The sequence below is a fragment of the Camelus ferus genome, chromosome 6 (assembly GCF_009834535.1).
Source record: "Camelus ferus isolate YT-003-E chromosome 6, BCGSAC_Cfer_1.0, whole genome shotgun sequence".
Lineage (NCBI taxonomy): Eukaryota > Metazoa > Chordata > Mammalia > Artiodactyla > Camelidae > Camelus > Camelus ferus.
The window spans coordinates 52,345,678-52,417,079 of NC_045701.1; the positions used below are offsets into that span (position 1 = coordinate 52,345,678).

General features: G+C 38.7%; 1 protein-coding gene and 1 non-coding gene across 8 annotated transcripts; both read left to right on the forward strand.

Annotated features, from left to right (window-relative positions):
- The first annotated feature begins 8,624 nt into the window (after positions 1-8,624).
- Positions 8,625-42,419, forward strand: TMX1 (thioredoxin related transmembrane protein 1). Of its 7 annotated transcripts, none has more exons than XR_004320698.1 (10): positions 8,640-8,892; positions 11,663-11,778; positions 13,117-13,162; positions 15,127-15,255; positions 17,177-17,222; positions 17,322-17,423; positions 17,534-17,600; positions 23,354-27,402; positions 27,580-27,635; positions 41,420-42,419. XR_004320698.1 is itself a non-coding variant. In XM_014566492.2 (8 exons), exons 1-8 carry the CDS (start codon positions 8,640-8,642, stop codon positions 20,383-20,385), a joined length of 765 nt encoding a protein of 254 aa, XP_014421978.1. In that variant the 5' UTR covers positions 8,625-8,639; the 3' UTR covers positions 20,386-21,896. The 7 variants fall into 7 exon arrangements, 2 of the variants coding, with proteins under 2 accessions (XP_014421978.1, XP_006193307.1); XR_004320700.1 differs by having other exon boundaries at positions 23,354-23,463; positions 35,973-42,419; XR_004320701.1 differs by having other exon boundaries at positions 23,354-23,463.
- LOC116664517 lies at positions 11,900-12,033 on the forward strand. Its single transcript, XR_004321046.1, has one exon. It is a non-coding gene; the product is annotated as a small nucleolar RNA SNORA70 (small nucleolar RNA).
- Positions 42,420-71,402: the final 28,983 nt, after the last annotated feature.

Genomic DNA, 71,402 nt, shown 5'->3' on the forward strand with positions numbered 1-71,402 from the left:
GGAAATGACTTCTAAATAAACAATGGACAAAGAGGATACCAAAATGGAAATTAGTAAATACTTTGAAATGAATGAAATGATGGCACAATATAACAAAAGTTATGGGATGCAGCTAAATAAGTGTTTAGAGGAAACAGTTTCAAAGGCTACATTCAAAAAGAATAAACAAATTAATAACCTAATCTTCCATTTTAAAATGCTTTAGGGGGAGAGGGAAAGCAAACTAAATCCAAAGCATGCAAAAGGAAGAAAATAATGAAAGAGAAAATTAAAAACATAGAGAAACCAACAAAACCAAAAGTTGGTTCTTTGAAAAGATCAACAAAATTGATAAACTTTTAGGTAAACTGACCGAGAAAAAAAGGAGAAAAAGCTCACATTACTAAAATTAAGAATGAAGGAAGAAACATTAATATTGACCTTGCAGATATAAAAAGGATTATAAGGGAACACTGTGAACAACTGTATGCCAACAAATTAGGTAACTTAGATGAAACAGACACATTCCCTAGAAAGACAGAAACTACCTAAACTGACTCAAGGAGAAACAGAAAATCTGAATAAATCTACAACCAAAGACTGGATACCCACAAAGAAAAGCACAGCCCCAGATGACTTCACTGCTGAATTCAACCAACATTTAAAGAAGACCGCATAGAATCTTCATGAACACTTCCAAAAAATTGAAAAAGGAGGGAACACTTCTCAACTCATTCTGAGGCTAGTATTATCCTAATAATAAAATGAGATAAAGAGATCATGAGAAAAGAAAACTACAGACTGGTATCTTTTATGAATATAAATACCCTCAACAAAATACTAGCAAACTAAATCCAGCAATATATAAAAAGAGGGAAATATTGTAACCAAGTGGGATTTATTTCAGAAATGCAAGGTTGGTTTAACATTCAAAAATCAACTAATAAACCATATCAATAGAATAAAGGACAGAAACCACATGATCATCTCAATAAATGCAGAAAAAGCATGTGATAAAATTCAACAGTCCTTCACGATAAAAATACACAACCACCTAGGAACAATGGAAGGAAACTTCCTCAACCTTATAAAAGGCATCTATGAAAAACTGACACACATATCATACTTAGATATTATGCAAGATACTTAAATAAAATGTTTTCCCACTAAGAACAGGAACAAGTCAAGGATGCCTACTCCTGCCAGTTCTATTCAACATTGTACTGGAGATCTAGCCGGGAAATTAGGTAAGAAATTAAATAAAAGGTATCCAGATTGGAAAGAAAGAAGTAAAACTATCTCTACTTGTAGATCATATAATCTTATATATAAAAAAACCCAAAGGAATCCACTTAAGTTTCAGAACTAATAAACAAATTCAGCAAAATTGCAGGATACAGATAAATACCAAATTCTACTATATTTCTATATAGCAGCAATGAAAAAACCAAAAATGAAATTAAGAAAACAACTCCATTCATATTAGCATCAAAAAGAATAAATACTTAAGAGTAAATTTAATAAAAAGGTACAAAACTTACAATCTGAAAACTATAAAACATTGCTGAAAAAATTAAGAGCTGAATAAATGAAAAGACTTCCCATGTTTCTGGGTTCGAGGGCTTAATACTATTAAAAGGTCAATACTCTCCAATCTGTTCTACTGATTCAATGCAGTCTCTTGCAAAATCTCAGCATGCTTTTTAAAAGGAATTAACAAGTTGAATTAAAAATGTACATGGAAATTCAATGGTCTCAGAATAGTAAAACAATCTTGAAAAATAACATAGTTGGAAGACTCACACTTCCCAATTTCAAAACTACAGTAAGGAAGACGGTATGGTAAAGAGACAGATAGGTCAATGGAATAGAACTGAACTTAGGGGAAAGTAAAGCCCCTCATACATCTATGGCCAATTGATATTTAACAAGGGTGCCAAGATCATTCAATGGTGAAAGAACAGTCTTTTCAACAAATGGTGGTGGGACAGCTGGGAATCCACACGCTACAGAATAGTTGGACCCTCATCCCACACCATATATAAAAACTAACTCAAAATGGATCAAAGACATAAATATGTGTGCTAAAATTATAAAACTCTTAGATGAAAACACAGGTTACCCTGGATTAGGCACTAGACAGTTTCCTGGCTATTGTAGCACAAGCATTTCCATTTCAAGATGTGTGCTCATGAGAAACAAGAACATTACGTCCACACAAAAACTTGTATGCGAATGTTCATAGCGCCGTTACTCATAACAGCCAAAGAGTAGAACAAATCAAATATCCATCAGCTGATGAATGGACAAACATATTCATAAAATGGAATGTGACTCAGCAACAAGCAAAACAAAGTACTGGTACATGCTACATGTATGAACTTCTGAACTTTGAATACATTATTCTAAATAAAAGAAGTTAGTCACAAAGGGCCACATATTATATTATCCTATTTATATGATATGAAGTATTCAGAGTACACAAAACCATAGAAGCAGAAAGTATACTGGTGGTTGCTTAGAGCTGAGGTAAGGAGTGGTTTGGTGGAAGTGGGGAGTGACTGCTAACGAATATGGGTTTCTGATTGGGGTGATGAATATGTTCTAAATTTGACCTGGTTGCACAACTCTGTGAATATACTAAAAACCACTGACTGTACACTTTAAATACGTGTACTGTATGGTATGTGAATTGTATATCAATAATGATGTTATAAAAAATTAAGAAATTCTGCACACTGCAGGGAAAAAGAAAGATGGTAACATATATCAAAGCTGTGACAGTATAGCACATGGAAATATATACAAGATCTAGTGGTAGCTCATAGCGAAAAAAAAATGTGACAATGTACATATGTATGTTCATGTATAAATGAAAAATTGTGTTCTACACTGGAATTTGACACAACATTGTAAGATCACTATAACTCAATTAAAAAATGTAAAATAAAATACACTTAAAACATGAAAAAAAAAGCTGTGACAGTGGGCTGAAGAGATAGATTTAAGATCAGTTTAGGAGTTAGCATGAACAGAACTTGATTTGGTTGATTAGTTAGGAGGGTTCATCTGGTTTTAATAACTCAGAGTTAACAGTATTTCCTCGAGAGCTTTCATGGAAAGATGGAGAAGGGAAGCTACATCATCAATGGCTCCTCCCCCTAAACCTAAGGAAATAAACCAAAACAATGAAAAACTAGTCCTGCAGAGGAAGAGGAGTAGCTCTAGCCCAGGAAAGTTATTTGGTTACATTGTGATAATAAAGCTGCACCAGTAAAATATTGCTGTACCTCCAAGATGCTTGGTGAATAGCTGCTGCCTGGAGTTACCAACCTCCTCTCTCAACCTCCCACCCCTCATCCCGCATCATCCTCCACAAAGCTCCCAGCTAAGGCTACTGCAGCTATCCTGGTGTCTCCCTCTGCCCTCCATCCTCTCTCTTAAGAGACCTCCTCAGCAAGTAAAGGGTTAGTTAACTGTTAGCTAGCACAGGGGCCACCAGGGCATTGCTGATGCATTATGGCCTCTACTTGTCCTAATTGGTGATATTTTGAAAACAGTAAGCTCAAAAGAAAACTGCTGTGGCCAGCTAGCCAAGGGTGGAAGTGGGATTTACCCCAGATAGGCTAACCACTATGCTACTTTCTCTACTTTCTGGAATTTTCTGAGCTTTCCTCTGTAGTCTTATATAAGTTCACTTTAGTAAAAGCACTCTAACTGACAAGAATGTATATTCTCTCTGTTATCAAAACTTAGAGTTTGATATAGGGCTATTAGATTAATGGTTTTCAACTGTATTTTTTAAACATTATTAAAATTAACTTAAATTTTTACCTTAAAAATATGGCTGTACTATATATAAAAATAGATTTTAAAAAGTTTCTTCTGTATAGCACAGGGAACTATGTTCAGTATCTTGTAATAACCTTTAATGAAAAAAATATGAAAGCAAACATATGTATGTATATGCATGACTGGGACATTATGCTGTACACCAGAAATTGACACACTGTAATTGTACTTCAATTAAAAAAAACGGCTGTAAGAAAATTAAAATTTATATACATAATTCTCATTATATTTCTATTGGAGAAAATTGCCCTATACTCTTTTATATCTTATTATTTATCAACACTTACTAGTATTTGTTAGGTGCCAGGCCCTGTGTGGCCTGGAGAGGCACTACTCAGATTACCTTCAAGAAAGTCTGCTGTGCCAGTGCATCAGCAGATTTGATGGTCCCCTACTGCTGCCACTGTGAATGCTGAGACTGTGTTCCCTTCCCTGCCCTCTCCCACCAACCACTGCTCCCAGCCAATGACTGACTGGCCAGATATACTAGAACCAGCCTTTCCTGACTAATGTGGGATTCCTCTACTAGGCAATTTGGGCTCATGACTCCCTGTAGATCTGGCTGAGCCTTCCTTAGAACTGTCCTGTGGTTGGTCTGAGGCTCTTCCCCGCCAATCCTCCTTCCCCTTTCCCCTTCACAAGTTTCAGACCAACACTGCAGTCTCAGAGTTCTCCCACCTACTCCTGCTCCTCTTCCCCTTATCCTTCCCAGAACTTTCCCCAATAAATTCCTTGTAGGTCTAATCCCCTTTTAGCATCTGTTTCTTGGAGGATTTGAACTGACTCATTCTGTTTTAAGCACTTTACAAATGTTAATTCACTTAATCCATAAAACAACTCTATGAGGTAGGACAATCATTACCCCCTTTTACAAAAACAGAAACCAAGACATAAAGAGGTTATGCAACTTGCCAGAGATCAAGGAGTACTTAAGTGGTGAAGGCAAGATTGGAACCCAATCTGGGTCCAGAGTCCATTCATTTAATCACTATACTAAGCTGCCTTTTGATCTTTCACGGGATGGCACTAGTTTCAGAAAACACTCATGATGCACGGTAGAATGTATTTTGGTTGATAGAGAGAGGAAGCATAGTGTGCTAAATAAAACTCAGTGTACCAAGAGTACACATGGTCTAGTCTGCATACAAGCTTTAATTGACTGAGAGAACAAGGTCTTATTCAGAGTATGAGAAAAAATGATATTAACAATATCAATAATATATTAAACATTATGAAATATAAAGATACCACTTGATATTATTTAATTTATGATATTGTTTAATTGTAATATTATAGTAAATTAATGGTGAATAATTATAAATGTAACAAAATATTAATACCATGATATTATATGGATATTTTCATATATTTCTTGATATTTATACTCTTAGACAAATATTTCAGAGACCAAATTAGAATTCTTTTTAATTGATATGTATGTATTGTTAAGTGAAGAAAACTAACTAGTAATTGAAATATGAGCTCACTAGTGTGTTTTTTTTAAGAGTAGTTTCTGTGCATTTAATTGTTCTGATATTATACAAAAGAAAATGTTAACAGCAGTTGCTTAAGGGGTGCAAATTCTGGCAGGAGATGGAAAAGATTTTAGAGGATATTTCTTTTCACTTTCCAACCTTTCATACTTTGTATATTTTGGTCATAAGACTGTATTTCTTTCCTAACAAAAGTGAAATATTAAAATGAAATCTTAATAACAAATTATCATGAATGATTTAGTTTATAAAGAATATTCATGAACATAGTTCATTTTATCCTTTCACCAACACTGTGAGGTATAAATGGCAGATACTAATCCATATTACATATAAGAATATATTTACACTTTTTTATTGATGCACCCCATACAGTATAGTAAAAGCATGGCATCTCTATAATTATGGTTTTCCGCATTAATTCATTCATTCAACAAATATTTATCAAGCCTTTATTATGTGCCAGGTTCTAATAGTGGCTTGGCACTAAGCCTTGGAGATTATAGTAGTGAAAAAACAGAGAAGTTTCCACTGTCATGAAACATATTCTTATTGGGTGAGGAAAGAAATCAGATAATAAACCAAGGAGCATATCAGTTTAATATTATGCAGAGAATCAGCATGGACAAATATGATGGATAATATGACCTGCTAATGTGACTGGGAGGGATCCTTAGATGGGGTGGTCAGAAAATGCTTTTTGAGGTAACTTTTAAGTTGAGATTGACACAGGAAGGAAGGGGGCAGGGCACAACTGTTAAAAGAATGACACAAATGTTAAGAAAAACAGGATATGACAAAAACTGGTTAGAACCATCTAGACTCAAGATGGTGGAAGATTTGACTTCTAGTAGACCTTGAGGTTCGTTATATGCTCACTGTAATACACCAGCATGCTAAAGGACAGACCCACCAGCACCATGACAGTTCGGAAGCTGACCATAAAAGGCCAAAAAGTGGGCAGTGGCCCAATTCCTGGAACTTCCTGCCCCTTTCCCAAAACAGAATATTCCTTACCTGGCCCATAAAAACTAACCATACCCACTTGGGCCTGCTCTCACTTTCTGAGGTGGTCCGCATTCTGCCTTTGGAATATCTATCTCTCTAAATAAACTTGCTTTCACTTTACTTTGACTTTCTCTAGAATTCTTTTCCTGCTCAAAGCCAAGGACCATCACTCAGCAGTCCTCCCAGGGACTCATGAGCATCCTAGGATGTGATATTTCTCTCTCCTTCATCAAGAACAATGTCAAAAAGGAGTGTTGTGAAGATCAGCGGATAAGTAGTCCAAGCAGCAGTAACAGGAAATGCTAATTCTCTAGTGTGAGAATGAGTTTGACATGTTCAGGGACCCCCTGGAGTGTAGCAGGGTAGGGAGGAGGAGAGCTGGTACTACATGAGGTAGCAGTTAGGCAGATGTCAGATAGTAATGAGTTTAAGGAGTTTGGATTTAATGTTAAGTGCAGTGGGAACCACCTGTAAAGTTTTAGGGATACGTTGCTTGATCTAATTTAGAAGAGCAAGAGAGGACTCACGGACATCAGTTGGGAATCTATTACTGTAGTCAGGCAAGAGATGACAGAAACTTGGACTAGGGTGTTGACTATGGAGATGGAAATTAGTGCAAGCAGAGTTTATGGGACTTGCTGATAGAGAACATGAAGAGGGAGTGAAGAGAGAGAACAATAAAGAATTAAAATATAAATTGTTGTCTTGAGCCATTAAATGGAACTTAAGACTCAACTGAGATGGAAGAAACAGAGAATCAAGAGTTTTATCTTTTCATCCTGCTGTTACATTTAAGCTACCTGTTAGATATCCAAGAGATGTCAAGCAAAGAGTTGAATATTGTTAAAACAAGAAAGTCTCAAAATGGAGTCATTCTCCCCACCCCCCCAAGACTTAAAGGAGAGGCAATCTACATGATAAAACTCTTGCCAGTTCCCTTCCCCTCATAAAGACCTAGAAATAATCCTTTCTTTTCTTTTGCTAATAATTCCTTTGCCTCATCCTTCTTCCTATAAAAGACTTCCACTTTGTACAACCTCTAGGAGAGCCCTACTCATTGCTAGACAGGATGATGCCTGATTCATGAATCACCTAATAAAGACAATTAGATCATTAAATGTTTCTCGGTTGAATTTTGTTTTTTAACAATATAGATGTCTGAAGTTCCCAGAAAGGCCAGGGCTGAAATGACAGACATATTAATGACTTTTAAAGCCAGAATTGAGGTTATCTGGAGGAGTGTGTGGATATAAAGAGGAGGGGGCCCTTATAGCACCCTGGGGTAAGCCAATGTCTGGAAGTCAAGTAGAGAAGGACCCACCAAGAAGTTTCAGAAGGAGCAGCTACTGAGGAAGGAGGGGGAAAAAAAGGAAATAAGGCAGCACATTTCAAGGAGGTTGTGGTGGCAGTAGGATAATGCTGACAGTCAACTAAGATGAATGTTAACATGCAGATCACTAGTGTCCTAGAAACGGCCTAAGAAGAGGTGGGGAAATGAGCCAACTGCAATGAATCTAGGAGAGAATATGAGGTGAGGAGCTGTAATGGCAACTATTTTCAATGGACTGATTAATACTTTCTAAAGACGGTGCACATTTTGATTTGCATTTGTAATTATAAATGCTTGAGAAAAAAATCTTAAATATGTGCTACAAGCCTACATGTCTTGTTCTATTTTGAATTTCTGATCTAGCATCTCTGTAACTACTGCATTAAAAAAATTGAGGGATAACATACATCCTAAAGTGCATAAAGTGCACTAAACTTAACATGCACAGCTTAATGGCTTTTTACATAAGTGTACATCCGTGTAACCACTGTCCTGATCAAGATGTAGAATACAAAGGGAACCCGTAAGGTTCCCTTGTGCACGTTTCCAGTCTATAATCCCCCATAAGTAAACCAATATTTTGACTCATAAAAACGTCCACTGGCTTCCTACAGAAGTTTTCAAAGGAAACAACAGAAAATTCTGACGGGCATTTAAAAACTGCTTTAGTGTAAACTTACCAGCTGCCTTAAGTATACATGCCAATCATTTGGCGCCAAAATCCTGCCGCAGACTTCCCAGCGCTTGGTCTCCAACTCCCGCCCCACTTTTCTACACCACGCCCTCGGTTCACTCTTCCTCCAAAACCGTACTGGGGCAAAGCCGAAGGTGGGCAGAGACCATTTTTCTGTCATGCGCACTAGGGTATAGGCGCGCTCCCTCTTTCTCTACTCGATCAGCCCACTAGGACCTGGCTTCGTCATGCGCATTGAGAGTCTTCAAGATGCGCGCGCACGAGCGCGCGCTTCGCCGTGCTCATGCGCACTAGCAGGTCAGCCCGCGAGGGCGGAAGTGAGGCGCTGCTGCGCGGAGGTGGGGGTCGCTGCGCCTGCTGTCGGTGAGTGGGCTAGCGGCCGACATGGCGCCCTCCGGGAGTTCCGTGGTCCCAGTGGCAGTGCTGCTGCTGTTGCTTTGGGGGGTCCCCTGGACCCACGGGCGGCGGAGCGACGTGCGAGTCATCACGGACAAGAACTGGAAAGAGTTGCTGGAAGGAGAGTGGATGATAGAATTGTGAGTGCGAGGCGGTGGTCTCGGGGTCCCTTGGTGGGCCGGCGTCCTAGATCCAAGTCTGGACACCTGATTCACCCCCATTCCTCTCATGCGGGTCCCAGGTTTCCCTGGACCGCGACTCTGAGCCAAGGGGCGGGAGCCCCCGACTCCTCGCGATCCCCTGACTCCTCTTGGGATCCGCGACTGGCTTGGTCCCACCCCCTCTTCGTTTCTCACCGGGGAATACTGTGTTAAGTTTCTTCTGAAGTATGCACCTCGGTTTGGTTGCTAGGGCTGTGGTGCGCCTAAGACGTTGCGTTCAGCTCTGAATTCTCTCAACTTTTCTTCATGGCTTTGGAGGTTGAGGGGCGGGGGGTTGGTCTGACTAGTTCCTATAGTTATTTGTTTCAAAATGAGTCCTCACAGACTTCCAGACTTGCTTTCACCAAACGCTACAAAAGAGGAAATTGAGCTGAATCTCTCCTCTCCTTTTGAATTATCCTTAAAAAGTAGTCAACTTGTAGTGTTAGAATTTGAGACTCTTAAGTTTTATTTTATGGATTAGGCGTGCTTCTTTTTATCTTAGATGCCAAGTAAATTCAAGTTGGGTTATTTAAAGAAAATCTTTCGCTTTATCATTTCTAATTTTTTTGTTTTTCTCTTTGCCCACATCTCATTTTTCCTTTTGGATGTGTGTGCGTAATACTGAATTTCCTGGGTTGTTACTTGTATGCCTCTCTAAGTGGTATTGCATTAAAATATTAATATGAGTATGATTATAAACTCTTATTAAAGGTGCAGGTCATCATTTATTGTTCGAATAAAGTGCTGTGCCTGTGATGATTCCGCTATAATAATATCCCTTCTGCACCGGTAGATAATAAACTATCTGCCTTTGCTTTAGTCACTAAATTGGTAGTGGTGGCAGTATTATTGATACCATTGGTATTAGTGATACTGGTAAAAAACGCCATTATCGAATGTTAACTGTGTACTAGACGCTTTAAGCACTTTACTTACATTACCATATTTATTCTTTACAAATTCTGTAAGACAGGTGTTATTTCCTGCGTTTTACAGATAAGAGACATACCTAAGAGCCTTAATTAATCTGTCCAGGTATTGCTGTAGTGGCTTTCTTTTCATCTGCAGAGCTTACCACAGGGTAGACATGCAGATGTTGTGAGAACAACCCCCTCCTTTAACAAGATTCAGATGGGTGTTTTCCTACATGGTTAGGTTGCCAGTTAAGGGAGGTGGAGGTGGTCATCCCTAAGGGAGAACCCAGTGGGCCAGATCAGTAACTCCTGAATCATAAAATGAAATAAGGCATAGAACATTTATATGGAGGGTGAGATATAGTTTGCATATAATTTATAACTCAGTAAAATGAATTTTAAGGCACACTGAGGCTACAGAAGAGAGGAAGTATAACCAGTGACAGCATTTGGTTTTAATTGTCCTAAGTAACTTGTTTTAGGTTTTGTTCATAAAATATTCACAATTTCATAAACAAGCAATAGTGATTATGAACTAATATACAAAATAAAGTCAAGTATTATTTTAGGAGATTTTTATTAACTCATTTGATCAAACTATATCAATATAGCAGTCAAAAGTAAAGTATTAGGGGATTTGAATTAGAGCATCTGTATGAAATTAGAGTATACTATAGTATTTTTTTCATTCTTTTCCTTAGCGTACTGGATATGAGGTTAAGTCTTTAAGAAGCATCTAGGAAACAAAAGGAACTTGAAAAAAGAGTCTAGTATTCCTAACAATAGTCCGCTCTTATTACAAGTCAGTTTTAAATCCATCCTCATCAGGAGTTTTGTTAGAGATATTTTCATTGTAATACAATTTATTGTTACAAGGTTTGCCTTTTATGTATGGTACTAGTCTTGTTCCACAGTGCCTATTACTTTTAGGAGTTTTATTTTCATAAAATAAGTCAAGAAAATATAATGAAGTACAGAGTGTGTACTCTTGTGTTTAACAGGTACAGGCTTTATTCTTCCTGGTTCCATTTTAAAAAGCTGAGGTAAATTATCAGATAATGTACAATAAAAGGGAAAAGTTAAATCCTAGGAAAGATTCAGGGCCTTTAAAAGACTGATTACCAGGAAAATAATTAAAGTGCTAATATTTTTGGCCACAGATTTGCAAACCCAAGGTTGACCGAGGGCTGGCCAAAGAATTTCATTTGGCCTGTTTAGTGTTTGTGTCTGGGTTGAGTTTTGAGGTAACATTTTTACATAAAAAATGCAGATTTTTCAGCTTCTTTTGAATCAGACCAGCCTGCGGATCTGGGCCAGCAGTGCCCTTTGGCAGTCATGCTGAGTGGTGCTTCCCTCTTTAAGATGGGGTACAGGTTTCCCATTCACCACAACCCTGGCTGCTTCCTATTTTTCTCATACTAGCACTTGCTTTTTTGACTCCTGCATGTAAAATTATTAAAACAATGAACTCCAAATTTGGCTTTGAGCTTTCTGGCCATATTTTAATAGAGAAATCCAAAGGCTTTTAAAGAGCTGTTTTGCACGTGAAAAAGTCCTAGTGTCTTAAGAACTTATTCTCAGAATTACTTTTCCATGATGAGCATTATCAATTCATAGTTCTTGATTTCCATAGTGTTAGACTCACACTTAAAACTTTTTCATCTTCACGGAATTAACCACTTTACTTTCTTGTTTTTAGTATAAAATAGTTTTCACAAGTTACATATTTTAGAATTTTTATCCCAGTATGATCATAGCAGAGTGTTTAACTTTTTTAAAACTGTGTTTCTTAGTTATGCTCCGTGGTGTCCCGCTTGTCAGAATCTTCAACCAGAATGGGAAAGTTTTGCTGAATGGGGAGAAGATCTTGAGGTCAATATTGCAAAAGTAGATGTCACAGAGCAGCCAGGTACTGTAAGTCTTTGATCAGTTTTGTTTCTTTACAGTTTGGGATGGTCTCTTTATCCTGTTTTACATGATATTACATGATCTTAACTCTGCCTTTCACTAGGTTTTAAAAACATAACTGTCTTCATTTGATTAAGCTGATTCACACGCCTCTCTGATGGGTACTCAGTGTGCAGTGCCTGCAAAAAGCTGATTCCCTGGTTGTGTATGCAGCTTAATCTTTTATATATTGCTCTAAAGGACCTAGGAAACATCTCTCTCCCTCCATTCTTCCCCACATAACTGCCTCCTATCTTTTTTCCTTTGCATCTCAGGCCACAGCCTGGTATGTAAGACCTCTGTGAGAAGTCCTAGCACACTGTGGTCCACGTGGGTGTTGGCCAAGCCATTATTTGCATCCATACCAAGCTTTAGAATAAGGAGTATGTGGTTGAGAGTCTTTGTAGAGTCAAGGTCACAGTCCCTGACAAGTGATCTGAATCCCTGTAATTGGATTCCAGATTTAATCCATTAACTATGATTTGAGGACATGGGCTCTTAATTACAAAGCCCTCATGGTTTTGGCCTCCTGACTTGGCCCCCTGGACAAGTGGCAAGCCCGGCCCTTATGGATGCTTATTTCTTAGACCAGCCTCATGTTACCTGTTTTTGGTCACAATAAACCTGGATTCTTGACTCTGTCCCTATCCCAAATGGTAATGATCACTAATACTTGTTGAGCACTGATTATTACAGGTACTGCTCCAGGTTTTGCATTTATTATGTAGTCCTTATGCAACCTTGTGGAAGAGGTAATACCCCCATTTTACAGATAAGAAAACTGAGGCATTAATTAGTCCTTAGTTATTTTAGTGTTTAACACATGGTTAATAATTTTAGCTGATGTTGTTATAGTCCACTTTATGAAAGATTCATATTTTCCATTTTTAATAATATCTTAAAAACTGTTTGTTTTATGATTGTCAGATGCAAGTTCATTTGATTTTAGGCCTAAGTTATATTGTTCTGTCCCATAACTCATCACTAGTAATCTTATAGTGGTATAGTTGATCAGATGTTTTATTTATATATATTCGCTAATGTCGTCAATATTCAGACTTTACATGGTTTATAGTTGAGATAATGTATAGTAGTTTTTTTAAGTTGCTTAAGTACATAATTGGAATTTCTTTCATTGTTTATGTTACATAGCTCAACTATTTTTAGGTATAATTTCATATTCTTTGTCTATTGGTTTTTAAATCAGAATCAACTTTTAAGTAGTAAGTGATTGGCCCATATAAAACCTGTTGTGTGTTTTTTCTTCTGTTTATTTCTAATCTTTCTTTATCATTTGTAGGACTAAGTGGACGATTTATCATAACTGCTCTTCCTACTATTTATCAGTAAGTATTTGAAGATTCTGTAGGATTTCTGATGGTATAATGAGAATAGTAGGCCCCTGGCCTAGGTCGTGTTTAAAGAGCATTATTTTCAGTAAATGTATTGGAAGGCTTACTGTGCTTTTAGTGCTGTCCTAGGTGCCTTTAGATAGGTGAATGACGTGTGAAACAATCTGTGATCTCAAAGATTTGTAATTGTTTAGAAGATGATGTGCACAAGAAACAGTGTGATACCATTCAGCATAGTAAGTGATTATGAGCTCAGAGTTGTGGTAAGCACTGTAGGAAATTTGGTAAGGGAACAAAATTCAGCGCACTGGCCTGGTTCCTGGAGAATATGGGGTTAAAACTGAACCTTGGGAGTAGAATTTTCAGGAGTGCATAGTAAGCATTCCATCCTGAGGACAGTCTCATAAACAGTCATAAATAGGAACATGTTATGTTAACTAAGAAGGTGCTGTAGCTCACTCTTGGGGACAGTAGTAGGTGAAGTGGTTGTTAAGTCAGAATGAACAAGATTATATAGTCTTTAGTATCAGGTTTTTTAGCTTGTCTTTATCTTCTAAATAGGCCATAAGAAATCTTAAATCTGTGTATATACCCTGAACTTTAATGTTCATCTGGCTGGTGGGATGAATGCCAGGAGGTATTTCTCTCCTCATTTAGAGTTAAGAAAACAACACGTCGGCTGTTCTGTGTATATCTTGATTTTCTTTGTCAGGTTTTTTTCCCCATGTTTGTGTCTGTTTCCCTATACCTTTTTAATTCACCCCTACCCCCTTTGTACCTATTTACATGTATCTTCTCTGTCTCTGTAAGTGCTTTCTCCCTTTTCACGAAGTCCTTTTCTCCATGTCCCCTCTAGTTAGTCTCCCCCTTTTCTCAACATGCCTGAAATTTTCTGGGATTTCCTGCCCTTTTTCTTTTAGTCACATTGTTTGTCATGCCCATTCCCCTAATTTCTACCTGCTGAAGCTCTACCTATCCTTCAAAAACAGCTCAAATGCCATTTTCTCCACAAAACTCTGCTTTGGCTCTGGTTGAATAAAGGATCCTCTAACTATAGATAGTAGGGAGCTATTGAAAGTTTTCCTATTTAAGTGATAAAAACAGAAGTATTAATGAAGTAGAATTAGACTGGCATATTATTTAAGGTAGTTTGGAAATGATGAAGGTGTGGGAGCCGGGAGAGCATTTATGACCCTGTGACAGAGCTCTGTATGTTGGAAATGGGAAGGAGGAGGTGGATGTCAGGAAGAATGCAAAGTAGGCTGTAAAACAGAATCACTGTACCAGATGCCTCCAGCGATTTAAAGCATGATGGCTGTGGCAGGAGGGTATAGCTTAGTGGGAGAGAGATGTACTTAGCATGCACAAGGTCCTGGGTTCAATCCCCATCAGAAAAATAAGTAAACCTAATTACCTCCCCCACCAAAAATAAAAAATAAATTAAAAAAACAAAACCAAAAGAAAGTCCTAAAGCATGGAGGCTGAGATGATGTGATTATGACTGGAAATACCAGAAAAATGCCTTACATGTTTAATGTGTAAATAGCTAATAATAAATGCTAGACATGATTCTAACCACTTTTTATGAGGTTATTTCTTCAATGTGTGTGTTGTGGCTTAAAAGTGATTTTCTGAGATTTATCTCATTTCTTTTTCCTCCCCCATTTTATTGAGATATAATTGACATATAACTACTTGCTGTGTTTTATAGTCTTATTATTTGGAAGAGTAATAATAACATTCTTAAGGCTTATGATTGTTTAAAAATACAACCTCAGTGTTTAATTAAATATGGGGCTAAGATGCCAAGGGTAGGTAATTAGTATAATTTGCCACTTGTGCATTGCTGATGATTTTGAATATTAGATCGATTGTAAAATGAGTTTCTAAAAATAGTAAAACAAATACAAAATTTACTTATTTGGTACTGATTAATATTTAATTCTGATCTTCTTTAGTTGTAAGGATGGTGAATTTAGGCGCTATCAGGGCCCAAGGACTAAGAACGACTTCATAAACTTTGTGAGTGAAAAAGAGTGGAAGAGTATCGAACCTGTTTCATCATGGTTTGGTCCAGGTTCTATTTTGTAAGTATGAGGGGTTTTTCTTTTATTTACTTCAGAATTAATTGGAACACAATTATATTTCATATAAGTAAAGCATTTATGCTTAGTTTTAATTCTTGGACTCATAAGATATGTTCAGATATACTACGTGATATCTTTAGTTTGGCTTTATCTTCTAAGTGATGCACATACTTGGATCCTTGTTAAACCAGGAGGAGACAGTCTTTAAAATTAAGATGCAAGCCTTTCCAGGAGTACTTTAGCTCTGCAGGTGGGGTCTTTTGTATCATGAAAAGGTAAATAATCCCCCTAAGAATGTGAGAAATATAATGGGTACGGCTATCATTTGAGCTTAATATTTGAATGAGAAGCCTCAAACATATACTTACTCATGCTACCTTTAGATTTCAGTTCTAGATTTAATGTGATTGAATTACTCCACCTGTCTGATAACTTTTGCTGTGAGTAGTGTGGATGAGCAGTGGCATGACTGACGACTGAGCTTGATGTATAGGTAGAGGGTATATTTCTCCGTAGCAACTTGCTGTGGAGCAGTAAGGATTGAGCAGGGCAAATGGGTTTTCTGATACTGTCTCAGGGAGTAAGGCCTCACAGGTCATTTGAGAGGCTTCTGGGAATATTGAATTTTGCTGAGGTCACCATGGACTCGTCCTGGTGTGGCTAAGTTATCTCTTACTGTCCTCTCACCACACTTGCCCTTAGAGGGTGGGGAGTTGGGCACCAACGTATAGGAGATAAAAGTGCTCTGGATTCTGGGAGTGGGGGAAAGATCAGCCCTAAGCAGTACTTTGAAATTGAAGTTTATCTTTAGCACCTTTTCCTTACACCTCTGAATTGGATTGTACTTTAGCTGTCAGAATTCCCCCCGAACCATCATGCCCAACCCAGTTAAGGCAGCTGGTGTCTCCTGATGGAATCTAATTAGCACAGACCTCAGTGAGGCTGCACAATGATTTATGTTTCAATTCCTTGTTCCTATTCTTGTTTTGCATTTTAACAGCAGAAGCAACATGATTAAGGTATCTTTCTTTGTTGAACTGAAAATGTAACTGATTTTTGTTTGAAATCTCATGTCATAAATGATTCTTACCTTCTTTGGTAGAAGAAGAGGCTTGCTTGTAAGTCTTTCAGTGAATCCTCAGGCAGCAGTCTGTACCTTTTTATTGGAAGCCCGAGTAAGGGGTGCTCCCAGGGTCAGCTTGACAGGTTCACCCACCCAGCGAGTGGTGACTGGATTAGGCCATCCTGCATACGGTACTCCGGCTGATGTATGAATTGGTCTGTGTGTTAGGGGCACCACTTCTGCTGGGGAGAACCCACAAACCTAATGTTTGGAGCATGCCTTTTTCTAACTGCCTATCTAAAGGGCTTGGGTTTAAGTATGTGGAAATAATTAGTTTTAGTTACATGATGACTTAGCATTTATTTCTTAGGTAATTATTTTGCATGTCATTGAACTATATCAAACTAATGCTATTGTAAGTTCTATTTAATTTGAATATGAAAGGAGGGTAATTCTTACGTGGGAAGGATTAGCTCACCAAGTGCTCCTGGTTCTTCCTTCAGGCTCCCTTCTCTACTCATTCTTTGGAGGGTTTTAAGGGTGAATAAGAGTTGCCATTTGCTTACAGTGTGCCTGACTTTAAATCAGCTGGTTCCATAGAGCTCGTGACCTGTTAAGTGTTTTGTTTACGGGGACATCACATAGTGGCAAAAATTCAGAAACTATTAATTTTCATTAACAAGCCTTATTATGACCTTGAAATCAATGATGTAGCACTAATATTCAGTAACACCAGCAATAAAATCTGTTGTGTTGAGGAAACTAGAGAGTAAAAAAATAGAAGATAGAGATAACACACGTATTGTACTTCAAAGCTGTGTCTCTTACCTGGTTTTTCAATCATTTCTCTTATTTTAGGATGAGTAGTATGTCAGCACTCTTTCAGCTGTCTATGTGGATCAGGGTATGGGCTAAAATTTTATTTCTATTTTAAACATTTTTGATACTGTCACTTTTTAAAAAATGACCAAGTTTTTAGTTTACCTTTTTCTTTTGATTTTAGACTTGCCATAACTATTTTATTGAAGACCTTGGATTACCAGTTTGGGGATCATATACAGTGTTTGCTTTAGCAACTCTGCTTTCAGGACTATTATTAGGACTTGTAAGTACTTCATTTTCAGAATACTAGGAAGAAAAATATTTTAGAATTTGCTAGTACAATTGCACTAGCTTTATAGTATGTATTCATATTTCTTATGTTTATTTTTGCAGTGCATGATATTTGTGGCAGATTGCCTTTGTCCTTCAAAAAGGCGCAGACCTCAGCCATATCCTTCCAGTAAGTACATTTTAAAATGTTTATTTTTATTCACTATAGTCCTGTTCATATCTGTAAACACAATCACACATATAACAGGTTGCCTTTCTAGCTTAGGTTTCTAAATTTGGAGTGGTGGGGGAATTGCGGCTTATATTTCATGTAAAAATGACAGCCCAGTGTATTTAGGAAAGTAGTTTTTTCCTTGGTTTTTATAGTGTGGAGAATTTTAACACTGCATCTGACTTACAGATATTTGATAACATTGACCTGATGTCAGTTTATTTGAAAACTTCATGATATTCATGGATCCATTTGAGAACATACTTGGGTCAAAAAAAGTTGAATGCATTCCACTCTTGAAGACATTCACTGATACAGTGACCACATTTGAAGCTTTTTCTTTGTGTGCTGATGAAATCAAAATTTTTCTGTTAGGATATTGGGAAAAGCAATTCCTGTAGTTGCTTTAGGACTGGCATTGACACTGTGCTAAAAGATGAGTTTAGATAATTGGAATATTCACTGCTGTCTGTCTAAATATAATTACCTACCAATCATTTGTTTTTAATCTTGACAATTACACCCTTACGAAGGCCCTCGTATTTGCTGTTTATAGAGAACTTTCACTTTCTTTCATCCCATTTGCTTTTCAGCGACACTCTAAAGTAGACTGCATAAGTGATATTCTTCCCATTTTGTGGTTGAAGAAACTGAGGCTCAGAGAGATGAACTGTTCTTCCAAATTCACACAGAAATGACAGAGCTGAGAGTAGGACATAATTCCTGACGTTCCTGTTCTGCCTTTTGTGACTTAGGACTTATTGAGGTCAAAACTCCTGAAATGAAATCAGTAGAGATTACACCTACAATATTCCTTGTCTGTCAAAAAACTGATAGGGTTTTTAAAACATTTCTTAGATAGTTGCATTGATACTAAAAAGGACATTGGGGGAGGGAAGAATTTTATCTACCAAGGGCCTCTGACCTGTAGGGAAAAATGTAATAAGCACAGATTACTTAAAAGATGATTTAAAAGTTGGTGAATTTAAATTTTGTATTGATTTCACTTCAAAAACCTTAAAACTAACAACAGATTTATCTTTTAAGTAACCTGTGGCACAGCTGATATTAATCCATACTTTAGTGGGGTACTGCCCCTTCTATAGCAGGCTGCATGATTTGTATTTCGCTTAGATTTTGAGTTGCTGAGGAAAAAGTGAACTCAGTCTAGCTTTAAGCAGAGTAAAAATTTATTGGTTCATGTAGTGAGGAAGTCTGAGGCCAGACTTGACTGGATCCTGGGGCTCAAATGTTAAGATGTTATGTTTCTGAATTGCTCAGTTCTCTGTGACTCTGCGTGCTCCATTTTTGACTCTTTTCAGTCCTGAGCATAAAATGACTATGAAAGCTATAGCTCATAATCCCAGAGTAAGAGGAAAATACACTTCTCCCTACACCCACCTATCTTTTGGATAAATTCTGATGTGCTCCCCTTGTTGTAAGGAGCTCACTTTTTGAAACAGTCAGTATAAACCAGGGTTTCTCAGCCTTGACACTATTGGCCTTTTAAGCTGGATAGTTCTTAATTGTGACGAACTGTCTTTTATACATTATTGAATGTTCAGCGGCATTGCACTGGTTGCTGGTAGCATCACCCCTCTCAGTTGTAACAACCAAAAATATCTCCGGACATGGCCAAGCGTTCCCTGGAGGGCAAAGTCACCCCTGGCGGAGAACCACTGCTGTAAACTGTTGTGCTCAGCACAACCACATGGGATGTGGTGTAGAAAAGGGGTTATTAACCCAACAGAAAGAGGAATGCCAGGCATACCAAACAGCAGATTGTCTACTGTGTGGTAATTCCTTCCCATAATTTTTCTGCCTTGCACCCCTGTGTTCTTCCTGCTCCACGCTGAATTGCCTAGGATTAGGAGCAGTCTGGGATCACTGAACAGTGGAAAATTCATTTACCAAATCCTGTGTTCTGTATGTCAGTAACATGGTGTAGTGTAAGCTTAAGTTAACTAGCAAAAAAAAGAGGGAGAGGTAGATGTGTGTATTTACATATTAAAAAAATGCATTGAGCTGTACGCTTAAGATACATACATTATACTAGTTGTAATTATACCTTAATGAAATTATATATATGGGAAAGAGGAAGCACATTTATGAAATAACTTGAGAAAAATATGGATAGGAAAATAACTTTCAACTGTCTGATTCCTGTTCACCTGGGAACTGAAATGAGTGGTGTTGAAGTTTGTTTCAGAATAACTTATTAGCTAGAAGATTCACTACCAAATTAATATGACAGTTGTATGTAATGCAGTGTATTTTCTTAAAACATCCATATTCACAGCATTAATTCTGCTTCATTAATTTCAGTTCAGTTTATGAACAGGTTGGTAATTAGAGTGGATTTGGTAAGTAAAATGGGTATTCCAAACCGGGTCTTTTTACAGCATCACTTATTTTTGAAGATAATGTTTTCCTTTTGGAAATCCAAATGTGATTGATAAGTAAATGCTATAGCAGTTTGTGGGCATATGAATCATTTCTTGATTCTACTCTAACACCAATCTAATATGTCAGCAAAAAATACATTTCTGGTCTTTATCTTTAAGAAAAATTATTACCAGAATCTTCTCAACCTTTGAAAAAAGTGGAGGAGGAACAAGAGGCCGATGAAGAAGATGTTTCAGAAGAGGAAGCTGAAAGCAAAGAAGGAACAGACAAAGACTTTGCACAGAATGCCATAAGACAACGTTCTGTGGGTCCTTCATTGGCCACAGATAAATCCTAGTTAATATTTGCAAATATTTTCATATGATTTTGGCAAAAACAGAAGATGATTTTCTTTTGGTTTGAAGTGAACTATGACTTGCTTATACATTACAGGATTCAGTCTAGATTGTCATCAGATTGAACAGTCTACCTATGAAAAATGGAAGTAGCACTACTAAGAAAGTTTGAAATAGGATTTAAGAACAATATGGTGGTTCAAACTGTTCTTTAATTTTTGAAAAATCTGGTGCCAAGCAATACGATTTCTGTATGTTTGTTTAGTAATAACCTTTTCAAATCTAAATTGAATAATTACCCAACTATTGCATTATTGAGATATTTAAGGAGACTAGAGAAAAAGATTTCTCATTTGATACAATTTTTTTCAGTTTCACTGTGTGAAAAAAAAGAACATATTTCCCATAAATGGGAACTTTGCCCACTGTCTCAAGAAATGTGTGTTTCAGTGACAACTCTTGTTCGTTTTAGAGTCCAAAATTTCTTCATATTTTTAGATTATGCAACTAATAAAAACTACTTTACAGTTTTCTACACATGATAATACAGGATATGTTTAGGAAATTTTTTTTAAAAGTCCATGGTATTGTCTTGATTCCTATAAAGGTTGATTGCCTTTTTTCTTCTCCTCTGTTCTTCATACCATGGGTTACATTTTTCATTTTCCAAATTGGATAATTTCCGGGGAATGTTTTTCATATTTTAATAAGTAGTAGTACTTTTTTTGTTGTTTCAAACTAAAGTTTACTGAGGGATCCTTAAAACTGAAGAGCTGTCTACTGATAATTTAAAATCTTGGCCACTTGTCTCAGATTTTACATCATTCTTGTTGAACCTCTACTTGAACTTTTTTTTCTGGACGTGAAGGTGAACATTCATTTGATTTTGTGGAAAAGCCTTGGTATTTTACATTTTGAAAGTTAACAGAAGCATTCTACTCAGGAAAAAGCATCTTGTAATATATGTTTTCAATGTATATTTGTCTTCATACAGAAAGTTCTTAATTGATTTTACAAAGTCAGTGTATGCTTGATGTTTTAAACTTGTAACAGTCTTAGGTTTTGAAAAGACAAACCGTATTCTATTATACTGTTATTGTGTGATGTCTCACAGATGGGTATCAGCAAGATGGGACATTTACTATATTTTTACTCCTTGAAGCATTAGGATAGTGTTTTTATCTTACAGCAAAAGGGAGGGGAGTGGGTGGACACGTGGGGTGGCAGTAAAGAACTGTATCAACTACGAAGGGGAAAAACCATAAATATTCAGAATAGATGACCTCTCCATTATGGTAATAGACGACTTCTGTAATGTCCCCTTTTGTCTAGATTTGCTGCTGTGTGAATCCATTAAACTTATAGTATCATAATGTACACCAGTTTTCTTTAAAGGCTTCTCCTTTAGAATATTAAATATTCTACCATTGAAGAGCTTGGATGTGTAATAATTTTGTGATGGAAATATTCTAAGCACAAAATAAACTTTTCTAAGCACTTCACTGAAGCTGAAGACAAGTGTGATTTTGGGTTGCATATTTAGAAATGCTTAATTACGTTGTATTTAACAGTGTTCAAATGAATAATTGTGTCACTCTATATGTATTTGACGTGTAATCAGAAGGGTAGAGTCATACACATCGTTCTCTGTTACTTGAGATGATAGAAAAATGCTGCTCATTATGGGTTCTGTTTTCTAATGTACTATATACATGACAAATTTTAACTTTTTAACTGATTAGAAAATATGATATATACGTAAAATTGAAAGTAGGCTGAATCTGTAGAGACTTGATATTTCAGAGAATACATGATCTTACGTGTAGACATCTGAATAATCAGTTTTCTGTCACACCAGAGGCTTGGAGAAGCCACTAGGATCATTTTACCTGTAACAGACCCCTTTTGTTTCTACATTGGTTTAGAGGGGCTCAGCATGGCAGCTTAGCCACAAGTCCTTTAGGAGGGAATAAGGTGCAGCAGCATCATCCTGGAGAACCCTACTCCCTGGCACCACCCCAGTCATTCATCTCCACTATTGAAGCACTGGAATCTCATCACTCCAACAAAAGATGCAGTGTTCTGTCTCATACTGTCTAAATACTTAAATGAGGAAGACTGACAAAAGTTTTAATGAAGATTCCATAGCTAACATTTTTCATTCATTGAGTATCTATTGGAGCTGTGCTGTTCTGAGTTAATTCATTTAGTCTAATCATAATGTGTGATAGCTGATAGCATTACACATCATTCAGGTGAACAGGCTCAGAGAGGCATGGCAGGAACAGGGACAATTTGAATCCACAAGATTTCAGATCTTGTGCTTTTGTTTTCAGCATGGGTACTGAAAAATAGCAATCTGTATGCGAAATTACAATATAAATTTAGAATTTGAGACAAAGCTGTAGTGTTGTGGGGAGACTTCTGGGCAGAAGTCAAGGGACCTGGCTTTGAATCTTGTCTCCACCCCGCCTAGGAATATGACTGCCACTTCTCTGGACTTTGATTTTCATATTTGTGAAATGAGGGTAAGTTGAGTAATGTAGTGTTCAGATAAATGACTGAGGAAATTTTTGAAATGAAAAATAAAGTTACTTGTGACTTTAGCTTCCCTGGCAAGTTTCCTAGAATATTCAAGCCAAGTAAATGAAGACAGTCCAATAGTAAAGCTGGTAATGCTGGCGGTGAGCTGTGTGTGTGTCAGTAGGCACTGACTTGTGTCCTCAGCCTTCTGAGATGGCGGAGCAGGAAAAGAAACACCCTCTCCTGCCTTCAATCTCATAGTAAGCACTGACGTCTGCTGTAACGTGTACATACTTCATGCGAGAACCCAGATTTTAAGTTCTGTTCTTTACAGCCCTGTGCTTCAGGGAAAGCTGACTCCATCCTCACTGAATAGGGGAAAGTTTAAATCCTATTTTATTTGGATTTTGTGTTAATGAGCAAGTTCTTATGTGTCATTTTTGACAGTAACTTGAGTCTTCTATTGAGAATGGGAGCAATGTAAATTTGAAGGTGGTAAGGAAGAAAGAATTGCTTTGCCATTTTGTCCCCTTTGAGGAGGAGGAAGAAAGCACAAGGTATGTTTATGTCTTTTGAAATGTGTGGGTTTTTTTTTTTTTTTTAGTTTTTTGTTTGTTTATTGTCAAGATTAAATGAGATAATTAATGTGAAAAATGCCAGTCATAACCTAGCATATGCGAGCAGCTCAGTATGTAATGTTTCTTAATCTAATGTTTATGAAAGGGGATTCCAGTTGAAGAACCCTGCTGCTTAATACAATACATAACTTGCATTGTATTTTGAATCATTTTTGAAGTATTATTTTGCAAACCTGTAAAGAGTATGATTACTTTTTTGAATATGACTTTCGAACTCCTTGTCAATAGGTGCTGGAGAGGCCAAACTAAATAAGTTTCAGTTAGATACTGTGTGCAAAAGTTTTTTTTGTCGTGTTCAGTGTTTACGTATGAGTTCAGATTATTAAATGACCTCAACTTTCAGGCTAACTTTAAATCCGAGGATATGTAAATTGCACAAAATGGTATGTTACTTATTCTCGCCTTTGCTTTTGAGCTTACAGAGAAATTACGGTACACAATGACTGGACACTTTTTTTCATTAAATTAAGGACTATCCTTTAAGATTATATTCTTCTGCTTAATGTTTCTAAAATTAAAAATACTATATTAAAAAATAACTAGTAAATTCAAAGTTGACAATCTCTTGTGAGTATCCTAAATTTGGAGATTTTACTGGACCATAAAATTGTGATGTCTGGGAACCACTCATCTAGTCTAAGATGAATAAACTGAAGTTTCTTCATTAGGCAGCTCGTAAGAGGCCGTAGAAAGTAAGGATTCAGGTCTCCTCACATCAATGAATTTCTTCCTACTTCATGACCACTGTGAACTTAAATGCCCTGTTTGTGTTAAATAGAACCCAAGTCTGATCAAAAAGGCTGTTGGCGTATAGAGCTATCAGGTGACAGCGTGTATCACTGTGTCACTTAGGCCTGTAGTAACAGGCTGACTCTTGTTAGGGGCTAATGCAGTTGGTGACTTGAAGTTGAAGCCAGTGCTCATTTACCATTATGAAAATTTCAGGGCCTTTAAGAATTACGCTAAGTAGACATTGCCTGTGCTCTGTAAATGCAACAAAAAACCTGAACAAAGCCTCATTTCTCTGTATGTCTTTGTTGGAAAGACAAAATCATCAAGGTGAAACATTATCCTTGAATTTTAGTTGCATTATTAACATTTCAGCCTCTTCATAGGGGGGAGATCAGATTGAACCTGATGCATGGTACTAAGGATGGAAAGACCAGTTGGGTACACTGAGATTCTGTTGCTTTTTTCCCCTAGTTGAAGCATCATTATAAAACTTAAGAGTACAAGAGAAGTACCCAAGTTAAGTTCATGTGGATCACATTTGTATCTTGGTGCTATGATGGCTTAATGTTTGCCAAATGTATTCATTCAGCAACGTTTACCACTAATCTTGAAGTGGACCACAAAAAAAGCTCTGATGGTGCTAGTTATCCAACTTTGCACAATACAACTTTTATTACAATATTTTCCATTTTCTGTCCCGTGACCCCCGTTGATTTACCTTATCTCTAACGAGGTATTGTTAAAAACATGTTACTGGTGTGTATTGTTTTACACTTTACAAAGGGTTCTCACAAGCTTTATCTCACTTGGCTTTCTCAGCAATCTTGATTTTAGGGCAGGTATTACTATGTTGTTACTATTTTACATATAAGAAAATTGAAACTTTAAGAGGCCAAGAGACCTGCCTGAAGTTACACAACCAATAAGTGCTGAAATTAAGACTTGAACCTAGGATCACTGACTTTAGTATAGAGTTAAATGTTTTTCAGATTATCTTGTGTAAAACTAGTCCCACAAGATGTTTTCATGCAGAAGGTCTTCATGGTGAAATGAGTTTGGGGAAAACCTCTGTGTACTGTTCTCCTGGATGTTCATAGTACATTAGTCCCTGTATCAACGAGACCAGTTTACCTTTGTTCAACCTGATATTCCCCAGATTTATTTGAATATAGAACCCCTTTTAAAATTAACAACCTCTAAACACCCCAAGGCATTAGTATTCATTAAAGTACACTTTTGGGGGAATATTCCATCTAGTAACTTCTCTTATACCATGCTATCTTAATCTTACATGGGGCTTTTTTCTTTGGTACCTTAAAATTTAAGCTTTTCCCTATTCCCTTAGAAAGAACAATATTGAAATTAGGCCAGTTAATAACCCTACAATAACTTCTAAGTGTTCCAGTGAAGAGTCACATGTCTCTCACTTTAAATCAAAAGCTAGAAATGATTAAGCTTAGTGAGGAAAGCGTGTCAAAAGCTGAAATAAGCTGAAAGCTAGGCCTCTTGCGCCAAACAGTTAACCAAGTTGTGAACGCAAAGGAAAAGTTCTTAAGGGAAATGAAAAGTGCTACTCCAGTGAACACAGGAATGATAAGAAAGCAAAACAGCTTTATTGCTTATATGGAGGAAGTCTGAGTGGTCTGGAGCGAAAATCAAACCAGCCACAGCATTCTCATGCTAAAGCCTAATCCAGAACAAGGCTCTAACTCTTTAATTCCATGAAAGTTGAGGGAGGTGAGGAAGCTACAGCAGAAAAGTTTGAAGCTAGCATGAGGTTTAAGGAAAGAAGCTGTGTTCATAACATAAAAGTTCAGGATGAAGCAGAAGTGCTGATGTAGAAGCTGCAGCAAGTTCTCCAGAAGGTCTAGCTCAGATTATTCATGAAGGTGACTTCACTAAACAACAGATTTTCAATGTAGATGAAACAGCCTTCTGTCAAAAGAAGATGCCATCTGGGACTTGGAAGGCTAGAGAGGAAAAGTCATGCCTAGTTTCAAAGCTTCAGGACAGTCTGACTCTTGTTAGGGGCTAATGCATTTGATGACTTTAAGTTGAAGCCAGTGCTTATTTACCGTTACGAAAATCTAAGGGCCCTTAAGAATTTTGCTAAGTAGACTTTGCCTGTACTCTGTAAATGAAACAACAAAGCCTGAATGACAGCACATCTGTTTACAGTGTGGTTTACTGAATATTTTAAGTCCACTGTTGAGACCTACTGTGAGAAGTTTCCCCCTTTCAAAATATTACTGCTCATTGACAATGCATCTGGTCACCTAGGAGCTCTGAGGGAGATGTACAGTGAGATCACTGTTGTTTTCATGCCTGATAACACAACATCCATTCTGCAGGCCATGGATGAAGGAGTCATTCGATTTTCAAGTCTTACTATTTAAGAAATACATTTATAAGGCCAAAGCTGCCATGGATAGTGATTTCTCTGATGGATCTGGGCTAAGTAAATTGAAAACCTTGCGGAAAGGATTCACCATTCTAGATGCCATTAAGAACATTAGTGATTCATGGGCAGAAGTCAAAATGTCACATTAACAGGAGTTTGGTAGAAGTTGATTCCAACCCTCATGGATAACTTTGAGGGGCCCAAAACTTCAGTGGAGAAAGTGACTGCAGATGTGATGGAACTTGCAAAAGAACTAGAATTAGAAGTGGAGCCTGAAGATGTGACTGCATTGCTGCAATCTCATGTTAAAGTTGAATGGATGAGGAATTGCTTACAGATGAGCAAAGAAAATGGTTTCTTGAGATGGAAACTACTCCTGGTGAAGATGCTGTGAAGATTGTTGAAGTGACAACAAAGGATCTGGAATATTACATAAACTTAGTTGATAAGGCAGTAACAGGGTATAAGAGGACTGATTCCAATTTTGAAAGAAGTTCTGCTGTGGGTAAAATGGTTATCAAATAGCATTGAGTGCTACAGAGAAATCATTCGTCACAGGAGGAGTCAATCAGTGAGGCATACTTCATTGTCTTATTTTAAGAAAATGCCACAGCCACCCCAGCCTGCAGCAACCACCACCTTGATCAGTCAGCAGCCGTCAACATGGAGGCAAGACCCTTCCCACCAAAAAGATAATGACTCACTGAAGACTCAGATAGATGATGGTTAGTATTTTTTAGTAATAAAGCATTTTGAAATTAAGGTATGTACGACTTGTTTTTAGACATAATACTATTGCACATTTAATAGACTAAAAAATAGTGTGAACATAACTTTTTTTATGTACTGGGAAACTGAAAAATTTGTGTGACTTGCTTTATTGCAAATTCGCTTTTTTGCAGTGGTCTGGAACTGAACCTGAAGTAACTCCAAGGTTTGCCTGTAACAGACTTTTTGAGTAAGTGGTAGGACTTTACAAAGCTCTTTAATAATAGTTCCAGAAAACTTGGTGCCCCTGTCACTAGAGACAGATTTGAATTTCCTAGGTTGGTACATGAAATCAGATAGTATTTCTCCTACGGTAGAGCCATACCTCTCTGGCAGAGACTTCATTCTATCCTGAGAACAAGCAAATTATGACCAGGCATATTTAAAACCCATAGCAGCGTGTACTTGTATGAAATCCACTTGGACATGATCAAAGAGGACCTGAATGTAGGGGTTTTGTCCATGTTCAACCTTTAGTTTTTCCAGGGTAATGGTAATGAAATGTGTACAAGGAAATTTAGTAGTTTCCCCACTATGATGGATAATTTTATGTGTCAACCTGACTGAGCTAAAGGATGCCCAGATTCTGGTAAACATTATTTTTGGGTGTGTCTGTGAGGGCGTTTCTGGAAGGGATTAGCATTTGAATCACTAGGCTGAATAAAGAAAATCCACCCTCACCAATTTGGACAGACAGCATTAAATAAGTTGAGGCCAACATAGAACACAAAGGCTGAAAGTTTAAGAAATCCCAGCCTTTTTTTTTTAATTGCGATATAGTTGATTTACAATGTTATATTAGTTTCAAGTGTACAACGTAGTGAATTGGTATTTTTATAGATTATACTCAATTTAAAGTTAGTATAAAATATTGGCTGTATTCCCTGTTCTGTACATTATATCTTTGTATCTTATTTTATACCTAGTAGTTTGTAACTCTTAATCCCCTTCCCCCATCTTGCCCCTTCTCTCCACCTCTCTTCCCACTGGTAACAACTAGTTTGTTCTCTGTGTCTATATATTCCTGTTCTGTTAAATTCATTTGTGTAATTTCTATTTTTCGATTCCACATACAAGTGAAATCATAGAGGGTTTGTCATTCTCTGTGTGACTTCACTAAGCATAATACCCCCCAGGTCCATCCATATTGTTGCAAATGGCAAAATTCATTCCTTTTTATGGCTGAGTAACCTATTGTGTGTAGACATACCACATTTCCTTTATCCATTCATCTGTTGATGGACACTTGGGTTGCTTACATATCTTGGCAATTGTAAATAATGTTTTCTGGTTGTTTCTGTAGTTCTGTAATAGAAATGTTAATTTCCTTTAGTCTTTTCCCTTGTGGTTTGACAGTTTTCTTTAGTGTTATGTTTCTGCTCCTTTCTCTCTAATTTTTGTGTATCTGTGGTTGGTTTTTGATTTGTGGTTACCATATGTATTGATCTATATCTACTTTTAAGCTGATAGACATTTAAGTTCAGGCACATTCAAAAAGTGCTACATTTTTTGCTACCCACCCCCATCCCCCTCCACACACACATTTTGTGTTTCTGATGTCATAGTTTACATCTTCGTGTGTATCCCTTAACTGTTTATTATAGTTACGGTAGAGTTTTGCAGTTTTTGTCTTTTAACTTTCATACTAGTTTATTTAAGTGGTTCATCTATAGCCTTTACTATATATTTGCCTTTACCAGTGGGATTTTTTTCTTCCTATAATTTCTTTTTCCTTATTGTAACCTTTTCTTTTTCACTTAAAGATGACCCTTTAACCCTTCTCGTACGGTCAGTTTAGTGTAGATGAACTCCTTTAGTTTTTGCTTGTCTGAAGAGCTCTTTATCTTTCCTTCAATTCTGAATGATAACCTTGCTGTGTAGGGTGTCTTAGGTTTTGGATTTTTTTCCTTTAGCACTTTTTTTTTTTCATGTTTTTTCCTTGTTGTTTTGCTTGAAACCTGTTCTCTGTCTGGAATGCCTATAGTGTCTTTTTAGTCCAATACATTTTGTTTCTGTAAAAAAAAAATGCTATTTTAATTTTTTCATGGTTCTAACAAGCATGTTTAACTTAACAAATTCAAAATGTAATCCATTTTGCCCATCTCCCAAATTATATGCTGTTATTTTTAAATTTTAGTTCTCTGGATTTAATCCCACAATTCCGGTATTACTATTGTTGTTGCTGCCTTGTGCAGTCATTGTTAATTTAGATTTTCCCGTATATTTTCCATTTATGTTGCTCACCATTGTTTTGTACCATAACTTTGGGCCCATTTTACTTCTTTCTGGAGTAAGTCTTGTGAATTTTTAGAAGCCGGTTATTAGACTAATTTTTTGAAGGTAACCTGTCTTTTTTCCTCTGGCTGCGTTTACATTCTGCCTTTTGTGCTGTACTTTCTAGGTGTAAATCTCTTTTAGTTCAGCTTTTTAGGACTCTTCAGGATTGTGGAATTTGAGGATTTGTACATTTAATAATTTTTGGAAAATCTTCCGCTGCTGCGTCTTTGAGTGCTGCCCCGTCCCTGTATTTCCTGTTAGCTGCTGCTTATTAGAGGTTTTCTCCCTCTGTTCTCAGTAGCTGTTAATTTCTCTCTTAAGTTTTTTTTTCTCTTTTTATTCTTTCCTTCATTCTGAATAATTTCTCCAGAACTATCTCCAATAGTAATTCTTTTTCAATCATGTCTAATCTTTTATTTCATCTTTTCATTGAGTTTCTAAATTCAATTATATATTTTTAATTTCTGGACACTCTACTTGTGAAATCTGCCTGTTCAAATTTTAAGTACTAGCTTTTTATATTTAAATGTAGTCAGCATAATTATTTCCAGTCATGAGTCTGATGTGGTAGTTTGTGTTCTGCTGAGTGTCAGTCATGTATGCTAATTTTGTTTCTTCCTGTGCCTAAGGATTTTTTATCTTAAGGTCATATTTACTTTATCTGTAAACCCTTGGAGACCTGGCTTTAAGGTTTGTTCCTTTAGGATTTGCATTTATTTCTGCCAGTCACTTTGGCGTGTTTTAAACTGAATTCTCACCATGGTGTTTTTAACACTTGATGTTGGTACAGATTTTTGTCTTTGTGAGCAGGGCCAGCTTGAGGATAGAAACTCCCAGAGAAGACTTTTCTCCCAGAGCTAAAGTAACATAGGCACGTTTTCTTACCATGTTTGTGTTCATCTTATCTCTGAGGAAGTTAATGGTAAGTCTCATCTCATGCGACCTGTCATCCTAGGCTTTTTCTCTGGTTCCCCTGTTTTCATAAAGACCAAAAAGCTGGAAATCATATCTACCAATGGTCAGCAGAAGCTCCAGTGGTAGCTGTTAGCTCCTATACTTAGCTGTCTCACAGTGTTCAAGTTATTGTCAGATATTTTTATTAAATCAGTTGGATTTGACAAATGAATGTGTGTATCTAAGTGTAGTTCCTGTGTCATTTCACTCAGGCTATGATAACTGATAGTTTCGAATAATAGATTCTACTTATTTTAGTGAAACTTTATAAAGTAGATACCACAAAGTTATTAATGTGACTTTCAATTCTGGATATACTTTCTATCATGTTAGCTCTTTACTAGATTTAGAACGCCAGAGTGACCTTTCATGGGGCAGAAGAGAAATTGCAGAGAAAATACTTGAGTTACTGTGTTAAGATCTTATTTAGATAAAAAACTATGCTTTGTAGCAGAGACAAAATATTTAATTAACTTGGTAAAGATAAATCTTTTTCCTTGAAGAAGGCACGTTTGTAATTCTGTGTCTTAGGTAGGATTGACTCAGCAATATTGTAAAATGCAGACCTTATTTATTTGGGTAGAAATGAGTAGGGCAGGGGGTTCTGAACTTGTGGTCTGGGCTTCAGCGGGTTGGGGAGGCCCTGAAGTTATGTGCAGTTTTGCATGTATATTTGTATTTGTTCGTTTTCTCAGGGCTAAACAACCTCCTCCTTGGCCCTCACATCCCGTTGGCCAGGTATATCTGTGCAGTGCACACGCTGTGTAACTTTATGTGGTTAGATTTCCTAAAGGTTTGAGAAACTGAAAAAGATAAATGAAAACAACTTGGTTTGACATATTGAGGAAAACTTGTCTCATGGGGATGGGATTTAGAAACTTAAAAGTCATCCTCATCAGGTATGTTAAATATGGAAGTAATAAGAGTGAATTCTCTGGACCAAGCATTATGTTTTATTCTTTTTATTTACACTAAACTCCTGTGTGTGTGTGTGTGTGTTTACGACTTGGGAGGAGCCGTTCATCCCAGAAGTAGCTCTCTTGGAAAGCTTCAAAACCTCGTAGGATTTCTTGACCAGGTTTACGGTACACTGTTTAATGATTGACTGTTTTTCCAGCTGAAATTTCAGACTGGCAAGGAACTTGGGTACTTGCTAACCACAATCTTGGTTCACATTTCCTGTTTTTTCTTCTTAAGGGAAGTAGCTAATACATATTTTAAAGAAAACAAACAAATGTATTACCATAAAGAAAGGAAACACGGGGAGAAAAGAGCAGCAGAAGTGTTGTGTGCCAAGTATAAAGTAATGTTATTGTGGTTGGCATAACTTATTAGGTAGCTGTTTTGTTACAAATTGTTGTAAGTATCAATAAGACTGAATTTATTTTTATTAACAGGCTGAATGGAAATTTTGCTTAATTGTATTTCTTTTAGGCTCCTTTGCCTTTTTTGTTCCTGGCATAAATAAATCAAATATGTCCTATCTGGTATTGTACAAAACAAATCTCTCCCTTAAAAAAAAGTGGGACTTAAATTTTATCTAACTAAATCTGAGACACATCTTTTCCCTTCCCAGGTCAAAATTCTTTAATTTTTCATCCTTGCTGGCTAATGCTAATTAATGATGGACTTCTTTAAGAGCTCATGTACGTAAGAAGTCCTTGAACAGTGCCGATGAAGTCTTTTGACTGTCTTGTTTTTCATGTGGCAAAAAAGAAAACCCATCTTGATTTGGTTCCTGAGTTGCCCTTCCGTGAATGAGGAATGCCCTCTGCTTATCCTCTCACTCTCTTAAAGAATTATTACTCCTTCAGGGATCACTTCAGGATCTACCTCCATCTGGAACAGAGAGTTCACTGGGTAGGACTCTCATTTGTGGACATCTTTATGACTATTTTATGCACTTAGTAATATACTCCTGCTGACTGGTATCTGTTCTATATTTGTGTCTGCAATTTATATTTAAAGGTAAGCCTATATCTTTTTCTTAGTTTGGGTCACTGCTATCCCTTCCCCAACACCCTCCTCGGACCCTGCTCCCCCAGCCCCACCCCCTTCCCGCCCCCAAAAAGCAGAGCCCAGGACGAAGACTGGTGAACAGATTGTTTGGAAGTGATCCCATTGAGCAAGGAGGATGAATCGGGAACTTAACAGGGAAGGAGGGAAAACTAATACAGTGGTACATTATTAAGTTGTCCATTCCCATGGGTGAGTGGTGCACAGTCTTGATGGGATATTCTTTTAAATGTGTCTCAGAGCTGTTTTCCTGGGAAACAAAAGAGGGAAGGATTTATCCGCTGGTTTTTGCCTCCTGTTGGTTAAGGTTGTCTGTGGCAAGCATTAACTCTTAAGAGGCGGGACCAGAAGGATCTACAGCAGTGCATCAGAGGGATCCGCTAAAATTTTGTGAACTTAATAGGACCCAGCTCAATTCTGAGCACATAGTATTCATCTAGTGACTACTTCGTTATATTTCTGAAAATAGAAATGGCACATTATTATTCCTGTTTCCCTAAATCTGCTAAATAAACAAATAGGCTGTATTTTATTTTATGATGTTTTAAACGAAGTATTGTTCTGCTGATGTCTTTTCTGGTGTCCAGCATTCTTCCTACAGAGTTTACACATCAATATCTACAGAACGATTTAAGCTCAGTAATTATAAAAAGGTATTACACGTGTAATACCCTTCAGAAATGTTCACACGGACATGTTTTTATGTCACAGAACCACTTTTTAATCCTCTAAAAAGTTTTCTTTATTGAAATAAGTGTAGGTTTATAGAAAAGACTTGCAAAAATAATAGAGATTTACTGTATACCCATCATTCAGCTTTCTCTCCTGTTTACACTTATTCAATAGAATAAGGAAATTAACATTGACATTCTACAATTAACTTCTAAACTTATTTGCATTTCAACAGTTTTCCCACTAATGTTGAAGAAATCCTTCTGGTCCCGGATCTAATCCACGATCATGTGTTGCATTTAGTTGTCGTATCCCTGTAATCTCTCCAATGTTCTGTGTCTTTCATGACCTTGACACTTTAGGGGAGTACTGGTCAGTTATGTTGTAGAATATCCCTCAATTTGGGTTTGTCTGATAATTTCTTATGTGACATGATGCATTTTTTGATAAGAATACCAGAGATGTTATGTTGTGCCCTTCAGTGCATCCTGTCGGGGGTACATGGTGTCGCCCTGTCTTATTACTGGTGATGTTCACTTTGATCGCTTGATTATGATGTTGTATGCCAGGTTTCTGCACTGTAAGGTGACTGTTTTTTCTTTTGTAACTAGTAAATCTCTTGTAGGGAGATAACTTTGAGACCATGAAAATATCCTGTTTCTCGTAATACTTTTGCCTGCTAATCTTGTCATTCTTTAATGGTTCTTGTATGCAATAGTTGTTAGGTATAGTGTTTGTATAGGTATAGTATATAACACTGATTTTCTAGTTCCATCATTCCTTCTACATTTATTAATTGGAATGCTGCCTTAGCTGCTTCCAGTTGGCTTCTGTGTCCTGTTGGCATACCCCTATCATTTTTTGAGCACTTCCGTACTTGCTGGCACCAGAAGATGTTCCAGGTCCATCTTCTATTTTTCCTGCTCCAGGCTTGGAGCCTACCATTTCTCTAAGGAGCTTTGGTTCCATTTACTGGAGAATGGTATTTGGAAACCAAGATGTTGGAGCAAGATGTGCAAAATCTTGCTTCTCGTCCCTCTCAGAGAGTAGAACTAGGAAATACATGTGTGTGTGTATGTGCATTAACTCATGCACACACACATTTTTAATCTATTTTTATAGCTGTCCATCTGTACAAATACTAAAATATGTGAGTTCGTATTGACACCTCCAGTTCCAAAACCACAGGATTCATTCCAGCACCTCACCCCCTCTTCCTTATTTGTAATGTCTGTCTTTGATAATGAGAACCCTGGCTCCTGTTATCCAGAGCAGATTTTACTTGTTTGTTCACAACCAGTATTCACAAATATACAAAGAACGTAACTTTTGTGCATATTTCTATTTGTCTTTGCTTTTTTTTTGTAGTAGATTGTCAAAATACTGTTTCTTAAGATAGCTCTTGCTTTCCTACTGCCTGCCTTTGTGTGGGTATATTATTCATTTATTTGTAATCCAGTTAAGTTCATTTGTTACTGCTTATTCCATTTTGACTTCTCCACACCTCCTAGTTTATTTTAATCATTTATTTTTTTTGGTATGTAAAATGTTACATTGTTTTAAGTATTAGAATTGTTTAAAACAAAGCATACTCAGAATATTTCTGCTCTCTTTCTCTTTCCCCATTTTTTTTTCTTGCCCTGTTCCACTCATTGTAGGTAACCAATCTCATTAATTTAGGGTTTATCCTTTTGGCATTTCATTTGTTTGTTTTTATTTTGGGGGGGGTAATTAGGTTTTTATTTATGTATTTATTTATTTTAATGAAAGTACTGGGATTAAGCCCAGAGCCTTGTGCATTGGCATTTGATTTGTCTGAATGGATATATAATAGTCAATTTACTTGTTTTTTCTAGTTCTCATGTAGTTTTATTTTTTGCACTTAGATACCTGATACATTTTGAGTTTATTCTTTTGTCTGGCATGAAATACAGATCCAACTTTATTATTTTTTTCTAAATGGCTACCCTGACATCATTAATTAAAAGTCCATCTTTGCCTCAGTGAATTGAGATGTCACTTTTATCATATAAGTTGCATGGGATCACCTTTAGAAGTTCATTTTTGTTCTTTTGTACTGTGTCATGGTGTGGCATGTCTTACACTCTCTCTTTATTGCCTGTGGCCACAAATAGTGTTCCCAATTGGTGTTTGTTCTTCTGAAAGAATAGTTAATTATTGCACTAATAATCTTGAAAGCTAGAGAAATGTACCTTCTGGCTATGTATTTATAAAACACTGTTACCCAGATTGAACCCAAAGCTATGAGACGCTGCTCCTTCTGTCCAAATGTTATCAGTATCTGTTATATTGTAAAATCACTAGGCTGAAATGAAGCTTTCTGAAATTACTCTTAGTACTTACTGTTGAACCAGTCTTGCAACCTTGAAGAATAACGTCATGAGCTCAGGCTTTATTAAGGTTCATTGTCTTTGGCTCCTTGACTTGTTTTCTTAATTCAGCTGCTGGATCTAGGTAGACAAATTATAATACTGCGATTACTGCCAGAGTAGAGTCATTAGAATTACGAGGTCATTTAACTTTCATGTGCACCTGCATCTGGTATCCAAAGTTGCCTGGCAACAATGATATCCTTGTTAAAATACAGAAAACCTGGAACGAAGTCCAGACATCCTTCCAGAGTGACTTTAACATTGATGTGAGGAAGAATACCATCCTACTGTTGGACTCCTCCTGTTTTCAAAATAAACGATGAGCCATTTGGAGAAATAGGTTAGTGAAGGTTGATGCAGTATTGTACCTTTTCCCCATCTTGTAAGGCCCATCTTAGGTATTTGGTTGGCCCTGTTGGTCTGGCTTTACTTACAAAGTGCCTCAAATTCTTTCTCAAGAATTTGTGGAAAGTGCCAGAAAGCCAGAGGAATTTTAATTTATTGCCTTTGTTTTTGTCCTTTTATTTGAAAGTGAAGAATAAAGAAAGATGAAGCTGCGGCTTCTATTGTGATGCTTTTTTCCCCTCCTCTTACGGACTTGTTATTCATGATCCTGACCTCCAGAGGGAGCAAGAGGGTTATAGTTAAGTAGTCATAATTCCTGAAAAGGAACTCTTCTCTCTCCTCCCCTCCTGCCCCTCTCTCCCTCTATTCTCTTCTTTCTCTTCCACCCTACATATGGAAAAACCATGTCCTCTTTATCATTTTCTGTTTTCCTGATTTCTTTATGTGACATTCACATAGGTATCCCTGAACCCTTATTAAGCATATCTGTCTAATACTTGTCAGCCTTCCAGTCCCTTATGGTGAAGGAGGTCCCTTTCAGAAGAGTGATTCTTAAGGAACCCAGATGGGAGTGTGTTTCAGCAGGTGAGGCTATTTCTTTGGAAATAGTAGTAGACCTTTCAGCCCCATTGCTCTACTCTTCTCCCTGCCCCATTTAGTTAGAGAGGGCTATGCATTCTTCCCCCCGTTTCTGTCCAACAACAGAAATGTCTGAGTGTGTGGTGAAAAACCAGACGACAGGTCCTTTTGAGTAGTTAGAGAACCCAGCCTCTGGGTGGCTTCTGGCTGAAGAGTTGGTCCATCACCAGCTCCTTTTTGAGGAAAAAGTCAGGAGGGAGTGCTCTGTTTCTGTCTCCTGCTTGCACAGGGTGTTTTCTCCATGATGACAGATCCCGAAGAAGTATTTGTTACTTTCCCTGGGATAGAAGTCTGTGCAAAATGGATGACCTAGTTCCAACATAGACATGTTCTCTCCTCTGTGGTTATCACTAAAATCAAATGGGTTTGTGGTGCCTGCTGTCTGGGCCTTAAATGTTACACTGCATCTGAGAGCTTGCCTCGAGGTGGGTTTGGAATGGGTCAGGAGTTTTCCTCCTTGTCCTGACGTGGCGTGGCCTGCAGAAGCTTCCAGCCCTGGTTCAGTTGTGCATGGACCGGGCCTTTCTTCATCAGAGTACTGGGCTGTAGGCACCATTTGTATGCTGCTGGCTCCCAGATTTTTATCATCATCTCTGACTTCCCTTCTGAGTGGCCTATTTGACATTATTACTTGGACGTCTAAATGGAATTTCAAATTTAGTAGGTGCAAAATGGAATCCTTGACTTATCCCACCCCAAACCTGTTTCTTCCCCAGTATTCTCCTTTCAAGAAAAATGGACCACCATCAGTCTCTCAGTCACTTAGGAATCATACTGGTTTCCCATTTTCTTTACCCCCTACTCTCTAATCCATCAGCCAATTCTGTTAGTTCTACTTCTGACATATTTCCCACACCCACTTGCTTTTCTCTCCCTTTCCTACTCTGTACTCCTCTTCTGCCAGGTAGCAAGCTATACTCATCTCTCACCTGGACCATTAAGATAACTTCCTTATGATGTGAAGTGTAATGATGGCAGTGTTTTGGAAAAATTTAATGTGCTTTTCTCTTTTTCCCAAATATATCTGCCCAGAGAGAGGATAGAAGAATGCAAACTGAAAGAAAGAAAGTGAAGATTTGGCTTCTGATATTAAAAAATAGGGTTCTACAGAAAGACAGTAGGCTTGAAAGCTAGTCTTCGTAGGGAGAGAAAGGATTTTATGAATGTTTCTAGTTCTCATTTACATAGCAAGGGTCAAGACTGCAAGATTAGATTATAAATTCCTTGCATAACATATAGGATGTTTATACTCTTCATCATTAATGCTTAGTGGTAAGGCTGGAGTTCAGAAGAAGATAAGGCTGTGATAATGAAATGCGCACTTCTGTCCCACAAAGTATTTCAGAGGAGGAAGGCAGAAAGGAGACGGACAGAGGAGGTGGTTGGTCCATTAGGGATTCTGATCTTCCCTCAGGGCTGCAGCCCAGAAAGAGGAGGTCTGTTAAATTGCAGTAGGATACAGACGACAGAGGGGTCCTTCCTGGCTTGCAGTCTGGGACTCTGGGAAGAGTCACTTGGAAGCTCTGTGAGGGGTCTTCTTGATCAACCTGGAGGGTGACCACGTGAAAAGAAATCTAGAGATGTGGACAGCGAGAGTGAGGGTCTAACTGATATCCCCATCTCTTCCTCTGATCTCCCAAGGCATGAACGCAGAGTTGAGAGTCAGCAGGGCTGACGTGGGCCTGTTGAAATGGGGTCTTTGAGTCACTCAGAGGGGCCTGTAATGCCAGTGGGAGCTGAGGTGACACTGTCAGACAGGGAATCACTGAGCTGGAGGGAGGTCAGACCATGGACAGCAGCTGCAGCTCAGTTATATCCCCTAATGACACCATTGTAGGCCATTGACAGGGGGACAAGGGACATTGCTGGGGACCAGAGGACTTTACATGGTTTGGAGGACTTTCTCCCCTAAATCCACAAAATCTTGCCTACTTCTCTCCCTCCACACACTGTCCTGAGGAAGTGGCCCATTGGAATTGGCCAGTGGGGAGCACTGGCAGGAGATCAGAGAGGGGAAGGCAGGAGGTATTTTTTCTGGGTGTTTATTCCCCTGCTCCTTCCTACTTCAGTCCCTGGGGGACTAAACTATTTCTTTACCAAGGGCCACAGCTGCTGGGGGCCCTCTCCCTCTTTGGACAACTCTTCCTCCCTTTGCCTCCACAGGCCAGGAGTCTCCTGTCTGCCCCCACCTTCGGGAGCCCTGGGGTATTCATTCTCTCTTGCTAGTTTCAGTAACTGCACTTTTGTGCAGAGGCCCTTGAGGATGTCTTCTGCTTCCTGCCTGACCTCAGCTGTCACGCTGTTCCTTCTGCAGGCTCCCCTCTGGGCTCTCTGCGTTGGCTGCTTTAGATACTTCATGTAAAGATCTCCAACTCTTGTAAACTAGTTCTTTTTTATTAAAATAATTATCATAGTTTCTTTTTTCCTGATTGGACTCTGACAGAGCTCTGTAAATAATTCATTATTTAAATAATTTCCAATTAAATTCCTTAAATGTGCCCTCTGACTCCTGCTGAGATCCTGACTGATACATTATCTTGTGGGGTAGCAGGTATTAAAATAACAGTAAAGGTAAAAGCCTATTTTAAACCCGAAAGCACTATAGATTTTTAGTATTAGTACTAGTACTAATGGGACGTAATGTTCCAAATGAGGCCTCCTCTGCAGTGTCCCTTGAAGCACCAACATCCAGAGAAGGACAAACGCCGGAAAATGACTGCAGCTTCAGAGTGTCAGCAGACTTTGTGGCTGTAGGCCTGAAGGTCAGAATGAAAAGCCAAGACGGGAACTCTGTCCCCTTTCCTAAGAGAGTGTGGGGGAACATAATGAAAGTCTTATATTTATATTCACAAGTTAACATGGGGAAGCAGCCAGAGCGTCTGTGTCCTCAAGTGATACGGAGGCTCTGGCTCCAATCAAGACAAGGCTCCGATCCCAGATGTCAGTCCCCAGCGATTCAGTGACACTTCAACATCCTGACTTAAAATGAACAATCTGGTTGCTTTTCCAGAGTAGTAAATGACTGGAAAATCCCAAAACGCCAGCCAACTCACAAACGCCAGAAACTCCTTGCAGCCCTAGCCTTGGCCTGAGATTCCGCTTCAGGGTGGAGTCCCCCAACCTCTTTCAGAGGAGCCCTCTTTTCTGCGTGGGTCCTGTGGTGAAATGAGGCTTCAGCAGGCCTCCCAGGAGCTGCAGAGGGCCAGGGGGCTGGGGTAGGAGGTGTGGTGGGCAAGTCTAGCGAGGAGAGCCTTGGCTTCCCTGAAAAGTGTGCCCCGGCTGGCTGTGCATTCTAGAGAATATGGTCAACCAGGAAAGAGGGCCTCAAAACACCAAGTCTGAGGGAGGAGATTAATAGGCATTTCTGTAGCTGCTGTTAATCAGGAAAACCTGGACAACAAGGGCAGGCTCTCGCTTCCTTCTGAAACTGACTGGCAGCGTCTCTTTGTACTTGGACAGGGTGATCGTGAGAAAAAGCTCATCTGTGAGTTCTGTGGCTCCATATTATGGGACACACACATGAACTCCTCCAATGTCTATGAGCTCTATAAACCCCAAGAAATGATTTGCAAAATCGTGTGTGTGCATGGGGATTGGGGACAATTTTCTGGGGCCTGTAAATGTCATCTGATTCACAAAAAGGTCAGTGTCCCCTCCCTGCCTCTTTCCCCAACCCCAAGTTGAAAACAGTTATGAGTCACTGGAGGGCAGGACCATGGCTTTCATCCTTGAGTCTCCATCAATATCCTGCCCAGTGTGATTTGTGTGTAGTTTTTTAATGAGTAATTACTAAATTGAACATATATAAGTAGTCTTCAACTTCTAAGGAATCCACAGTCCATCATTTCCATCCTGAAAGTGGGCTTGTGATGGGAGACCCTTTCTGGGATCTCAGTCACAGTTTCTTCTATTTGTGGAGTGGCTCTTCCCACAGGAGTCTTCACATCGGGGAAGATAAACGCTGATGCAGAAGGCTGAGGGCTCGTCCTGGTTTCCCCAACCATCACTCCACGCTTTTTTTTTTTCCCTCCCACTTTCATCATCTGGAAAATCAGTCTTTTTCCATATCTCCTACTCAGTGAAGTTTTTATGGGGAATCGTGATAAAAATGAGAGGAAGGAATTTTATAATAAACTCAAAGTCATGGTACTAGCATTGAGAGATGACATAGGAGTTGGGTACTTACTTTCATTTCCAAGTTATTAGAGGAGGAAAAATAAGACACTGAGGAAGGAAAAAGATGTGAGATAATGTCATTAATATCATTGTAAGGAACATGTTGTAGTGTAGGTGAGTAGGGAGGAAAGATGGCTTTGAGTCCCTCACTTTAACACAGAACCGTAGGAATAAGTCAGAACAGTGTGATGAGTCAGAACAATGAAAAGACTATTAATTTACGCTAACCATTATCTTCTTACTTGGAATTATTTTCCTTTTTAGTTATGACTTTTGGTCTACTAGAGGCATTAAGATGGGGTGACAGGAGTAGGGCGTGGACATTATATTTCATTGATTCTGGAATGTACATTTTCCAGCTTTCAGCATCTCCAGGGATCAGTTGGTGGTGTCAGCTAGTAGGCTCAGTGGAGATGCAGTTGTAAATAGTGCTCAAATGTGGACAGAGCTGCTCATATTGCCATCTGTTTAATCAAATTAAGTGCACTGTTGTTAACTGCAGGTGTTGAGTTGTCATTCAAAAGGTCCTCAGAAAGATTACACTCTGACTTGGCATTGAAATGAAGAATTATCATGTGTGCAAAAAGGTACAGAAAGAGCAACCAGACTTTAATATGATATCGATGAAGGAGATCTGCCTGTTTGGAGGAATGAACACAAGTTCATAGTTTTTGCAAAGCAATAACTGATTGCTTTCTGGAAGCTCAGAGAGGAAGAGCCATCTCTTGAAGCAGAAGAAACTGTTACTGAGATCCACGAAAGAGTGGCCATCACAAGCCCCCAGAGAGACAGGAGAAACTGCCAATCCATCTTGGATGAAAGAAATGTCAAAGCAAGAAGAGGCTTCATGACTGGAGGACTATGGTTAAGACATTGTGTCAGTGCAGAATGGACAGTGTGTTTTCCTTCCTGTGGTACATAAGGAAAGGTGTGTTTTAGAATCAATGGAAGATGGTGCAAATGCAGGCTTATGACATTCAGGTAACCACCATCCTTTTACAGAAAAGGAAGACTGACCCAATGCCTCCTTTGCTGGTGGACTTACTCTTAGGAGGTTCGGCACAGAGTTGGCAGATAATTGGCTGGGCCCTGTGACGGCAGGAGCATCTGTATGCGGGTCGCCCAGACTAACAATCACGAGACAGAACAAGTCTCAGGAACCCGCCCTCCTCTTAGACATACAAACTTGAGATGGACAAAGGATTGAAGGAAAAAAAAGTAGTTTTTTATTTAAAGAAAATGTTTACCGTTTGGGGATACTTCTTATAAAAGTGTAAAAATTAAACCTAAATTCTTAAAAACAAGTGTTGCAGTTTCACACCCCACCACAAATATAAGATGTTTTGAAGTCAATTTGACTGGTAAATATTTAATTGTCTTGATGGTTATACTTTTATATTGACCAAGCATGATTACTTATAAGCAGATTACATTCTATATAATCAATTACTATATCCCTAAAATAACAAAATCACTTCAGATTAATAAAAGCACCAGAAAATTAAGTATTGCATGTATCTCCATTTCTGCCAAATTTCTATTTACAAACAGAACACGAATAAAAAGAAAACAGACAATTGATTTTCTTTTCCATCCCAACCATCCCTGCCTTGACTTTCCTCACGTGTGGATAAGAAACCCTGGACGTTTCCTCCATTGTGTTTATGATGGTCCGTAATCTGGGGTTCAAGGGCAGAGGTCCAGGGATGGGCTTCAGTGAGCCTCTGCACCTCTGAAATTACATGAAGAATCCTGGGTATCATGTGCCATTTGGTGGTGTTGGGGAAAGAGATTCTGGTTGTCAGTTTCTCAAAAGCATCCATTTTTTAAGAGCAGAAGAGTCCCTGAAGCCCTGGTCCGCATATACATCAGTCATGATACCTGGCCCTAGGCCCCTCCTGACCCTGGGCACTTGGGCAGGAGTTTTGTCTCAGCAGGAGGCTGGGTGAGGCCCAGAAGCCACCCAGAGGGTGACTCCTGAAAAACAAGACACCTGGGGGATGGGCTTTGTGATTCTGTCTTGGTTTTGGGATTTGGCTGCCCTAATGTCCCTGCTCTTCTTCAAAATAAACAAAGACAAACCGCTGCATTCCTGTGCCATCCAGGTTTAATCTGGCACTTTGAACTGTGTTTTTAAGTGAAAAAAGCCAGGTCCTCATCCTTTCGTTTTCCTCTCCTTCTGGCAGGTCAGAGATACTCTGACTGTGATAAGGATAAGCTTGTGGGGCCGCTGAAGGGACAGTGATCCCGGACACTTGTTACTTTTCTGCTTTAATCTGAAAATGGAAAAGGCTAGTTTGGGTGGATTCTCATTGAGTTCCATGGAATTCCTCTGTCTCCCAGGCCTGGCCTGGCTTAAATGGATGCTCAGCCCCTGAAAGTCCTAGATTAAGAGGGGACTTGAAAGCTAAGACTGCCCCACACTTAAGCAAACATCAGAATTCGTTGGAGAGCTTGTTAAAAACACTGATTTCTTGGATCACCCCCAGAGGTTCTGATTTAGTAGGTCTAGGGTGGCCTCCTGGAATTGTTGGGTTTGTTTGGTTTTTAAATCGGTATCTCCAAGTGATGTTGGGGGAGGGGCCCTAAAGAGCTATTCTTTCAGGTGTTGAGAGCTGGGATGAAGAGAAGGCCATCTGGGCCCTCAAACGTTCTGTCCTCTTTGAGTTGATTCTGTTGGGTCTGGGAGCTCACCTTGTCTTCAGAGAATGGCTTGAGAAGGGGAGCCTGGGGTCCGTTTCTGCTTCCTCCCAGACATGATGTGAAGGCCAGGATGATGTGGGTCCTGGTGCCACGACTCCCTCAGTCTTAGTGGCTGGGAATTCCTGCTCAGCCCTGCCACCTCCAGCCCCTCGGCATCTTTCCCTACCAAGAGAACGCGTCCTCTGAAAGGACACTGAGCATGGCATGAAATGTCTTGGTTATATGCCATTGTCTATCAGGAGCTGTGCTTTTCCCACCAAGCCTGTGCATTGAAGACGGAAAAAGAGAATGTCCCAAGTGGCAGTTTCTGTAGCCTTCTACCTGGGAGGAGGCAGAGGGGTAGAGTGGAAAACCACCAATCTAGGAGTACAAAGCCTTTCATTCATTCATTTATTCATTCAACAAACACTTCATTGCTTACCACGGGCTAAGGGAGCACTGTTAGGTGCTGGGATTCAAGGATGAACAAGACAGTCCATGCCTTCACGGAGCATTTACTCTAGCAGAGTCAGACACTGAAAAAACGGTTCTAAAGTTTCTACTGGGAAAGGGACAGGGCCTCCAGTCTGGTTTTAAGAGAGAAAGAGTGGCATAGAGATTTGTCTTGAAGGTGACTTTGCACTGTGAAATGACTGGTCTCCTCTCCCATGATCTGTTTATTTGGGGTCGATGGTGAGGAAAAGCTGATGGAGATCGTCAAGTGATTCCGCCCCCAGCATAACCCCCAGCCACCCATTGGTGCCAACATCAGAGAGGAAATAAGACATTGTCTAATTTATTCAATCAGTCAATCGGTGGATTAGTTCATGACAGTTGCAAGTGCTAAGAAGTGTACAGCATTGTGGGAGTTCTTAAAAAGGTAACTTCATCTAGGGTAGGGCATGAGGGAGAGATTTCTTAAACAGGCAACTTTTAACCTGAGACCAGAAATAAGAGTTAAGAAGTGGATTCGGGGTGGGTGGCTGGGGTGTAGTGCTGGGGCCTGGCAAAGATGGCTGAGGCTAAGGACACGTGAGGGAGACAGTGAGGTTAGAGAGGAACAGGGTAAGAGTCTACAGGGGCTTATGGAGTTTTCTCTTTCTGCTTGTTGGTATCTGATCTTGAGTAAGTTTCCTAACATCTCATCTGTAAAATGGGGGGCAGAACCAACCCGACCAGGCTGCAGCAAGGAGGAAGAGATGCTTTGGAAAAAGTAGCTTTACAAACACAAAATGATTGGGTGCTTGGTATCTGGTAACTCATTTTACTCACCTGAACATAACAGACTGGGCAGGAGCCCGGATGGGACCCTCCTTCACTCCGAAAGCCTTTCTGTGTAGAGGAGGGAGGCCAGTCTGCCGGTTCCCTCACCCCTGGCCCTGCTGGTCACGCCTATTCAGAATCTTCTCTGGGCTCAACCAGCAGTGGCATTTCCTCCAGTAGGCTGTCCAGCGTCTGGAAGTTTTCCTTGTTTCTGGGTGTGCCGTCACTTTCATTTACTCTTGTGATTCCTCTGACTTAATGAATTCTAGCTCATTTATTTCATTGATTTTTAAAAAGTAAATTTGGGAACAGCAACTTGTGGTTAGACAAGCATGCATTTTTTATAACTCAGTAAATCCATGTTAATGGAATCTGTGGGCGTTGACAAATCAATATGACATTTGGTGGTGGTGTCATGGAACAGGAATTGTACGTAGCATTTGTTTAAAAAATATATTAAGGACTGCATGGTACACAAATTATCAGTGGAGATTTTTTGATGAAATGAGGATCTATCTGCTCTCCCCTCTCTTCGTTGTCTCTCTCTTTAGAAGTTGGGGAAACACACATATACAGTATTTTTAGACTGAATCTGATGATCCGCCCAGAAGATATTGTCGACTTTACGAGAGTTGATATAACACCTCGCTTTCCGTGAACAGGTGCATCGTCACATTAGCACTTTTCCTTCTTTACTCCATATGTGTTTATTAAAATGTGGTCAGGAAATCAAGTTTCTCCGCCTTCATGATAAAGGAGGCATAGGAAAAAAACCTCTCTGGGCTAAGAGTCTGGAGCTCTGAGTCCTAATGTTGGCTCAGCCATTTGCAAGCTGTGGGACACTACATGGGATGGATTTGACAGCAAGTGACAGGAAACTCTACCCGTGGCATCTTACACAAAAAGAGGTTGACTTTTTTTTTTTTTTTTTTTTTTAATATAACAAGAAGGCTAAAAGTAGGAAGCTACTGACTTGATTCAGCTGCCAGCTGAATGATGTCTTCCAGGTACCCTGTGTCTTTCCCTTCCACAATCCTTAGCACGTGGCCCTTTTATCCTCATTCTTGTGGTTTTATTGTCACAGATGTCCACCCCCGCTCCAGACTCCATGGCTACTCAGGCAGAATAAACAGGGAAGGATGATACATCCACATCTGACTTAAATTCCCGAGAAAGCAGATTTCCAAGAAATTCTTGCAGTGGATGCCACCGGTCAGAACTGTCAGGCAGCCACTCAGAGCTGCAAGGCAGACTAGGGAAATATTGAGCTGTTTCACCTTGTAAAGCGCAAAGTAGCAGGGATGAGGGGGTTGGAAATGCCTATAGGCATAGTCAAGGGGCAGCATCGGCCCTGGTGTCCTTGGATGTTCTGTGTTGTTTTGGACATCAGTTTCCTCAGCTATAAAATGAGGTGGTTTAACCCAGATCGAGGTGGTCTCTGAGGCTCCTTTTAGTTCAATAGCAGGAATTCTCAAACTTTGATGTGCATAAGATCACCTGGAGATCTTGTTAAACTTCAGGTTCCAGTAGGGGTGAGGGGGCAGGGTATGGTGCCTGAGAGTCTGCATTTCTCATGGGCTCTCTTTCCGGTGATGGTGATGCTGATGCTGCTGGACCACACTCTGATTTGCAGGCTTCCATGAGTCCTTAGGCATCTTTCTGCTTTTCTCAGTAGACAGACCAGCTTAAGGCAAAGACCATGCAAATTCCTTAAGCCGCCTAGAATGTCTTTGAACTCACAGAACTGTGAGTGTCCATTCCTCCTGTTTTTCCAGCATTTCTAGATACAGAAGAAGTATAAGAGCTGAGGCCTCAGTTTGAAGGACAGTGGAAGTAGTTATAAAGAGAGCAGGGCAGAGGAAACAACTTTTCTAACTTAGTTCTCACAACGACCCTGTGAGTCCAGTGTTGTTACTTTCATCTCACAAATGAGGAATCTGAGAATCAGAGACTCAGGGCAAATTACTTTAAGGTCATGCAGCTGGTTTAGATTCTAACCCAGGTGTCTGACTGCAAGGTCCATGCTTTTGCTTTTCACCACGCAGAGTCCTGCGGAGGTGCCCGTGTGAGGGCAAGAAGAACGAACACGAGACAGCCCCCAACTGAGTGATAATTAGTTTGATCCAAACCAATTAGTCTCCATTTGCCCCGCCAGATCCGTTCTCTACCCTCCTCTGCCTTCCCTGGGAGACTGACCTGCTTGGGGCTCTGGCCTCCAGTGGGGACTGGCCGGGCAAATGGAGAGTAATCACCTCTAAGAGTCTGTGGCATGTGGAAGTGATGGACATGTTTATTCACCCCTTTCTTCATGGTTTGGTCGTTGCTGCTTCTCCACTTTAAGGCCATGACTTGGGTGCCCACTCTACGCCTCTCACTGGTTCCCAGTAAGTGCTCCCCTCTCTGGGGGCGGTAATTGCTTCCCCTCTTGATTGTCCCTGGGTCCCTCACTGTCCCTTGGTGTTTCCCTTTACCCTGCCCGCCCCTCCGTAAAGATCCTCTTTGGTTGCCTTTTTTGAGGTGCTGCCTGTCTTCTGATGAGACCATGACTCACTGACTCATTTTCTAACAGTTTTCAGATGGTGGTAGACACTGTTCAATACTACAGAAGTTGGCAGGAGATCTGGGAGGTGGCAACAGTCAGACCTTGCCAGAGCCTGGGCTTCAGCTGGATTATGATGGGGTGGGGAGGATTTGTAGAGCTGATGGAGACAGAATATTTGAGAAGAGCATCAGGCAAAGGCAAGGATAAAGAGGCATGGGGCTCCACCTGCATCTGAGAATCAATGGTAGAGTAAGTTGCCTGGGGTGCAGCCAAGTAAGGGTGGGTTCTGGCAGTAATGCTACTGCTAGGCAGAGCTAGGTGTCCTTGTGTTTAAGTGCCTTACTTTAACTCATCTCCAACAGCCTTGGATTCGCCTTATTTTTAGAAAGGAGGAGTGGACGGAGGGACAGAGAGGTTCAGAACTGGTCCCACGTCACCCAGCTCGTAAGCAGCCAGGATTCAGTCCTTGGTGGTCTGGCTGCGGGCCTGCCCTCGGAACTCCTGCGCTGCAGAGCCACAGATGGCCACTGTTTTGCAGCCAGGATGAAATCTGAAGCAAGCAGGGTCTATGAGAGGGAAACAGGGCGTGCAGGGTAGAGATAGGCGGGGAGAGCAGAGGGATCTGCCGTGCCCCTTCCCCCTCTTCCCCGCAGAGCCCTCAGTCTGGTGTCCTTCCCCCTCCCTTGGTGTGTCCAGGTCACATGTCGGAGACAGGTTGGTTTATGGTTTTCATCCTGCCCTTTTCTGGATGTGAGGACAGAAGTCTTCCTTTGCTTTTCAGATGCCCAGGTTAGGGTTCCTTTCCCTTGGTGTCAGGGAAATGGAAAGGGCCTGGAAGAAGAGGGCGCCCCAGTCCCAGCAAAGCCTTTGTCTGGTATTTAGAGAGCCCATTAGTAATTAGCCTAATTGCTTTTGTTTTTAATCTGCTCAGAGATGAATTTCTTTAGCCACCAAAATAGCTCCAATTGGCCAGTTTGTTCTCTTTTTATTTTCCATGTGGAAAAGTCAATTTAAGTGGGGTCTAATTCTCTTCGTCTGCCGTGTCACGTGAATGTGCGTGACGGGCACACGTCGCAGGGACCGTCCCACAGAAGGTGCTGGCAAATGTGAGGGAAGCATCTCCCTTCTCTGAGTCCGCCTCCGCCCCCTATTTCAAGTCATTATGAAATGATAATAAGGGTGTTGGAGGGTTGTCTTTCTCCCTTCCGTCCCTTCCTTCCTTGACGTCTCTTACTATGAAAACTTTCAAACATACCCCAAAATGGAGATAGTGAAATATACCTTCATCATCATCTAAATTTAACAGTGTTCAACAGCTTGCATATTTGGTTTAGCTACTTCACTTTTGCTTAAGTATTTTGAAAACAATCTCAAATGTCATAAATTTCACCTCAAATACATCAGTATGCATTTCTAAAAAATAGTTTCTTAACACAATGCCATTAATCCACCTCAACTTAATAGCAAATCATACCTGGATGGTGTTGAAATATCTCCAATCTTCTTGTAGTTGATTTGATTGAATCAAGATCCCAACAGGAGGAGGCGTATGGGAAAGAGAAACCAGCGACCCAGGGCTCTGTTTACAATTCTTAGAGTTGAGGAATTTCTTTGCCTTTTGCACAATGACTCAGCGTTGCCAATAAAGTGCGCCCTAACATTTGTGGTTTTGACTGTCTGGAAACAACTACAGATGTCCCTGGCTTTTAGCAATGTCTGCTGAGGTGCAAATGTGAATCCTAGACGGCTTCCGGGGCTGCGTCTGGGAGGGAGTTGTTCAGCTGGAGAGAGCGCCTAGCTGGGAGTCGGCGCTGGGATTTTCAGCGATCCTTTGTTGTTCTCTCTTCTTTTTCTTTCCTGATTCACCAAGTAAGGAAATTAAAGATTATCTCCTATCACCATTATTTCATAAAAGGAAGGAGATTTTAATACTAAATGGGCAGGACTGGTATTATTTCTGAATAAAGGGGCATCTTCTTTGGGAAAGGACAGTTGGCCCCCTGATGTTGATACATTATGTGTCCCATGGTTCTGGTTTTCTCATTTTGCCATGGAACTGGTAAGCATTTTGTCATAGTTTGGTATTTGGGAAACATTCCTCAACTCAAGATTGCTTGGATAGTAAGAACTTAGGTAGTGATAAAAATGTCAATCTTTTGAAAAATAGTCATCGAGTGGGAGCTGAAAATTCAGTAAAAGTTGAATACGAAGTTAGCTTGTGATGTGGGATGAGACACACAGGAGAGGCCCCTGTTTTGAATTGTGATTTGAGTGTAAATATTTCCATCTTCTCAGGTGTAAACATTTCCACATTCTCCTACAGGTCTGGGGTTGGATCAAGGGCTGGCCAGAATTATTTTCTTAAATTGTTAGACTTCTTCCTTTTAGCTCACAAGAATGCTTGTTGATCTTGCTCACATTTTCCAAACCAACCTTCCCATCCTTGTCCTGAACCACACACTCATTGTTCGTTGTGTGAGGCCACAGCCATTTTACCACCCACCCCGCCACGAACCTCTCCCACAGCCGAACACCAGTGCTAAGTGCATGGTGCACACATTTGGACCCCTTACCTCCTCTGCTCTGCTGAGCTTCAGACCAACATTTCCACTTGCCCTTCGTGTCAACACAGAACTCCTACTTGGTCTCCTCATTCTGCCCACCCCACCTCGCTTCCCTACTGCAGAAAGTGAAGAAGTTGCTCATGCGGGAATGTGGGAGTTCTCCCTAACACACCCATCACCCCCACAGCCACCCCATTACCTAGTCCTGAAGCATTTACTTCCGTATATATTCCCAGTCAATTCACTTCACGCCGTGACTACTGCTACCACCTCAGTCGTGGGCACTGTGACCACTGGCCTGGGTTATTGCCACAGTTCCTCTTAATCCCCATGACTACGCTAATCTCATTGATCATTCTTCACACGGCTGCTGGGATGACTTTCTTAAAACAGAAATTGTGTCGTGAGGCACCCCCTGTTCCAAACTCTGAGGACATTTGGGACAAAATGAGAAAAGCAGATTCCCTAACAGGAGCTACAAAGCCCGTTTGGTGTGGCCGTTCCCCAGCACTGACTTCATATCAAGCTACTTTCCTTTCCATTTACCATGGTTGATTGACACCTGCTGAACTTTGATTTCCTTGAACATTCGAGACCCTTGAACACATGGTGTTTCTTGTATGTAGACAGCCCCTCCAACCCTTTCCACTCTGTTGTTCCCCCTCTACACTGTAGGCTTCCAGCGGACAGACCCTCGACTGTTCCTCTCACTAATGAATAGCCAACATCTAGCATAGTCCCAGGCAGAGAGGGCTTGGTAAATCTCTGATGAATGAGTGAATGACTATTCCAATTAATACCAAAATTCTTCCCTCCCTATGAAAGGACAGAAAGGAGATGCTGAATATATTTTAAAAAGAAAAAAAGCCATATTTTTGCTAGATCAGCCAAATTGGTTTTGAGCCTTGAGTATTCAGGCCAGTGTTTATTTATTTTTATACTTACAGTAATGGACCTTTTTGTGAAATCATATTTTAAGTGAGTGCTAAGATCAGCTGCATTTTTATCTGCATTCCCCAAATTGCCAAGTTTCTTGTAAAACTTCTGTAAAGAAGGACCCCTCTGTCTTTAGTAGAGTGCTAAATCTGTCCCGTTCTGAGGGACAGAGACGTGCAATACATCCAGTTAAACAAACAAACAAAAAAAACAGTGCCTTATTAGTGCTGGTTATTGAAAAGGCTAAAATCAAATGGACTTCGAGTGGCCCCATGACTTAAGTTCACACTTCTATTACAGTTTTAAAAAAGAAGACTCAACATACTTGTAGAACTATTTTCTAGAATATTTTTCAATAAATTATAAAATTCAAAGCTTTCTTTTGTTTAATGGAAATGAGACGTTTCCTGAGAACTGTGAGTGCACGTTGGACTCTCCCTTTTCTAATTCCCTTTTAATGCCTCGTCTGACTGACTCACCTTTAGCACCATATCTTGTTTGCCAATTATCTCTACTTGCCAATTTCATTTTTTTTTTACCACATGCTACTTTAGTCCTTGCTTTTATTTTGTGGATATGATTTATCTCCTCAACTATACTGTGAGCTTCTTGTAAACAAAGATCAGAGTGTCTACTTCTGCATTGGCAGAATAACCGCCAGGGCAGGCTAAGTCATAGTGTGGTAACAAAACGTCCAAAATCTCAGGGGCTTGATTTCCTACTCCACCTGCACGTCTACTGTGGGCCAGCAGGGGGATGATGATCATTGGTTCTCACAGAGACCCAGGTTAAAGAAAGGCTTCATCTTGACACCCACTTCCCTGATGAAAACAGCGGTGGACAATGAGCAGAAATCATGACAAACCACACTGCTGGCTTTTAAAGCTTCTGCCAGGATGCAAGGCATATCCTTCCATATGCATGTCATTGCCTAAAGCAAGTCACGTGGTCGTGCCTAACTTCAAAAGGGGTAGGCAAGTGAAATCCTACTGTGTACCCGGGAAGGGGAGAGTCGGGGACATCAGAGGAATTATACTGATGAGTCACACTTGGTGCCCGCAGAGCCCTGCTCAATTTGGGCTCATAGTGGGTATTCCATCTTACATGCTTGACTGAAGTTTGGAAACACCAGGAGGAATACAGGTGGGTATAGGTAAAGGAGAAGGCAGTTGCTGGTCGGTTGAAAATGAAGAAAGTATTGCTGCAGTGTATTTGGTTTCTGTTTGTTTGTTTTCATATTCTTTTTCATTAAAGGTTATTACAAGATACTGAATATAGTTCCCTGTGCTATACAGAAGAAACTCATTTTTTAAAATCTATTTTTATATATAGTGGCTAAAATTTGTAAATCTCAAACTCCCAAATTTATCTTTTCCCACCCCCTTTCCCTGGTAACCATAAGATTATTTATTATGTCTGCAAGTCTATTTCTGTTTTGTAGATGAGTTCATAGGGTCCTTTTTTTTTCTTTTTTTCCCCCCACATATGAGTGATATCATATGGTATTTTTCTTTCTCTTTCTGGCTTACTTCACTTAGAATGATGATCTCCAGGTCCATCCATGTTGCTGCAAATCTCATTCTTATTCTTTTTTATGGCTGAGTAGTATTCCATTGTATAAATATACCACAGCTTCTTTATCCAGTCCTCTGTCAATGGACATTTAGGTAGCTTCCATGCCTTGGCTATTGTATATAGTGCTGCTACGAACATTGGAATGCATGTATCTTTTCAAATTAGAGTTCCTTCTGTATATATGCCTAGGAGTGGGTTTGCTGGATCATATGGTAAGTCTGTTATTAGTTTTTTGAGGAATCTCCATACTGTTTTCCATAATGGCTGCACCAAACTAAATTCCCACCAGCAATATAGGAGGGTTCCCTTTTCTCCACACTCTCTCTAGCATTTATTGTTCCTGGACTTTTGAATGATGGCCATACTGTCTGGTGTGAGGTGATATCTCATTGTAGTTTTGATTTGCATTTCTCTGATAATTAGTGATATAGAGCATTTTTTCATGTGCCTATTGGCTATTTGTATGTCTTCATTGGAGAATTGCTTGTTTAGGTCTTCTGCCCGTTTTTGGATTGGGTTTTTTTGTTGTTATTGTTATTAAGCTATATGAACTGTTTATACATTCTGGAAATTAAGCCTTTGTCAGTTGCATCATTTGCAAATATTTTCTCTCATTCCACAGGTTGTCATTTTGTTTTGCTTACGGTTTCCCTTGGTGTACAAAAACTTATAAGTTTAATTAGGTCCCATTTGTTAATTTTTGCTTTCATTTCTATTGCCTGGGTAGACTGACCTAGGAGAATATTGCTAAAATTTATGTCAGGTAATGTTTTGCCTATGTTTTCTTCTAGGAGATTTATTGCATCTTGTCTTATGTTTAAGTCTTTAAGCCATTTTGAGTTTATTTTTGTGTGTGGTGTGAAGGAGAGTTCTTACTCATTGATTTACATGTTGTTGTCCAGTTTTCCCAACACTACTTGCTGAAGAGACTGTCTTTTCTCCATTGTATAATCTCCTATGTGTATTTGCATTCTCCTAGTTTCAGCTTCTCTCCTAAAATCTGGAAATTGGAAGAGCCCTGGAGAACATCTCAAAACAAAAGACCCAAGGGAATACCTATCTTTATGCAGCCGGTAGCTGTGTCCTGACAAATGATCTGGTCTTCCCCCTGACCTAGTACACATTTCTGCCAATGGTTTGAAGGATTGAAGATGTTGATGCACAGAAAACACTTCCAGACTACATAACCTTGGGAAGGGAGTAAGTGCTTTGGATGAGAGAATTGTGATCCAAAGCTGGAATCATGGGCTGGAATAGAGGGTTCACTCTAAGGGATCATTGTGTGGTGTTTGAGATCTAAAGAACAATTGCAAAACTACAGGAGGCAGAGCTTTGAACAACAGCATGTGTGAAAAGTCTCTGCTGCTTTCTGTTGACATGAATCGTACTGTTAACCAACAGTGGGATGCAGTGGCCAACGGAGTTTCAGTTTGTTGGCATGGAATCCCCGGGACCAGGACAGCGGAGGAACTCAAGGAGTCCACTCAGGTGGAGTGTGGAGGCTTGAGCTCAGTTTGGGATGTCACCATCTGAGGGAACTTGACAGATGAGCCTGGCCAGAGGAGAGTAATGAGGTTGCCAATGGAACAGGAACACGCAAGGAGTGGATGAAGGAACTGGGCCAACTTAACCTAGAGAAAAGAGAAATTCAATTGGGAAAGTATGGGAAGGGGAGAGGCAGTCTTCACATACTCAGAGGGCTGCCACGTTTTGCTGCAGAAGAGAGAATAAGGATAGGTTATGGGCACACTGATTTGACTCATGATTGGGAAAAGAACCCCGTGAAAGTTAAGTCTCTGGTAAGTTACGTCCTCAAAGGAATTTATGAATCCAAAGAGGGGAGTGAACAACTATCCCAGTTTGCATAAAACTGAGATTTTCAGTGTTAGAATCAGAAAAATCCCAGGCAAACCTGAATGAAGGAGTCACCCTACTAAACAGGATTGCCCTTAATGTCATCTAAGATCTATTCCAACTTAGAAATCTTGCGATTTCTGAGATAGGTACTAGTTTGATTTTCCCAGAGAAATTTCAGGCAAAGCAATGATTTTTATACAGTAGTTTTGGTTTCTAATCCCTGCTTAACTTAATCATGTAGGACTTTTGCATGCTTGTTGAACAATTTTTCCACATTTGTGTTTAAGATTTAATCATTGCTGCTAGATTCATGCCCTAAAATTGTATCACATAATCCAGTGAACATTTCCTTGCAAGTTCAGAGTCATTCATTACATAAATGAACGTTTTAGAAACAAAGAGCTGCACCTTTCTTAAGAAATCACAATGGATAATTTCTTGATTGTTCAAATTGCTGTTATTCTTAGATAAAGCATTAAGGAGGTGAACAGCAGTACTGGAAGTTAAATTGTTCCATAATGATGAAATTTTACTTAGCTTATTCACAATGAAAGAGCTGTGTGTGTTCAACACATCCATGCAGAAACTTTTTTCTTTCTGTTTAATCATTTATTTTATTTATTATTCTAGCATGTTTATTCAATCAAATTGCGACCCTGCGGGTTCATTTATTCTCTGGGGTTCAGTGTTTATGCCTTTAGGACCAGGACCATTATAAAGAGGTTTTGTAGTCTTCTCCTGGCATGCTTTTGGATGTTGTGTTACCTGCCCATTCTAACTGTTTAAATTCAATAAAACCATAAGGGATAGTTACCAAGGTCAGCCAACTTTCCTAAGCCTTTTCCCTAATAACTCACTTGATAAAGCTCTGTAAATAGAACTCTTTGAGGAGAGAAGAGTAACTGGTGAATGGGCTCTAATTTTGTGTATTTAGTGATTTATGAAGAAGAGAAGGAGTCCTTTCAAGTTTTTGGCTTTGCACCCAATGCCAAGAATAGAAATCCACGGAGGTGAGAGAATCATGGGAAGACTCTTGATGTGGCTTAAGGGAAGTGGCAATTAAAAAAAGTTCTGAGTGAGAGGAGAGTAGTGGGAGACCAGCTGCTCACTGAAGCCCACTCCACCACATGCTCCCTCCTACTTTGGTTTGGCATCGTGCCTTCTGGGAATTTTCCTTGAGTATGCACCTGTCTCTTCTCTCTGCCTTGTGAGTAGAAATCACTCTTAGTTCTTAGACCTTTGCTGTTCGCTCTAGGTTTTGGTGATAGATTTACTACAGGGCCGGGGAAAAAAAATCTCGTCATTCGTGATAATAAAGCCAGTAATGGTGGGTGTGGTCTTGGATATTCTGCTCCTTTAGGTGTCATGCAGGTGAGAGGAGCATACACCGCCTCCTTGTAGCACAGTGGGTACCATGGCTGGAGGGCCTATGGAGCTCAAGTTAGTAACATAAATAATGCAGTGTAGAAGGACACTAATGCATCCCATAGAAGGCCTAATAGAGAAGAGCATTTGTTACTAGAATCTGCAACCCCGCTCACAATCTTACCAACCTGTTAAATTCTCACAAAGAGGGGGTGGGTATTACTCAGCAGTAGAGCACATGCTTAACATGCAGGAGGTCCTGGGTTCAATCCCCAGTACCTCCATTAAAATTTTTTTTTCTCACGAAGAGCATACTAGAATATCAAACTAGGCACAGAATCCTATGCTTACCTTGTGCAGCCTTTCCCACTGGTTAGTGAAGAAAATCAGGACTACGCATCTTTTCAGTGGGCACTATACTTTTGATCCAGAATCTCTCTGAACTTTTTCTAAATCAACCTAGTGGTAAATATTGGAAATCCATTGTTCAAGTTCAGAAAAAGGCTCACTAAAGGTAAATAGCATGTGTGCTCATCAAAGATAATTAGCTCTATTTAATTTTGTGAAATTCCAACCATGTTTAAACACTCAGGAGACTGTGGCCACCCTTTTCCTTGTATGTACCTGAAGTTGTCTTAATGGGATAAAGGTGGATTTTCCCCTCTTCAAATGATTGCTTACTTCTTTCTTGATCCTCATTTCCACCCCCCCTTTTTTTTTCCCCCACACATTCATGTTGAGGGAAGGTGAATTTCTCCTCCCCATTTCCCTTGATTAGGATGGAGATGACACTTGGTTGTAGAACAGAATCTACTCTTATGGTAACTGGAAGTGTGAGAAGTTGAGAGAGAGGATTGAGGAATAATTTGCTTGTGGGATGAAAGGATGTGAGAGAGACTTATGAGTGCTAGGTCTGAAAACGCAGTGTGGTGAGCATGGTGTGGATGGAGTGACTCTACATCAGTTGATGTGAGAGGAGCTGTAGGGCAGGACGGTGGTGTTGGTTCCCGTGGAGACCCCTTCGTGGACCTTCCACGGTGGACCGCCACTAGCCACCCATTTGCGATCCACACTGCTCGTGCTTGTTAATATATCTTGCTCTACTGGATATAATGTGATCTCAAATTGAGTGTGATCACACTATTCAAAGAACAGTGTTTTAAATTTATGAAATTATTATGACAGGTAATGGATTGACTTTATACCACCCATCAAGAAACTCTCCTTCACAAATATGTAGGGCATCATGGAGCTCAGTTCTCTCCGTGTCCAACTGCTTTCCACGTCTGCGGGGTCTTCCTCTAGGCTGCCCGGTCAGTGTGATGCTTGTGGCACATGGCACAAGTCACCCATCCTGTCACATTTCATTCATCCTGTGCCTGAATTGCACTCTCATATTATAAACATATCAAAAGGTTCGTGTTCTATTCAAATTGGTATCAAACCAAAATTAGCCATAAACAGCCAAGCAGTTTTGCCTTTACTCCACTTGCTTTTAAAAAACTTTGTAAAATAATAACACACATGACTTACATTTTATAAACTTAGTTATTCTAGGGGAAACAATCGCCAACAATATTTTTTTTTCAAGAGCAGAATTACTTTATTCTGATGATTTCCTTTCCCAGTTCTGGGTTCTCCAGCCCATATGGCATCATTTGGGGTTCACATGTTATTGTTTAGTTTATAACTTTTCCCCTCACAACATCAATCAGATGCCTGAAATATACAGCTAACAGCAGCACACCCTTTTATTTCCTGTGTGATTTGTCTGCCTTCCCTGTGTAATTCTCAAGTTCATGCTCCGTCTGACCTTTTCATTGAAGCCACAAAATCATGGCAGGTGGACTTTTCTCTTGTACTCTGAAATTTCAAGTGAGATTATCAGGTCCAATGTTTGAGGCAGTCAACACAACCATGATGCCTCCTTTATTTTATTATTTATTAAATTCCTACAGATTGCACAAAGATAGGTGTCTCATCTCATTTGTATGTATCATTATATACAAAGGTTTTATAGAGACAATAAGGTTTGCTTAACCCTGTCTCCTCGGTTCAGAGAATATGTAAGTGTGTGTTTTAACATAAAGAGAAAAAGTAGCATCGAGAAGAGAAATTTTTCACCAAAATCGTTTGGAAGGTAATAAGCCAGTATAACATAAAGCCAGACAATTCTGATGCAGTATGTTCCTACCACATGCGAAGATGGCTGTGTTGTAAAGCGGGATGATGGTGTATTGATTTCATTATCGCTGCTATACCCTTAGAGCAAAATCATTATCCTGATGATTAGCATTCTCTCTATATGTTTGTAGATTACAACTTTAACCCTGGACAATAAATTTCTCTGCAGACAAATTACTTTTGGGTTTACTGAAGAATTTCTTTGGATACATATTTTTAAAAATATGTTCTGCCTTCACTTTTCTTTTTAACCAACAAATGTTTATTGAGTAGTCTACTGAACATACTAGGCAGTGGGAAAGAGGAGACCCTTGTCTCCAAGGAACTTATTATTTAGCAGGAGAATCTAAAACCCATGATTTGTGATGTGCCCATTAAGGTTCCACATGAGTTCATATATGGATTAGAAGCATGAATGTGAGATTATTAAGAAAAGGCATTTTTAAACTTCTCAATGAAATGTTTCTGCTTCTTGTGAACAAGGTCAAAAACATACATTGCCAATAAATATGCCAAAAGGATACGTATTGAGTTAGATTAAGGTCATATGAAAAGTTAGGTTGTGCATATCTCTTGTCCATACATACGTGCACGTGCTTACACACACACACACACACACACACACACACACATTTATTTAAATCATTGGCTTTCAAACACATTTTATCTCCTAAAGTAGCCAAGACTGGCTGAAGTGAGTGGGAGGCAGGAGTCTTACCCATTTACCTCTTTATGCCACCTCCTGTCTTCATACAATACCCTCAGAGCTAAACCTGAAAAGCCCTGGTTTGGATTGTTAGATATACAAATATTTATCTTAAGCCATTAAATTATTACAACTGCAATCAATTTATATAAAGATGATTCAATATACAGACTTGAAATTGTCCTGCTGGTTGACTGCTATGTTGCTTAAGTGATCTTGTTTCTAATGCCTCTGCTGCTCCTCCCTAATTCAAGCCTTCCCCCTCATTCAGCCTATTTGGCCTTTGAATTCTGCTGTCTCTGACAGTCGATGTTTTGGGAGCGCAGCAGTAATGATGCTTTGATCTCCAGATATCTGTTAACATCTGTTGTAACCTACTCGTCTCTCTTTGATATTTGCCCTTTCTCCACGCATTCTCTTAAACTGAAAAAAAATTTTTTTTTAACTTTTGCATGGAGTAAAAAATACGTACTGTCAGAAGTAGGGTTCTTTTGTCATCCTGTTCATATTTATGAGAAAACTCTGGCAGAGAGCTTGGCACAGTGGCTAACACCTTGGCCAAATCTCATTGTAAATGGAAAGTTCTAGGTTGTAAGATGAGTAGCTTCTGTGGGACTTGGAAGGTGAGAAGAGTGGTCCACGTTTGTGAAGGGAATGAAGGTAGAATTGTTTTAGGAAAATGTATTTCATTATGAAATACTCATTGTGGAAAACTTCGAATATACAAAGAAGTAGATAAATAAATACTCATTATAAAATACTCATATAAAATACTCATTGTGGAAAACTTCGAATATACAAAGAAGTAGATTAATAAAAAGAGGTATAAAAATCGTAAGTAGTCCTGCCACATAAACAACTGCTTTTATTTAATTTAAAAAATAAATTTAAAAATTTTAAATTGAAGTACAGTTGATTTATTTTTTTAACATTTTTTATTGATTTATAATCATTTTACAATGTTGTGTCAAATTCCAGTGTTCAGCACAATTTTTCAGTCATACATGGACATATACACACTCATTGTCACATTTTTTTCTCTGTGAGCTACCATAACATTTTGTGTATATTTCCCTGTGCTATACAGTATAATCTTGTTTATCTATTCTACAATTTTGAAATCCCAGTCTATCCCTTCCCACCCTCCACCCCCCTGGCAACCACTAGTCTGTATTCTCTGTCTGTCTATTTCTGTCCTGTATTTACACTTTGTTTTTGTTTGTTTGTTTTTGTTTTTTAGATTCCACATATGAGTGATCTCATATGGTAGAAAAATACCATATGAAGTACAGTTGATTTATAATGTGTGCTTCAGGTGTACAAGAAAGTGATTCAGTTATACATATACATGTATTCTTTTTCAGATTCTTTTACATTATGTAAATAGCTACTCTTTACATTTTGGTTAGTCTTGAATGGAAGAGTAGAGGGCATGTGACAGATTAACACTGTGCAATAAAAGTTGACTTTGGTGGAGAAGGTGAGCTGCCTGTGATAGGGATCTGAGACTCTGTTCCAATAGATGACCAGGCAATGTGAGGCAAAGTTGGGAAGGAAGTTAACATTTTCATTGAGAGGATTCATGGGCTCAAGATGATACAATGAAGGGCAATGTTACCAGTGAGGCGGCTGGGATTTTAAAGGCCAGGGCACTCAATCAGAGCTGAAGGAAGAAGGAAGATTTTGAGCAGAAGAAACTGATTTAGAAACAGGTTTGGGATCCAGAACAGAAGGATATCCTCCATAGAATTTCTGTGGCCAGAAGTAGAGATATTCAAGTAAGTGTAAGACAAACAATCTGATAAAAAGGCTGATGTTGGGTCCAGAGAGAAAAAGCAGCTTTCTTCTCTGGTGACCAAAAGTATGGCCTAGGGGGTGGAAGATGATGAATTTATCTGGTGAGGAAAAGAGGAATCCAAGGAATAGTGTCTAAAGTAGGGACTTGGACTAGAAACTCAGGGAGTTGGAAGATGAGATCCCAATGATTTCTCAGCCAAATTGGGACACTCTTGAAAACAAAGGGATACTGTTAATAATGGTACCAGGATAACCAGTGAAACCCAGGGCTGTCTCAGACAAACAGGACATACAGTCACCTTAGATACCAATTTTGTCAGTGAAGTACCTCAAGTATATACAGTTTATAGCATTACTGTAGAAATTTTCTATACCCAAATTGACTGTTGGACAATACATACCTAACTTATTTTCTAATAAGTAGCTGTCCTTGGTTCAGAATCTCATCATTTTTCTTCTCAACTCTTAGGACAACCTCTAAACTGGCTTTCTCTCGCCATTCTCCCAACCGTTGTCTAAGCCATTCTCTTCTACTTTGTTACCAGAATCATTAGTCGTTTTTTGTTCCTCTCTGCTTAAAATATAGTGCTTGGCATGGTCCTTGGGGTGAAGTTCAAACATTTTCGTGTGGCACACCAGATCAGTCCAGTTTAATTCACTCAATCTCTGTCGATGTTCAGAATCCAAGAACCTTATTAGAGAACCATAGAGACTGGAGTCCTTCCTCCATCCTCCATCCTCGTCTCCTACCTCATCCCTTCCCACATGTGCAGCGATGCTTTCCAGCCTCCAGGCCTTGGTACAAGCTGTTCCCTCTGCCTGGCACAGCCTTCTGCATGCTTGGCTGCTTCTACTTTCTTTCTTTGTTTTCTTTTCCCACCAAACTCAGCTTAAGTTTCACTTCTTTTCAGAATCATTTCCTGATTGTCCCCAGACCACGAGCACTTCCTCTGTGTCCCCCTTTCCACTCAGATATGTGCCAGTGCATTTTTTTGTTAGAACTCTGTTGCACTGATTTGTAATAATTTTCTGTCCTCCTTCACAAAAATATATCTCTTTGATGGCCAGGGCTCTGTCCTGTTCATAGTTTTTTGGGTTTTTTTCCTCTGTATTATGTCATACAGCAAGATGACTCTTCTAGGTATTTTATTTTTTTTTTAAATGTGAGCTTGAACTATCTCAATATTAATGATTAATTAAATAATTAATATTGAGAACTATCTCCATATTACTCTCTGAAGGATCCCTTTTTTTATTGACTGGATGTTTGCATCCGTCCAAAATTCATATGTTGACAACCTAACCCTCAATGTGATTGATGGTATTTGGAGATGGGGACTTTGGGAGGTGATCAGGGTTAGATGAAACTATGAGGGTGGGGCCCCTATGATGGGATGGGTGCTTTCATAAGAAGAGACACCGGAGAGCTGCTCTCTCTCCAGGAGCGCTCACCAAGGAAAGGTCATGTGAGGACACAGGGAGAGGGCGGCTGTCTGCAGGCCAAGAAGAGAGAGTCCTCACCAGAACTTGTCCATGCTGACGCCTGATCTCACAGCTCTGCCTCCAGAACTGTGAGAGGATAAATTTCTCTTGTTTAAGCCACCTGGTTTATGGTGTTTGTTATGGCAACTGAGCAGACTAATATACCTTCAGAGGAAGAATTGCCTGTTTATCATTTTGTTTACTGTCTCATAGTAGAAAACATTTCTTTTAGTTCCATGGTAACTCAACATTTAAAAACACTTTTTTCTTTAATCAAAAAAATGATATATGCTCCATACACAAGATTTAGAACACACACACACACACACACACACACACACACACACACACACACACACACACACACTCTATACAAAGGAAAACTCACCCTAAATCCAGTGCGTAGAGAGAATAACTGTTAATATTTTGGTGTTTCATGAAACTCCTAGAGGATAACATAGGAACAAAGCTTCCTGACATGGGTCTTGGTAATGATTTTTGGGATATGACACCTAAAGCCACAAGCAACAAAATAAAAAATAAACAAGTGCAAATACATCAAACTGAAAAACTTCTGCACAGCATAAGAAACCATCAGCAAAGTGAAAAAACAACCTACCGAATGGAAAAAAAATGGAAATCATTTATCTGATAAGGGGTTTATATCTAAAACATGTAAGGAAATCATAAAACTCAATAGCAAAAGAACAAATAACCCAATTAAAAATAGGCAAAGAACCTTAATAGACATTTTTTCCAAAGAAAATATATGAAAGACCAACAGGTACATGAAAAGATGCTCAACATCACTAGTCATTAAAGGAATGCAAATTGATTCCACAATGAGCTATGTCTCACACCTGTTAACATCATCAAAAAGACAAGATGTAACAAATGCTCGTGAGGATGTGGAGAAAAGGGAACACTTGTGCACTGTTAGTAAACTGGTGCAGCCACTATGGAAAACAGTATGGCGGATCCTCAAAAACTTAAAAATATAACTACCATGTAATTCAGCAATTCCACTTCTGAGAATTTATCCAAAGGTAACAAAGACACTAACTCAAAAAGATATCTGCACCCCAATGTTCATACAATCATTATTTACAACAGCCAATACATGGAAACGACCTAGTATCCATTGATGGCTGAAAGGATAAAGAAGTTGTGATATATATATATATATATATATATATATATATATGTATATATATGTATGTATATATATGTATGTATATATATGTATATGTATATACATATACATACACACACACATAGACACACACAGTGGAATATTATTAACCAATAAAAAATGAGGAAGTCCTACCATTTGCAAAAACATGGATGGAACTTGAAGACATTGTGCTTAGTGAAATAAGTCAGACAGAGGAAGACAAATACTGTATAATCTCACTTATATGTGGAATCTAAGACAACAATAAAAATCAAACTCAGAGAAAAAGAGATCAGACTGTGGTTACCAGAGGTAGTGATAGAGGGTTGTTAGGGGAGAGGGAATTGGAGGAAGGTGGTCAAAAGGAAAAAAATTCCAGTCGTAAAATAAATACTAGGGATCTAATGTGTAGCATGATGATTATAGCTAACACTGCTATATGATATACAGGAAGTTGTTAAAAGAGTAAATCCTAAGAGTTTTTATCACAAGGAGAAAAGTTTTTTTCCTTTATTCTTCTTTCTTTTCTTTTTATTGGAGCTATATGGGAAGATGGATGTTAGCAGATCCTATTGCGGTAATCATTTCACAGTATATGTAAACCAAACCATCATGTTTTAAACTTATATAATTCCTAATATTCTAATACAATATAATATATATATATTATATATTATACACATGTTACACATATTCCACAAAAATGGGATCGTACTGGATTTATGGCTTTGGAAACTGCTTTTGATACATGGTACACATTTTCCTATGACAGTAATTATTCTTCTGGAATTTTATTTTGGCTATACAGTTTTCTTTTTTAATTTAATTTATTTTATTTTATTTTTTATTTTTATTTATTTATTTTTTAAAACTTTTTATTGAGTTATAGTCATTTTACAATGTCATGTCAAACTTCAGTGTACAGCACAAGTTTTCAGTTATACATGAACATGCTTATATTCATTGTCACATTTTTTTTTCACTGTGAGCTACCACAAGAACTTGTATATATTTCTCTGTGCTATATAGTATAATCTTACTTATCTGTTCTACATTTTGAAATCCCAGTCTGTCCCTTCCCACCACCCCCCGCTTGGCAACCACAGGTTTGTATTCTATGAATCTGTTTCTGTTTTGTATTTATTTATTTTTTAGATTCCACATCAGTGATCTCATATGGTATTTTTCTTTCTCTTTCTGGTTACTTCACTTAGAATGACATTCTCCAGGAGCATCCATGTTGCTGCATATGGTGTTATGTTGTCAGTTTTTATGGCTGAGTAGTATTCCATTGTATAAATATACCACATCTTCTTTATCCAGTCACCTGTTGATGGACATTTAGGCTGTTTCCATGTTTTGGCTATTGTAAATAGTGCTGCTATGAACATTGGGGTGCAGGTGTCATTTTGAAGTAGGGCTCCTTCTGGATATATGCTCAGGAGTGGGATTCCTGGGTCATTCTTAGTCTTTTGAGGAATCTCCATACTGTTTTCCACAGTGGCTGCACCAAACTGCATTCCCACCAGCAGTGTAGGAGGGTTCCCTTTTCTCCACAGCCTCTCCAGCATTTGTCATTTGTGGACTTTTGAATGATGGCCATTCTGACTGGTGTGAGGTGATACCTCATTGTAGTTTTGATTTGCATTTCTCTGATAATTAGTGATAAGAGCATTTTTTCATGTGCTTATTGATCATTTGTATTTCTTCTTTGGAGAATTGCTTGTTTAGGTCTTCTGCCCATTTTTGGATTGGGTTGTTTGCTTTTTTCTTATTGAGTCGTATGAGCTGCTTATATATTCTGGAGATCAAGCCTTTGTCGGTTTCATTTGCAAATATTTTCTCCCATTCCATAGGTTGTCTTTTTGTTTTACTTATGGTTTCCTTTGCTGTGCAGAAGCTTGTGAGTTTCATTAGGTCCCATTTGTTTATTCTTGCTTTTATTTCTATTGCTTGGGTAGACTGCCCTAGGAGAACATTTTTGAGATGTACGTCAGATAATGTTTTGCCTATATTTTTTTCTAGGAGGTTTATTGTATCTTGTATTATGTTTAAGTCTTTGATCCATTTTGAGTTTATTTTTGTGTATGATGTAAGGGAGTGTTCTAGCTTCATTGTTTTACATGCTGCTGTCCAGTTTTCCCAACAACATTTGCTGAAGAGACTGCCTTTATTCCATTGTATATTCTTGCTCCCAACACCATTTGCTGAAGAGACTGCCTTTATTCCATTGTATATTCTTGCCTCCTTTGTTGAAGATCAATTGACCAAAAGTTTGTGGGTTCATGGCTGGGCTCTCTGTTCTGTTGCATTGGTCTATATGTCTGTTTTTGTACCAATACCATGCTGCCTTGATGACTGTAGCTCTATAGTATTGTCTGAAGTCTGGGAGAGTTATTCCTCCAGCCTCTTTCTTTTTCTTCAGTAATGCTTTGGCAATTCTAGGTCTTTTGTGGCTCCATATAAATTTTATTATGATTTGTTCTCGTTCTTTGAAATATGTCCTGGGTAATTTGATAGGGATTGCATTAAATCTGTAGATTGCCTAGGGCAGTGGGACCATTTTAACAATATTGATTCTTCCAATCCAAGAGCATGGGATATCTTTCCATTTTTTAAAGTCTTCTTTTTTCCATTTTTTAAAGTCTTCTTTTATAGTTTTCTATTAGATACATGTGTAACTCAATTTTAGAAAAAATTCTTGGTCTATATTCTTCTCAGAGGTAATTAGAATTTTATTAGTTTACTAGTTTCCTCAATCCAGGGGTTTCTTTTTACTCCTACAAAGTTTATTTAGTTTCCTATGGTTCAAGTCTGGCAATTTCTAGGAAGAGTATTATGAAGAATTTTAAAAAAATCACTTGTTCATTCATTGATTAATACATTGTGTAGTAGATATTATGTATTTCTGGAGAAAAATTCAGCATTATTGTAGGAGGAACCCTAAAAATATACATGATCTTTGTTCCAGTTATTGTACTTTTAGAAGTTTATTTTAAGGCAATAATCATAGATATACAGACAAATTTATGATCATTGCAACATGGAGAGCAAAACAATGGATGTGATGTAAACTACCACTAGTGGAAAAATAGTTGAAATAAATGTGGTCCATCCATGATGAAATATTTTTCAGCCATTAAAAGTACTTTTTTCAAAGAGTATTTAAAGATGTGGCAAGTTTTTAGAAAAGTAAAAAAAAAACTTACAAAATTACATGTACAATATGTGATCAATCCCAGTTTTGCACAAAATCAAAACAAAAGTCTATTCATAGAAAATGAAACACCAAGACAGTGACAGTATTTTCTCTAATACCTGGATTCCCACTTAATTTTTTGTTTTTCCTTTATCTTTCTCTGAATTTTCCAGAGTACCTATGGAAAACATGTATTACTTTGGCAATTAAAAGTGTTTTGAGCAATGAAAAAAGACTCAGGATATTTTGTTAACTTCAGAGAAATGGAACACCTTTTCTTAGAATCATTGTTTCATTTGGTCAAATGAAATGCTTCAGAAACAAACTGAGAACTCACTTTTATGGGGACACCACAAAGCTTTTGGAGTGTTTTTGATGAAGGGAAGAACACTAAGGAACCAGGGGAGTGTTCTCTATATAATATATATATTTACATATATTTATATACTACACACTTGTCCACAAGACCCAGCTTAAAGGCCACTCTTCTGGGGAATTTTCTCCACACCCTACCCTAGCACAAACACTAATCTAGTTTAGCCACTGATCACACTGCATTGCAGTGATCTGTCTCTTTTTCCCTCCTGGAATGCTTAGAGAACCCGGTCTACAGCACTCAGTGAAACGTTATTGCATGAATGCAGAAATGAGTGACTCATCAAATGCCCATATTGTTCATTCTCTCTCTGAAACCCAATACCTGAGTGAACCAAAGCTGGTATGTTGGACTTTGCTCAGCAGAGAAGCAAGTCAAGTTAGGATGTGGGATAGGTTGTGTTATTACAAACTTGGTGAATGTATTTCATTCATTCCCCTTATCCTTGCTCCCCCTAGCTCTTCTATCACCTGGATTATTAGCCTTCACATTTCTGAAGTGATAACTGCTCAGCAGAAAGAAGGCTGCCTGCTCTGTGGGTCAGCGTCCTGCATTATTTGGTCCTGAGCCCCGTAGTAGGGCTGATGTGGGTTCACACACTCAGCTGCTGTTCCCAAGTGGGTTGGGGGAGGCTGGCAGGGTCCACTGACTTCAAAAGCCTGATAAAAAGCAGATAGTAAAGACGCTGGGGAGAGGGGCTGTTGACCAAGGTTTTTCACGTGGCAGCACAAAAAGACAGACGTATGGATGAGAAGTAGGGACCTTGTTAACAAACAACTAGCCCTCTAGGGCTCTGGCTGCTCTTGTCCTGTGAAAAACTGGAGTCAAGGAGCAGATGGCTGGAGCACAAGTCTCTTTGTGTTAATTTGAAATTCCATTCCTATGGTGTAGGACTGATTGATAGAACATGGGTCACATTCTGGCTGCCAGTGCCAAGCCCACAGCTCTTTCTGGAATCAGTGGGAATGTGGGTTCAGAGCTGAGGGCACTTTGGTTTCCTTGGGTGGAGAGAGAGAGAGAAAGACTGAATATTAGTCTTCTCCAAGAGAAAGGTCTAAAGACACCCCTGTGTGTTTGGCGAAGGCCCTCTCATTGCTGTTATGAATGGCTCTCCTAATAGAAGGAACTAACAAGTATTCCAGCTGTCGTAAATCTCATTTGGTATTCATGCCTGAAATAAACTGAGTTCTTCCCCTCATCTGGCTTGCTGACTAGTACTTCTCAGCCCCAGGGAAAGGATCATCCCAAAGGGATCTCTTCCAAATATTTGGAGAGAAGGGGTGGGGGTGGAGAAAATGAAAAGACTGACTCTGCCTTCTAAGGAGCTTAATTAATGCCACTGCCCTCTAGCCCTGAATTGCTTTGTGGCAAGTGACTCATCTTTGTTCTCTACACCTCCTGTCAACAAAGGCCATTCAAGGTCAATAAGATTGGCCTTCATTCCTCAAGGGTCTTTCCCTGCCCAGCCAGGGCAATTCTCAGTCTCTATTTTGTTTCCTGATAAGGCTGCCTTACTGCCTGGGATTCTGAAAGACTCCTATTTGAAACTGAGTTTGCAGATTATTGCCAGGAAGCTATTTACATTGTCCAGACAAAGAACTGAATACATTTTCTATTTAGGAGCTTTTCTTGAAGGGTAGCAGAGAATTCAATTTTATGATTTGGCAAAAACAATCTGACAGTAGATTTGTTATCATTACCCTTGAGCAGTGCAGGGTCTATAAAACTGGTCCAAGTGCGTCACCCCACCCACTCCCAAGATGAACCTTAGTGCCAACAACTCACTCTCTTAATTGGTATAACTTGAAAGTAAATTTTAATGTCTAAAAGGACAAATACCTACACCTTGTTATTCTTTAAAATTGTTTTAGATATTCTTGTTCCTTTGCTTTTCCATATTAATTTAAAAATAGTACTGTCAAATTCCAATTAAAATTATTTTGAGTGTTGACTGCACCTTTACCGAATTTATAGATTACTTTGGGAAGAGTTGTCCTCCATAGGATATTGAGTCCTCCTATCACATCACTCTGTTTATTTGATCTTCTTTCATATCTTTCAGGAAAAGTTAATAATTTTCTCCATGAATGTCTTGCACATATTATTAAAGTGCATAATTCAGTGCCTGGTACACAGCAGGTACTCTACATTTTTTATTGAATGTGTATATACTTTTTTTGATGCTACTGTGAATAGAATAAGAGTTAAAAACAAATTTTTTATATTGATCTTCAATCTAGGTATCTTTCTGAAGTATCTTTTTCAATTCTAATATTTACATTTTCTTGAATTTTCTATGTATATAATAATATAGTCTGAAAGTCAGAAGTTTGTTTTTTTCTTTTCAATCCTTATGCATTTAATGTTCTTCATTGACTTATTTTTCTTGGTATGACTTTTAGTACAATGCTGAATAGAAATGGTGATGGGGGAATTTGTTTTTATTTTCCTGAACTTAATGGGAAATCAAAATCTCACCATAATATGAATGCTTTTAATAGATACCCTTTATCAAATGAAGGAAGTTTCCCTTCTATTCCTAGTTTTCCAAGTGTTTTTTTCTTATTCTTAAAATCATTAGTAGGTTTTGGATTTTATTAAGTGCTTAAAAATTACTCGTTAGATATGCTAGTATATTTTTTGCATCTATGTTTATTTGGTAGTCATTCTTTAGTGAACATACTGATCACACATGCAAAAACGGGAGGAAATATAGCACAGTGGTTAAGAATGCAGACTCTGAAGTGATACTATTCTAGTTTGAATCCTTGTTTTATCACTTCCTGACTCCCAACTTGGACAAGTTACTTAAACTTTCCATGCTACCTTATCTCCAAATGGAGTTAACAACACCTAACAAATAGTTTATTATTATTTTTTGAGATATAAAATGAAATAATCTAAGTAAAGCTCTTAGAATAGTTCCCATGCTTTGTGAATATTCAGTGTATGTCAGCTGCTATACTTCTTCCTATTTGGCTATTATTTCTTAGACTCTCCTCGTGTGGTTTTCATATCAAGGTTATAATAGCACCTACAGGAAGATGGATCAATTTCTCTTTCATTTTCCAATATAATTTGTGTAAGGTTAGGATTTTATGTTCACTAAAGCTTTGGTAATACTCATTAATAAAGATCGTCTGGCCCTGGAAATTTACATGGAGATATATATTTTATATATATATACACATATACACACACATATACATACATACATATATTTACTATTAAAAAATTATAGATATATGCAATCTTTTAATTTTTTTGAGTCAATGATGACAAGTTTGTCTAAAAATTTTAAATCTAGTTCTCAAAATTGGGTTTAGAGCATTCCCTTAAGTCATTCTTGTCTCTATTTCACTTGAAATGATGATCTCTTTTCTACTCGTATTACTGCTTGATCTGTGCCATCTCTTTGTCTTAATCAGTCTTACCAGAAAATCATCTATTTGATTTGCCATTTCAGAAAAAACTTGGTTTTGTTACTCTTTTGTATCATTTCTTCCTTTTATTTTTATTATATTCATCCACTTTCTTTGAGTTTTATCACTGTTTGCTAACTTCTTATATTGCATGCTTAACTCATCTTATTTTTAGTATATAAAGATATATATATTCAAGGCTATAATTTTTCCTTTTAATGCTCCTTTAGCGGCATCCTCAAATTTTGGCATGTTGTGCTAATGATTTCTATTATGAGTTCTTTGTTAACTCACCAATTTTTTGGATTTATGGTTTTTTGTCATGTGTAATTTTTCCATTGTTTCAAAATTATGTCCTTCTGCTGCATTTTGGGAATTCATGATTCTATGTTCCCTTTGAGTCAATGTTGATAATTATAATTATTTGAATCTTTTATGTCTTGCTAATTTTTGGTTGAGGGGATTTATCACTTTCGGAGAAGGCATACTGAAATCAGCCTCTGTGATTTGTCTACTTTTTTTCCTTGTAATTTTGTAGCTTTTTGCTATATATATTTTGAGACCATATTGTTGGGCACAACAGAATCAGGCTCATTATATATCTTCCTGAAAAAAAGTTTCCTTTCACTTAGTTTAATATGAATAATTCACTTTGACTTAAATTCTATTTTGTCTGATATTAACAAGGCTCTCCTTGCTTTCTTGCATTTGCTATTTGCCTGGCATATCTTTTTTTCATCTGTCTGTTATAAATATCATACAGTTAGAATTTTAAAAGTTCTAGTCTGAGACTATATTATAACCAGTAATTTAAATTTTTTCTTACATTTTTTACTGATATATTTGGACTTATCTCTTCTAATTTTCTGTTTTTGTGTTAAATTCCTTTCTCTTTGCTATTCTTTTTGCCCTTTTTGTCCTTACTTTTGATTTTTCTTTATTTTCCCTCCTCTTTTTCTAATTTGGAAGTTAGAAGTTTTATTTCTATTAGATTTAAAATCTTTAAATTTTTGCCATCAATTCTTGACTAAGCTAAATTGAACATTTCCCAAACAATGTGAGGGCTTCCACTTTTTTTAAACCAATTTTTTAATTGTAGTAAAATTCACAGTCATACGTTTGCCATATGAACTGTTTTTAAGTCTACAGTTAAGTGGTATTAAATAGATTCATAATGTTGTGCTACCATCACCACCATCCATCTCTAGAATTCTTTCATCTTGTAAAACTGAAACTCTGGATCTATTGAACAATAACTCCCCCTTCCCTCTCTCCTCATCCCCTTCCTACTGTCTGTCTCTCTGATTTTGGCTACTCTGAGGACCTCATGTAAGTGGAATTATACAGTGTTTATTATTATG

Excerpts from the sequence above, each read along its gene's own strand:
- TMX1 (XM_006193245.3), top strand. The coding sequence starts at position 8,741 with ATGGCGCCCTCCGGGAGTTCCGTGGTCCCAGTGGCAGTGCTGCTGCTG. Across the intron at positions 11,779-13,116 it reads AGATGTCACAGAGCAGCCAG|GACTAAGTGGACGATTTATC; the intron begins GTACTGTAAGTC and ends TATCATTTGTAG. Across the intron at positions 17,601-20,206 it reads ACCTCAGCCATATCCTTCCA|AAAAATTATTACCAGAATCT; the intron begins GTAAGTACATTT and ends TTTATCTTTAAG.